The 72,089-nt window shown below is 38.8% G+C and overlaps 1 protein-coding gene across 1 annotated transcript; it reads left to right on the forward strand.

Annotated features, from left to right (window-relative positions):
- The first annotated feature begins 5,358 nt into the window (after nucleotides 1-5,358).
- On the forward strand, nucleotides 5,359-48,154 carry hhip (hedgehog interacting protein). The gene is made up of 13 exons (XM_065295734.2): nucleotides 5,359-6,042; nucleotides 8,660-8,852; nucleotides 18,780-18,921; nucleotides 20,383-20,584; nucleotides 25,685-25,836; nucleotides 26,515-26,688; nucleotides 31,779-31,922; nucleotides 32,022-32,143; nucleotides 33,487-33,610; nucleotides 34,036-34,166; nucleotides 35,175-35,259; nucleotides 45,264-45,412; nucleotides 45,547-48,154. Exons 1-13 carry the CDS (start codon nucleotides 5,773-5,775, stop codon nucleotides 45,741-45,743), a joined length of 2,085 nt encoding a protein of 694 aa, XP_065151806.1. The 5' UTR covers nucleotides 5,359-5,772; the 3' UTR covers nucleotides 45,744-48,154.
- The last annotated feature ends 23,935 nt before the right edge of the window (nucleotides 48,155-72,089 follow it).

Raw genomic sequence — 72,089 nt, forward strand, 5'->3', positions numbered from 1 at the left:
ATTATTGTATATAGGAATTGAGAGGGGATTTCCATCTAGAAGGTGAGGTGAGTTTGACCAATTTTTACTTAGACAGAAGGCCTTTTAGGTATATTAAATGTGAACATTGGCACACATGGTTTAAAAGTAGATTTTGATTTGGGTTGTTTTTATAGGTATTATGATATTAAAAATGAATGGGACTTACATCATTTGGTATCTCATTTAAATGTAGGCCTATGTGTGTATTTGCTGCTTGTATTTTTTAATCTACTTATATTGATGGTTTGAAATTTATGGAACTTATATTTTGTTTACTAATGAATCATTGGATATTGTATGTAATTACCTTCATGTGTGTATAATTAGCACTCCCATTTATATTGTTCTCCACTTGGTAAAAATAATACCTTGATAAAGGCGATTTACTTTGCTGAAACATTGGTGGTAATTAATAAACTCTGCTTCAGTGAGTGTCGGGCGCCACCTGGTGGGCAGTGCTGAACAGTGCTCGCCAAAGCCTACAGGTATACAAATCACTTTCGCACCATTTATCTCGAGATATTTGGTGCAGAAGAGAGAGCACATGAAAATGAGTATTTGAAACTCGTAGCAGCAGATTCAAGCAGTTGTATTTATGTACTTGTGTTTGGGCTAGAAAATATTAAAAAATTAAAAAAATATTTGTGAAAAATAAATTGTACACACATGCAAGTCTCATCGCACAGATGCACAAACTGATTTTGCAAATGTACAAAATTTGTGTGTGACTTCACATTATTTGATGCAGGCGTTCAAGTAGGTTATGCACCATATTTACTGCATCAATTGTAGCAAAAAATGTGAACTTGTGAGTTTCTTAATCTGTGATTTGTAAAATGGGATTTGTGCAGCTGCACTGAAGGATTTGTGAATGTGTAACTGTTGTGTTGTATTTGAGGGAAAGAAAAAAAATCTACAAGTTTGCATCACGTCCTCTGCGACTTCAAGTTTACTGATACACATGTGTGGATAATCTCTACAAATACAAATTCCACTGTCACAGGTGTGCAGTTGTTTTGCACCAAATAAAAGTAACGCAGGATGAAAGCAATTTTCTTAGAGCCCTGACTACATTTGCATTCCAAACTATGACAGCATTTTTAGCACGCAACCCTTGACAGAGCTGACAAATATTGCGTTATTTTGTCACCATTTCGCGCTTCAAGGTCCAGAAAGCTGTTATCAACCATGATAAGTAAATTCCTAATGTGATCATTTTTTTCTTATAACGCGTTGTGTTTCTCATTTCATGTATTACAATACTGATCAATCTACAGGTTATTTAGTGCTGTAACACATCCTGAAGTTTGCCTTCTCAGAGTTTTTCCAAATAAAAGTAAATCGGGTTTAAATGTCAGGGGTTCCTGTCTTGTTACTTTTGTCTCACTGCTAATACTGTTGCATTATGTTAAGAATTTATATGATTCTAATTTGATTTAATTTAATTTTATAGTGTTCAAACTGTTGAAAAATGTTTTATTCTCAATAATTAAATTTTGTAGTGTTGAGTTGCTTTTAAAACATTTGATTAAACTGAAATGTAAAATGAAAATGTAATTTTTAATATTTTTTTGCAAAATAAACAACAAAATATGTTTATAGTTACATATTAACAAGGTCATAGTAATGTATATTTACTAAAAACATGTGTAACACAAAAATCTATCTTGTTTTGTTGTGTTACTTTTGACCCCACTTATGTGTTACTGTCGTCCCAGCTCAAAGGATCAAAAGTAACAATTCGCTACTAATGTTCAAAGTGAAATTATACTGAAGTCGTCTTACATTTGTCAAAATTCCACCTGGTATTGATAGACCACACTCAGGGTTGCCAGGTCCAAGAAAAATTTCCAGCCCAATGACAACTTAAAACCCGCCCAAAAGGAATGAAAACTAGCCCAATTTTTACATTTGTCCAATCACAGTTGAAAACTCACACAAAGGCTCTAAAATGAACTCTTACTATTGCTTTTAATGTACTTTCCATGCAGATGAAATTTTTCTTAATGCACTTAAGGTGCTCTATTTTCACACACTATTCTGTTCTAAACAAAAAAATCTACTTTAGTACTTCTTAAGATTATCTTAAGTACATCTAAGTGTACCCTACCGTGCCATTTTGAGACAGTATGAACTCTGCCCTTTTAACATACTATCTACGTATTTACAATGTTCTATACAACTTGAAAAGATCATACAAAGATGGGTTCACATGGTCTGTAAATATCCTCTCAGAATAGACGTAACTTCTTACATAAGGTTATTTCTTGTTTCTGACGTGATATTAAGAGCAAAACGCGCCTCTCCACTCACTTTTTCAATGACTTCCTGACGCTGCAGCTGTCCTTGGGTTGACATGTATAGTTTATGGGATTAATGCACATTAGGAAAATAAAGAACGTTCATTTTATAAGTCTACAAATAAAAAATTTTGTGGCCGCGGCACATTATAAAACTAGCCCAAATAACCGCAACCCGCGGCTCCGAAATTTTACCCGCAACTGTATTTTTAAAATAGCCCAATTGTGCGGGAAAACCGCAAACCTGGCAACACTGACCACACTTGTGAGTTATTAACCACAGCAGAAATATATCTCTACCTAAAACATTATCTTTTAAAATTATGTTTTTAAAACTATCATTATTTTTTATTTAGATAATATGATTTATAAGGTAACCACCAAACTTTTCTGTTTTTTCCCATGTACCAGAATACATCTTAAATTGATTATTATTTTTATTCAATATTCCAGTTTTGACCTAAAAAAACTTTGAAAATGTTCAGTTGTTTCATTAGTTTCGCTAATGATAATAACACCAAGCTGCACTGATCTGAGCCAAACTAAATTGCACTGAGGGGTAAAGAGATGCTTCGACACACCTCATTGACTGCTCTGTGGATTTTCCCCACACTGTAAAAAATATTTTGCTGCCTTAAAATGTTTTGTTAAGTCAACTTAGATTTACAAATCATGTCAACAGAGATGAGTTGTCACAACTTATAAAATATAGTTGAGAAAAGTCAACTTAATTTTATAAGTTATAACAACTCACCTGTAGTTAAAACAACTCATCTCTAGTCAAGATAAATAATGGTAAGTTGAAATGACTTGTAAATCCAAGTTGATTCAACAAAAAATGTTAAGGCAGCAAAGTATTTTTTACAGTGCAGGCTGAAACACATATACAGTACATCCATAGGAGTGACTCCACAGTTTTAAATATGATCGGTTTTAAGAGGGTCAGAATAAAGTAATTTTAGTCCAAATGTCTTTTATCATAATTAGTAAAATACACTAATTTTGTAGTGCAGTAGCTCACAAACCGCCCTGTAGGGTACATTCCTTTCATGACTACCTGAAAGAAAAATACATGACACAAAAAAATTTCAAACTTTTTATTAAACAAAAATATTATATTTTACAATGGAATTTATATCAGTTCAGTTTGTTAACTTAATTTCTATGAAGTTCGATTACACAGAATTGAAACAAGTATTTAAAAGTGCTTTTTTAGGCTTTAAAAATAATTTTTTTTTTTTTTTTTTTTTTTTTTTTTTGTTTCTTTACTCAATATTACTTATTTTCCTCTTTGTTCAAAAGAATGAAGATACAGGTTTTGAACAACATAAAGGTGAGTAAAGGGTGATGTCATTTTATTTTTTAAGTAAACTAATCATTTAAGCACACTGACAAATGAGTGTAGACAGGTCCGTTGTCACCTCTTCTTATGCCTCTTAAGACACTTGCTTAAGTTTGGTTTGTCACTTCTGATCCTTGAATTCAAGGGTGTTACTGGATTCTGTGTGGTCAGGGACTATCCACTCTTTGGTGGAGGGTATTTTTCTTTGGGGGCTATTGAAACATAGTTGAGCCTTGTTATTGCTGAGTGAGACAACAGATCTTACCCATGCAGGGACTTTCCCAAATGAAAAAGCAAAAAAATATTTTATAATTTCCAACCTCAATTGATGACTGTACTGTATATTAGGTTATGGTTAGAGAATTTAAACCAAAGGAATAATGCATATTGTTCTTATGTCTTCAGCACTAAATCATATATGTGAAATTGCGGTTTTCCTAGAAATCAACATTTTAAGAGTTTTTCAAACCGTCATCTGTTGCTTGTTTGAAACTAAATCTGGAAAGGGTTACAAATCACTCATAATATCTTAATAGAATGGTTAAAAATCAATAAATAGTCAGAGTGTGTTTATTAAAACAGCAGTGTTAATGAAGGATGAATGCATAATTATGGAGATCGTAAACTCTCACTGAATTACCAGTCAAAGAAATAGGCTGAACATTTGCAACAGGTTGTTATTCTATGTTTAAAATCTCTACAAAATATGTCAATATTTGTTGCCTTCTGACATGAAATGGATAAGTAGCTATAATATCGAAGCTTTATAAGAATGCCAGTTACATAAATCCAGGTACATTGACTCAAACCACAGCTGTATTCCACGTTTTCGTGTCACTTGCCAATGTGGCATCACTTGACTGATCACAAACCAGTCCAGTCCTTCTCTCACACTAATCCTCAACTTTGCCTCTGCTGTATTGTAAGTCATTGTCATTTTTATCATGTGAGAAGATAAAATATGTTGGGATTCTTTTCAATACAGGCCTTACTGGATATGGCTGTTTAGAGCTTTTGGCCATTTCCATAATTACCCAACAGTTCAATCACTGTGGATTCCTACAACTGCTGATCTGTGCTGATAATCAGGCAGTGCTCTGGTCAGTGCTAGACCCCCAGGGATGAACAGGTGCGGTAATGCAGCTGATTGCAACTAATGCATTCGAGGTCTGTTCAGAGAGGACATTCCCTCATGCACTTTCAATCTAAAGATCTCTCTGTAGATGAGAAGAAAAGAGGACTTGTCCTGCGTTTGGCTTGGTCTTATCAGAATGCCTCTGAAGGGTAAGAATACCAGACATTCTCACAACCCTGTTAACATAACACTGTTGGACATTCTAATCAACAGACTGTCCTTTTGGTCCCAGCCAACTCATGGCAACTAATACAAACAAACAAAAAATAAACAGTAAAATAGAGATAATATTAAAAAGATTTGATAGAGAATTACATTTATTGCATTTAGGTAATTTATTAACTCCTCCAAATCCAAGGTGAGCACAGCTATGACTTTATAGCAGGAAAGAACATTTTCCCAAAGATGCTTTTTAACATTCTGGGTTTTACTATTGATTCTTCTCACTCACTAAAAGTAATCAATTTCAACTCACAAAAGACAACGCGCGTTCACAACTGCATAGACGTCATCGTGCGCGTTCCCCTTCTCGCGCGCTGGTTAAAAAGAAGGTGGAAAGAGCTTAGAGAAACATGTGAGTGCACTGAAGAGCATACAACAGACAACTTAGTGCAACTTTTGATCACACGCATCAACGGGATTTAACTTTTGAGCAAGGAAACTAATTACGATTTCTGTATATAACCTGATCACTTATTGTTGTTTTTTACTTTTCCTAATTTCGCATAAATATACTAAATGTTTTTCCCCACTGTAATAACAATATAACCAGCACTTGTCTTAATTTATTAGTGTTTTTTTATATATTTATCTTTACTAGCGGTAAATTCAGAGTACTTTATTAGCGAATAATTGTTTAATCAATCTGAAGTTATTATTTTAAGGAAACTTTTATTGACGTGTGGGGACTGTATTACAGCAGCCCCGTTATTTCAGAGCAGTCGCGTTTCGCCTTTCGTTTAATCCCTTGTAAAATGAAGCATTTTAAATTTGTGCTCTTGTTGGCCATCGCGGCCAATTTTTGGGAATGTGGTGATGCAAAATTCGGCGAGAAAGGAGAATTAAGTCCAAGGAGGAGGAGATGTTACGATGGAAGTCTACCGAAACGCCTGAAGAAGAAGGAGCGAAAACTGTCACTGGAGGGAAGCGGCGGAGGGGAGGTTTGTCACAGGCTCTATCCGCGTGTATCTTGCTGTCCGTCCAGGAGGGCTCCGTATCAGATACTTCACCGGAGAGATGCTCGGGTATGTTCGTGTAGTTTCTATAACCAAATCAATGTCCTCATTCTGATGCATACCTTGTACTTTCTTGAAGCTTTGCACTGTTATAACAAGTGAGTTTAAAATGTGCGTCGCATAGTAATACTTGTAAAGAGAGAGAATTTCATGAACATATGGATATTTAAAGAGAAAAGGTACATAGTATCAGGCTTAGTGAACGGGTTGCGGTGTTGCTATCGGGATGATTTGCCTACCAGGATCACGCACGCACAACCTGTGTCGCCAGTAGGCTACAACACGAGGCGCATGCAAGATTTCTGCTGTAATATTAATGTTTACAATATCAATCTGGCTCTTTAAATGTATTCCTGCCGAACATTTTGTTAGTATATGTAGAAGTGCATTGAGATATTCAAACAATATTTTAATTAAGCTGATGTTTCAGTGACAGCATGCGATTTTAGTTGTGATGGATAGAATTTACATAGAACAAATGGGAAGCGAAAAACCGTCATTAAATCTTGATCGGCAATTAATCGCACCTTTCTGGGGATTTAAGTTATATGGGCGCAAGGGGGGATTCATTTCAGTAGTTGGCTTCGTAGTTTTATGAATGAGTTCATTCTTTGCTGATGAATATCTTTCTTTTCTCATGTAAACAACCTCCGCAGATCGGCATATGCGGCTGGGTGGCATCGCACTTCGGTTTGTGACAAAAAGCCATATTGCATCATTTAATTTGCTCAAGTCATGCAAATAAGAGCAAGGCTGAATGGAACAAAAAAAGGAGTCGACATCTCCTCCTCCCCACTACACTGCCCACACACGGAGTCTTTTTGCTTATGGCAAAAGAATAACAACAACACCATTGTGTTTGTTAGTTTCACTAATGGGTGAAGCTGGAGAACATCGTTCTCCCCCAATCCTCGGCTCTGTCCAAGTTTTAATGCCTTTGAGAGATTGTTTGTCCTGCTCCCCACCCCCTCACAAACTTACACCAATTCCCAGAGGGTCAAAATTGTTTCACTTAAGCTGTTTAATAGAACCTTGCAGGTTTTGTGGGCAAGTTGCTTTAGTTGTGGTTTTATTTTGGGGGGTTAAACTGGGGATTGTGTGAACGATTTGTAAGGTGATCCTTTCATGAGATCATTTTTAATCCCCTAAAAGTTTTAAAATGTTAGATAATTAATTTGTGAGCCTTTACACATTCTATTGGATATCACGCAACATGACTTATATTGTTTCTGACACCTCAGTAAGATTATAACTGAAGATATATAAGTGATATATACAGTAAGTAACTGATATGTGTTGATGTATGTTCAGTATGTACATAATCCTAAAAGCTGCTCAAATTGCACTATAAACATCAGTGGCTTTTTTAAGAGTAGATTAAAATTTTCTAAATTGACACTAAGGACATTCGGACTAGCTTCCTACTGTAATAATTTCTGTTAAGTAATGGAGAGTTGGACCTAGACTTGTGTTTCTCTTATTTGCACTGGCACATCTCAACAGTAGTTGCGTATGGTCTTAGAAGGCTATGATGTAGACCACGGTCTGATTTTCAGCTTTAAACAACTTTTGGCATTTTTGAAAAACACAAAAAACAAAGGTCTCCTTGTTACTGGTTTGGGTGATGGCAACATTGGAGCCCATCCCAGCAACATATGGGAAGAGTGCATGGTTGAGAGCACACAAATGCTTCTCTCCATGGACCATGTGCCAGTGCATGGCTCACCAAATCAATGAGCAATTTAAAGCAGGAGAGTTGCCACTCACAGACCAGAGTAACACACCAACCACTGCAAGACTAAAGATTGAAGACAGCTTAAAGATTCACTTAAAACAACATACCGACATGAGTAGGGGACCATGGGAGGGGGTGCTTTTTTCATCTTTGCATTTTATCTTACATGCACAAAGATGTTTTAGATTCACTTCAAACATCTTTATGTCTAAGACTCTGAATCAAAGATATCTGTCCGGATGGTTTATGCAGAGCAGTACGTGAGGTTAAAGGTGGATGGCCTACAATGTGTGCTGGTTGTGCTGTTTTAATTGACTTGGACAGACTACTAATTTGTTGATACCAGCACGGGAATGATGTGCCCGTCTATCTGTAAATTGGTGTTTACACACGGACCTCACACAGAGAGAGGGAGTCTTACCAGACTGCTGCGGCACAGGCGCATGTCTGGAGAGGGGAGCAGATTACATTGTTGTTTTATTACAGCTAATTTGTTACATAAATAAGCCTGTTCATTTTCTCGGCCCTAATCTGTTGTTTACTTTTGTTTAGTGACTTAGGAAATATTTTGAATATCCTCATTTCGTTTCAGTATGAGTTCAGCTGCCATGCGAGGTGCAATTTTGGCTTAGCTGTTTGTGAGTCCAAATAAACAAATCAAGAAAAATCAAGTCCACATGGATGTGTGGTGTTTGTTATGTGAGATGTGTAGACAGCGAATGGCCTCCTATTAACAAAAAGCAATTCAAAAAATGTATGTCAAATCACATAGTTTCATTTGGAGATGTATACAGTCTCTTAAATAAGAACAACTTTGTGGCATAACTTGCATATTTGTATTAGTAATTATTTCCACAGTTTTAACCTTTGCTGGTTGCTTTTGCTCCTCAGATCTTCTCGACCAATAACACAGAGTGTTCTATACTGCTGGAGGAGATTAAGTGTGCCCATTGTTCACCAAATGCCCAGATGCTCTTCCACTCACCCAAACTTGACAAAGCGTCACACAGAGAACAGGACCTACCCCGTTTATGCCATGACTACTGCCAAGAATTCTACTACACCTGTCGGGGACATGTACCAGGTAACAAATTAGATACATGCAAGTGTCTTGCATATAAAAGTATTATAACTCACAACTTGCACTTTTTTGCACTTAGACTAATGAGCAAGTGACCATTACACTACAAATCAGACTGGAAAGTGTCATTGATAAATTGAAATATCTGTTGTTGTGAATCTAGGAAAAATCAGAGAGGGTGGAGTTTAGTTGTGCTGCACAGAAGAACTAACAAATAAAAAAAATATGCATCACTAGATCAATAAATTAAACTACAGAGTAAACATTACATGACCATCAATGGATGGAAAGATGCATAAATGCAAAGAAGAGTTGTATTCTGATGTTTACATTTCAGAGCTTGTCCAGGCACTTTAACATTAGTTGAAAGTGTCACAGTTTGTGCATACTGTGCTGTTTTGCACTCAAAAGTAGGTACTTTCCCAAGACAAATGAAGTACATACTATAAGGGCATAGTATTAACAGGCAAATTAGGATGCAGCTACACTCTAAAAATGGCTGTGTTTTTTACCCATAATGGGTCAATATTGGACAGAACACACCTCTGGGTTAAAACTGACCCAATGCTGGATTGTTTTAATCCAACTACTGGGTTATTATACCCCATGGTTGGGTCATTTTTAACCCAGCATGTGTTCTGTACAAAAATAACCAAGTGTAGCCCATTCATTTATTGACCCATTAACAGCTTTTTAGGAGCAACTTGTTGCTGTTTCTTTATTTTTGCTCAGATCTGCCAAAGGCATTAAATAATAATAGTTGATATGTATGCCTTTAAAAAAACAACAAATTTTTAATTGCTGCAAACATTTGCCTTTAGTTCAATCATTGTAGTTGCACAGGCTTGTTAAAACAAATTGACCCAAAAGCAAATGATTGTAACTCATCAGACCACTAAAAACATATCTTATAATATCAAGCACAAATCTGAAAATGTCATAAGACAATCATGACTAGAGCTATATACATTTTAATCATTCATTTTTTTTAAATCCTGTAATAAGCCCTCTAGCTTTTCAAACTCTATTATAGTTGTTAACTTCACATGTAAACACACATACAGTAAGTGGACACACACCCCAAACAAAGCCTCAAATGTAAATTAATAATTTTTTGACCCATTTCTTCCACTTGTTCTTTGGCAAGCATCTTTGGCCTGCCAAGATGTGTTTTTGCAATTGTGTGTGTCTGTCTTTAAGAGTGTGTGTGTGCGCATCCTGACCCGACAGAACACACAAACACTTCACAGGATACAGCGTAAAACAAGGCCCATTTGAGGTAATGCACACATAATCAGTTTGTTTTTCTTGGTGGTAGCTTTCGTTCATCGAAAAGACAAACATTAAGGCCTCTGTAACATAAGGGTGAAAACAGATGGTAGCGGGGAGGAGTCCAAAGACCTGAAAAGCTCTAAAGCCATCATGAGGATTGCATTTTCTTCATAACATGAATGACATCAGGAGCTAACATCCAATAGTTGTGCTTGGGTGTGTGGCTGTATAGTGTTGCAGCGTTTCACTGCGTGATGCATTCCACCAGATGGAATGGTATGCAGATGCTGGCCGCCAGACCAAACTTTCTTCCTATCAACACAGCCATAACAGATTAGATGGGGCTGATATGCAAACAGGAAACGGACTCCAGTAAACGCAAGCCACACGCACACACACACACACACACACACACACACACACACACACACACACACACACACACACACACACACACACACACACACACACACACACACACACACACACACACACACATTCTGGTTTCCATGTTTTGTGGGGACATTCCATAGACGTAATGCATTTTATACTGTACAAACTGTATATTCTATTCCCCTTACCCTGCCCCATTCCCTAACCCCAACCATCACAGAAACCTTTCTTGTACCTTAGATTTTCAATAAACATCATCTTGTTTGATTTATAAGCTTGTTTCCTCATGGGGACATCAAAATGTCCCCACAAGGTCACAAAAACACTGGTATTCCTATCTTTGTGGGGACAATTGGTCCCCACAACGTGATAATTACCAGGTACACACACACACACACACACACACACACACACACACACACACACACACACACACACACACACACACACCCATGGAGATACAAACAGACCAACAAATTAGACACTGTATACATAAAATTTACATCTCGGTCTTCATCTGTGAAACAGATAAATAAGGGTGTGCAGTCTGCTTCAGCTATTGATAGAGGGAAGAAGCTTAAAGGAGAAAGATAGAAAAAATGTGTTAAAGGCTCTGCAAAGCAAGAGGATGGGAGCTGGGGCCAACAGACTTTTCCCTCTCCCCTCTCCTTCTCCCGAATCAGCATATGTGGTGACGAATGACACATTTATTTTTCTACAAAGGTTGTGTATATGTAAAACTGCTGAAGTGCATCAAGATGTCAAGTGCTTTGGGTGGCCACCCAGGTTGCTTTGGAAGATAACCAGATGGAAGCATAACTATAGTGCTGAGGATGTGGACTCCCTCTCTCTCTCTCTCTCTCTCTCTCTCTCTCTCTCTCTCTCTCTCTCTCTCTCTCTCTCTCTCTCTCTCTCTCTCTCTCTCTCTCTCTCTCTCTCTCTCTCTCTCTTTCTCGTTCTCCCTCTGTCATTGTTTTTCATAAGCCAGTACAATAAAACCAAAACGTATTGTGGAGGGCCTACACAGTGATTTTGCATGTTTAGAGAAGTTATAAATTGTTCAAATTAGACACTTACAGAAGTACACAGAAATGATTCTCATAGACATATGAGAATGATTAAGATGAAATAAATATGCCTCTAAGAAATTTAGATGTAAACTGAGTTTATATGTACAGTGCTCAGCATAAATGAGTACACCCCTTTGAAAATTAAGATTTCTCTAAATTTGTTAGTCAATATGAGACCAATTTGCTGTATTTTTACACACCAGTTTTATTAAACATTTATGTTTCTTAACATACAGTAAGAGTGAAAGTCACTTACCATCTTAAGGATACGAAAAATAACAAATTTAAATCAAATGAGGTAATGCAAAAATGAGTACACCCTACAAACATTCTTAAAAAAAACTATCTAATATTTTGTATGGCCTCCATTATTTGACAACATACAGTTAAATCTTTTATTCTCCATTCTTGAACAATAATCTCTTTTAGATTCTGTATGCTGGATGGAAAATGACATTCTGCTTATCTTTCAGAACTCCCCATATCTCAACCTGTGAATCACTTTTACCCTGTGCTTCTTCTAAAATGAATTAGTGAATTTAGATGTGTTTTTTGGGTCACAATCATGTTAAAAGATTGCTCGTTGAACAAGGGCCCAGAGTGATGGTAGCATCTTCTCTTTAAGTATTTTACAGTACATCTGTGTATTCATAATCCCATCTATACAACTCTCCGGCACCTGCAGCATTCATGCAAGCCCTCAGAAGAAAACTGCCACCACCATGCTTTACTCTTGGTACCATGATTTTTTCATTGTACTCCTCACCCTTGCCACACCATACAGCTTGGAACACCTCAGAGCCACAAAGTTTCATCTTTGTCTCATTACTTCAAAGTATAGAGAGCTAGAGACCCAATAGTCTTTACCTTTCTCAATTTGAGCTCTAGCAAAAGGCTTTTTTGTGCATTGGCGTTACCAGTGGCTTTCTCTGTGTATGACAGCCATGCATGCCTCTCCTTTGCACTGTACGTCCGTTGTGTGGTGTCACGGGAAACAACCCAGCTTAACTTTCTGATTTAGCTAACTGTGCTGACCTGGCATGATGATTTTTTTCAACATCTCTCATCACAAAACACTCTTGACGAGGTGTTAACTTCAGTGGACATCCTGGACATTGCAGAGAGCTTCCCACAAGTCCATACATTTTTAATTTTTGGATCCCTTTCGTGACAGTATTCAAACTTATTAGCAATGTTTTACTAATTATCTTGAAACCTTGGCCATTTTGTGCAAAGTAATTATTTTATTTCTCATGTCTTGGGACATTACCATGTGGTGCTATTCTGTCACCATTACATGGGAGTGGATTTTCTCTTTTAATTTTCTCATTTAGTACTTTGTACCTTTGTGGTCTGTGTCCTCATTTCCATATTCAGACTTGAGAGGGTTACTTTTAAAATGTTTTCTGTTACGTTTACAAATTGCTTCATTAAAAAGTAACAATTCAGTTACAATCAGTGGTTAAATTGGCTTTTGTAGGGAGGGGGAGCCCTTATTTATGGTAAATAGTCATCATTCAAAATCGCGCTGTAAAATTACTTAATGTATTTTACACTAAAGGGGCTCTTTTTCCAGTATTAATGTGTAAGGTAAGGTTGAGTAGTTATTCAAACAAAGATAAATACTTTACAATTTACTTACAAGTTTCAGCTTTAAAGCTGTGCCAGAGGTTGATCCAAACTTTAAAACCTGAACTTTAAATTATGCTAATCTATGAGTCTGACACCCTATATGCATTTGTTGCACATGTCGTTATGCACAATTGATCAAACTTTGAAAGAAGGCATAAGACTCAACCTCCTTGACTAATTCTAAGCATAAGATAACCCAAAAGATTAAATTAACAAGAAAAACGACATACTGAATCAGCATCAATATGTCTTATAAATCAGTTAGTAAAACAATCACTATAGTAAGGTTTTAATTGATTTGTATAATCAAAAATTTTTTTTTTTATTAAACTATACAATGAGTTCAGTGTTATCTTTTAACATATTGTAATGAGATGAGTGATATGGCTATACATACTTTAATCATTTGTTTCTAGACTTCTATTAAGTTTTTTCTTGACGTGTGCACAACTCTTACCTCTCTATCTCTCATCTATACAATGTCTAATGTCATCCTGTGAGAATGCGCATTCTTGAGGATCTGAGTGAGACGCGGGGCTGCGTACCCATTAATGCGCGGGTCAATGTATAAACAACCGGCACCCGCCCACAACTTGGACCACAAAAAAGACGTCTGTGATTTTGGCCGATTCGGACGGGATAAAAATTCTCTCATGCTATTCCTGAGATAGGAGCGTCTGTTTCATGCGTTTTGGCATTGCAGAAGATCTGGATATTTTGCTTTAAATGTAAAATTATTAGCCTACAGAATGTAATTTATTAATTTAATTTTAACAAATCAAAATAACTTATACAAATCATATAAGGTAGCCGACGTGTTTTATATAACTGGCTGCTTATAAAAAACCCAAAGAAATTAAGAAATGATGATTAATAACAATTTATTATCTTTATTAATTAACATTAACATTCCAGAGTGAAACAAAATAAGGTTGAGTTTATACCTTATAAAGTTACTGATATTACAGTGTTTAGTCTTAACAGTGGATGATATTCAGCTCGTCTTGATTTAATTATTTTATTCCCCAAATGGAAAAAAACATCCATATCTGAATGAATGGTACTCAAGATCGCGTTGGCCAAAACACCAAAAGAACCGTGTTTTCAAAAGATATTGCGAGCAGACACAGACATTTGCATCCGGGTGGGATTACATTTATCAAAAGACCTCTGAGTTTGGCGAAAAACAGTAGGTAAATTTCTCTGGAATTTTTACAGAGGTTGCAGAGAAAACACAGACATGGCCAATTCGGACAAAATTACAAATGTTTAAATGGCATCTTTATTTCAAACGACACGACTGGCCGCGACCCGAATGTCATTACAAATATTTGTCCCAGCCCAATTTAAACCCTGTTGCTGAAGGAGACGGAGCTGAGCTCCAGCAGGGTTGTTGTAGACCTGAGGATGGGGAGCTGTGCTCCGGTGAGCTCCGGCCCAATTTAACCACTGGTTACAATCCAAGCATCAAATATAAAAGTAATGTAATCTGATTACTTTTGGATTCCTTCAAGGTCACACACACACACACACACAAACATTGGCAGTGGTAGTTCTCCTACCTATACAGATAACTTATTTTTTTTAACATCTCTGCAAGAAGAGATTGAAAAGTGACATGTGAGTAGACTTCTCTTGTTAATTTGCACAGTTTCTGTAACCACTAGAAAACTTACAACTGCAATCATACCAACCACAGAATTTTAAAACACTAACACACACAACATTTTAGCTAACATAATTTGGTTCAATTAGCTGCGATTCAGTCTGTCTGAGGAGATTGTAGACGTGTTTTGTTTGCGCATGCACCAGCTGGTGGCTCACGCGAGTCATCACTGACAACAAAAACAGGAATTACTGTACAGTCAAGCAGTGCTTAAAAAATGATAGCTAATATGCCAAAATAATGATTTATTTAAGTGAAAGCACTGTAATCCTGAAAGTATTTCTTTTTTTTAACAAAATGAAACTGTAATGTAATTACTATGTAATGTATTACAGTTACTATCTTTTGTATCCTGATTACATAATCCTGTTACATGCAATCCATTTCTCCCCAACCCTGTCTATATTTTAGGCTGCTAGAAATTTCACAGAGTAGAATTTCATTGTTTAGTGCAACAGGGTGTTCCTCTTTACAATATGACAATAAACTCTTAAATCCTAAAATATGTTTTTCTCATGTTTTTAAGGCATGACTGCTGGGGTGCGTTCTCCGACAACGTTATCTCTTTGCGCGATACGAAGACTCAAAAGGTACACCTTAACTACAGGTATACCTTTCCTACGTGTGTTCTCCGACCTATACCTTAGGATGTTGCTTAAGGTAAACCTTCTTAAGTTCGACCTTAGCGGGTGCTGTCCATGGTGGAGGTGCTGAATAGGTTGATATCGATTGCTCGACAATCAATTATTCACTGTATGTAATAGGTTTCGCTGCGTTATGAGATAGCGGTGTTCTTTATTAAAGAAACATTTAAGAAATAGTTCAAGTTAAATTTATTTGGAATATCTGGTTAAAAATATTTCAAATTGCAAACAACTAAATTCAACCTTCTATATTTTATATCAAACCCGTGCAAAACCCGCAACTTTATTTCCAAACGTATCATGTTTAAACTGCTCCAATTCATCCGCTATGCCTTCACTTGAAAGGATAATTTATATTAGGGGTTCCCAATATTTGCGTTGCACAGGGGAATAAAGTGGGTCGTGCTAGTAATTGGTTGCATTACACTTAAAATATATAAAAAACAAACTGCTGTTGTTCATTAGTTTACTCGTTTACTGTGCTTGGACAGTGGATGCGCAAGCAGCGTCGTTACAATGCAGATAAAGCTTAATGGACGCATTTCTAGAGCCTGTCTGTCTACCTCAAATATAACATATAAATATATATATATATATATATATATATATATATATATATATATATTATATAATAAATAAATATATATTATGATTACTTTAGATTTTAGCTTTGATTAGTTTTAATGTGGAAATTGTGTTGACCTTAGGAGACTATAAGCAAGTCCGCAGTTTGTTTTGAATGTTTATAAAGAATATGGCATGCAGTTGCTTCAAAGTTATAAAACATTAAAAAACTTCGATGCAAAGTCAAATTAACATTAACAATCCTAATTAGTTTTTTATTTTTTATTTTACCCGATTTATTTATGCAGCTAAAATACTTGTTGGTAGACTAAGATTTAACGGATATGAAATGCACAAATGAAATCGTAGGACTCGCTGTATAGCTGCCAGTTTCACCAACTCCATCACCCAAAATATATTTTTTAAATAGTTTCTTAATCCTGTAGCATTTAATAGTTCGCAGTTGATGTCCCTTTGGAAAACATAATTAAAAATCTAACAACCATCAATGTAATGATGTCTAATTATGTAAATGTTTTATTCTTTAAATATAAAAATATTTGCCTAATTAAACACGGAGTGTTTTTTTTTCAAATATTTAGTTATATAGACTGCAATGTAAGCTTTTATAAAAGTGATGGCCCCTAGTGGAGTCATGTGGGATAAGGTATACCTAAGAGCGCTCCAGACCAACCTTACGAACGTATGACTTACAGCAGTGATACGAAACTAAGAACGTTTCGGAAAACACGTATTAGCGATAAGGTACAGCTTAAGGTACAACTTAAGAATGACGTAGCGTTAAGGTAGTTTCGGAGAACGCAGCCCTGATTTTTAGGCAAGATTTTTTTCTCTCTTTTGCAAGACTGAAGCAAAATATACCCTCATGGTATTTATGTTTAATCCCTAGGATAAAAAGTTTTAGTTGCATTATTCATTGATTTTTAAAAGCTAAAAATAAAATATATAAATTGAATTTAAATATGCTTAGCTAATTACCAATATTTCACATTTTTGCCACAATAAAGTTCTAATTTAATCAGGACCTCTGCCTGTTGCTGACAGACATTGCGCAAAGATGCATAAGCCCCAAAACGTAGTTTTAACTGTGTTGCCGGTGTATAAGAACAACCCAAAACATAAAAGATGATACAGTACTTCTTGTGACCCCACAGACCTATTGTGAGAATACTGACCTCTCATGGTATATTCAGCTACCATTGAGAACAACTCCCAGATCATTGCATCTCACCTCAGCAGATAGCCCAGGAGATAACCATTATGGCTGGCGTCTGGGTGGCATGGCAGTTGTTATTGGAGGTGGGTGGGTGTGCGTTTGATCTCACTGTTGTGTTTAGATGTTTAGGGATATCCTATCACCTCTGTTGTTGGTCCGGCCACCTCCCTTCCACACGCAGCCCCCTTCCTCAGGCAGCATAGGGGCTCGTTGAAGATGAAAGCAAGGAGAGTGTGTTTGTATTTTTATCACTGCTGTGTTTGCTCTTCTCTTCCCCATAAGAGGGTTAAGCTGAGGGGGTTACCATATCAGTGTAGTTGTTTTTAGGTCACAGTGGGGCTGCCAACCGAGTACTGTTGAGAGTACATCTCTGTATTTCAGGCAGAGAAAATTCTGTTCCTAGAAACCAAATGCACTGCCACACACTAAATGTTTTTAGGTTTGTGGTTGCATTTCTACTTTGGATAGCTGAATAGTGTTGGAGGTTTTTTTGGAGATATAAATAAGGGTGTTTGGCTGTGATCAGTCTGGTTGTGTACTTATTATTTATTTGGACTTGACCTACATCTCCTGTAAGAAAGTTAAACTTTGGCATTTTGGTTTTAAATAAAGTAGCTGTTAAAAATGTCCACATACGGGCCTCAAATGTACAAAACAGTTTATAATACCTTAGTGTTGTTTAACCATCAAATATTTTCTGATTCCAGAAGTAATTTTTAATCAGTTTATCACAAATGGGTCTGGATAGGTTTAAATTATATATATATATATATATATATATATATATATATATATATATATATATATATATATATATATATATATATATATATATATATATATTAAGACCATGTAATTCAATTGGATCCTAAAAAGCATTTTTCTTTACTTAACAAACAGTATGCATAAATGCAGTGTATACAGTATATTGGCCAAAGGTGTGCCAACATAGCTACAATAAACTTTAGAACATGTAAGCTAACTAAAACATAATACAGTGAACTTACTGCAAATGTGGCCTTTCTGATCATAGACAAAACAGATATTTCTGGCAAAACCTTGAAAATCCATTTCAGTTTGATTTTGGTTAAATGTTAATAATAGTACAGTATAATGACATATGCAAGTATCTGACCATATTTAAAGCCACAGCATCCACTTTGACAACGTAGGGTTGAATTATTTAAAGAATACAGTGTTTTCTCATTTCCTGAAAGTAGCAGTTTTGGGCATACAAGGTTTCCACCCAACAGTGATGATATACAGTACAAGATGAAAATTAAGCTTGCTACTAGAATCACCACTAAATACCAACACCCACACAATAAGGCGTCGGATGGTTGAGGACATGCTTGAATTTAGTTGGTTTGGAGGTCACTACATCATCCTGTCAACCCTGTGTGGTATCTACCCCAGGCTGAGACCAGTTGTATGTCTGTCTGTGTTTTTCAGAACTGTTCCAAGCTGACGTGGATGAGTTCTGCCAATACTATGGAAGGAGGGATGGAGGCCTGTGCTTTCCAGATTTTCATCGAAAGCAATTGCGCCGAGATTCCAACTACCTGTCAGATGAAAAAATTGAAGTGTTAAACAGGTATACTTGATTCGGTTTCACACACATGAACAGGAGAATTGTTAAATTTTTCTGTGTTTTCTTGCTTTTATTAATGTAAAGCTGCTAGGGAACAATTAAACAATTGGGAAAAGCACTATCTAAATAAAGAATGTGCATTTAACCAATGTCCTGAGTGTTTATTTATATATAATATAAAGTCAATGGCTACCATAAAAGTATGGTCCAAAGTAAAGCAAGTGAAAGTCACAAATTTTAAATTATATCAAATAGATAAACACGTAAATATTGGTCAGTTCATGTTTTACGAAGACTTGGAATATAATTGATAATTAGACATATGGAACACTTACAGTCTTAATTTTTAAATCACAATTTTTGTTAAGGACATTTTTTTTTCATTTTCAGTTGAACTATTGAAAAGTCCTGAAACTTTGGATAATTCTGCATGTACTGTAATTACATTCATCATCAGACATACATGTAAGAGAAACTTGACTGGCCTGCTTATACTGGGTCATCAGGGCAGTCTCAACAAGGTCACTACAGACATGATACGCCTGACTAATCTTTCGTGTCACAACATTCTTGCATGTACTCACTGACTGGTCCACTGCCTCCCCCCCCCCCTTTCTAAGCCAAAGCTTTGTGTCCAAAACGAGTTTATCCAGCTTTCAGAACACAAAAGAAGTGCTTATACTGAATGAGCTCTGCCGGTGACAGCCAGAAGGATTTGACCATTTTTGATGGGACAGAGTGAAAGATGTTATTTGGCGATGGCTCTGATGGAATTTGACTCATAGCTGATTATCTTCATCATCCAAACTTCATTGTTAGCACAGCATCAGTATTCATTCAGCACAACCTATAATGAGGGATTCTTTTGTGCAGAGAGTAATACATAATGAATGTTACAATACCACCAGTAGGATTCAATAGATGTAACATCTTTACTTTTGATTTTATGACCTCTCAGTGAAGTGTGCCATTAGTCTCCTCACTGACCTCACTTTAGTGTTAATGATAAATGCTTCACTTTTGTTTGACCTTCTGAGCTAAATAATTATGAACAGTGAATCCACTGTGTGTTTTCAAATGGCCCTGTGCCCACAGTTGTTGTAAATTAATGTCATAATTCTTAACAGACCTCCCAGCATGAAGGTCTAGTAAAGCAGCACATCTGATTAAGGAAAGTAACCATATCAGACTGATGTTATTCAGTATATGAATATCAGACACACATTTAGTATCAGTCCAGCCCTAGTACAACTATGGAAAATCCCTCTAAGACTGCTTGTTAAGGAGAGCACCCACACCCATGTGTTTTATTTATAGCATATTGTGCGTTAGCGTTTCCCCACATCACATGTGAATTTTGGTTAATGGAACACTTGGGACTATTGTCTATACAGTAATGCATACTAAATGTAATTCATGAACTAATCTAACTAAATTAGTGATCTTTCCATTCCCTACATACAGGAAACATAAGCACAACTGCTACTGTACTCAGGAGATCCTCAGTGGTCTTCGACAGCCTGTCGGTGTGATGAATTGTGGAGATGGATCCCAGCGTCTTTTTATTTTTGAGAAGGAGGGCTTTGTCCGGATCTTAACACATGACTTGGAGCTCCTAAAGGAGCCATTTTTGGACATACATAAGCTAGTCCAAAGCGGTATAAAGGTAAGAATCACTCCATTTTTATTTATTTATTATTTTGCTAAAATTGCTGTTTTGTCAGTAGGTGTCTTTTTATATATTTAATGTAAGAGATTTTATTATTAAATGTGCTGCATTTTTATTATACAATTCAGCTAATTCATCGGGAGTTAATACAGTGCAATTTTAAAACCATTAAATGTACATTCCAGTGTGAACACATATTTCAGTGATTGAAGAATTGGGTCTAATTCTTTCCTGGTGGTGAATACAATGCTGATCTGGTTGAGTAAAATACAAGTATTTAGTGTTAGGCATGCTCATAATGATTAGTTTTGGGTTAAGCCTAGACCAGTTTCCAGACCTGGCACTGATACTCTAGAAAAAAGCAGCGGGCATATCTGTACAACCAAGGAGGAAATAGCACCTATTTGAAATTCATGCAGCCTGATCTCCCACCATCAGAAAAGTCTGTTTTACATAATTCAAGAAGCCTTGCTGAAACCTAGAATATCTGTTGTTCATCAGTTTGGTTTGGCACCTTCTTGAATAGTGTGGGATGAAGTTCCCTTACAGAACTGATTCTTAAGGAAGCACAATAACAAATTCTATGGATTTACTTGCATTTTTCCTTGCCTCCCACCACAAATCAAAACCTGAATGGAGGTTGATGCCGAAGCCAGAAAAAGTGTTGGCACAACAATTATTTTATTATACAAATGTATTCTATGTGGGCTTCTATGTGTGTGGTTTGCTTGATCTCAGCTCAACTGCCAGCAAAGGAAACCTTATGTTTGGTTGCTGAGGCTCAGTACAAAAGGGGCGAAATGTTGTCAGCTGTAGCATTTGCTTAAATGCATGTCTGTCAGTAGTAGTTATGGCGTGTGTCACAACAGATGTTTATCTGCCCCCACAAGAACGGAGGCATTCTGTTATCAAGAGCATTTAGTTTAGGAAGCGTCCGGAGATGGAAGAAGAGACTTGCTTTTCGAGAGGAAGTTTATATATGTCGCATACCTCTTGTTGCTTCACTCTAAAAAGAGAGAAAGACCCATTATGGAACCAGCATGCAACAACCCCACAGGAAAGCCCCCAGTGTGCCTTATCATCATTAAACATAATTGGCTGTGGATAAAACAATCATTATGACAATTTGAGTAAGCTCAAGCTCTGCCCCAAGAGTGCCATTCTGTCAAGTTTGGCCGTTATCATTCCAACCCGGCAGTGTTTACTTAGAGTATCAACAGGACATGTAACCTTTGTGCCCATGGAAGGATTCAAAGCTCCCTGGGACCCAACTTGGGCATGAAGGAGGAAGATAGTGTTTTATCATGACTTTGATTTTAATGTGCTGTATTTCCTTTAAGCCCAATTCCCTCACTGTCAATTAACCAAAACTGCTTGGAAACAATGCTGCGTCTGCTTGAGGGAGTCTCCCAGAGCACTGTGGGTGTTCTCTGATGAAACTTTATCTCTTCACTCACCACCCCCAGCACATACACATAAACCCACCAACGCACACACACCCGTGTTACATTATCAAATATTCTTTGTGACTTACTCTTCTCTGGTTCCTGCCAGAAGTCTTGTTTTTTGAAATGCAAATACAGGCTCTACATCCTCAACTCATCATCTTGGTTCATCTGCACTCTGCAGTCCTGGAAGGAACCTTTTCTGTTCCTCTCCACTTTGAACCTTCCCACCTTTATGACATTTATCTTATCACAGGTGTAATAATTCTGCTGAAAGAACCAACATATATGATCAAGCACCTGAATCTCATTCTTCATTGTTTTTGGCCTGGTGGAGAAGGCTTAACCTTTTGAGCATACATCATAGAGGCTTAGATCTCTCAAAGTGGATTGCTTTAGCTGCTGTGGAATCGTGATGTTGAATTGTGGTTTTGGTTGATTTATTGCAAACTACTTTATTACAGTCTCACATCTGCGAGCCCAGTCTTCAGGCCCAGCTTGTGACCACGTATTGGTTTTGACAAAGTGTTATAAGAAAGCTATCAGCGGAGATACTTAAATAGTTAACTGTCAGTTAACTATTCTGGGATGTTTTGCGAACTGGCGAACACGTTCCAGATGACAGAATGAAGTCTGGAGCGTGCAGCGACAAACAAAATCCTGAAGCGTAGTATTTCAGCGCCCTTACGTGTTTATCTTATAAACTATTTGTGTAAAAGAGACAGAGATTAAAAATCAAGCTCTGATTCGATCCATGTTGATCTAATGGGTACACAAGTATGGTGTTGCTCTGTTGTTGTCCATGCTAGACATAGCAATGAAGACATCTGCACGCAATGTGAGCACAGTTCCATTGTGGTGTATCAGCTAACTCAAGGGGGTCCAGCTGCAAAAAACTATTTCTTGCTGAAAAAATTGATCACAGCGTGTTTTGCATTCTGTCACTTGACACGCACAGCTGTTGAGCTGTTTCTGCTAGACAAGCAGGAAGGCTCTCAACTCTGTCAAAAATTAAGTGGTCTAGCCTTGACAAATGGACCTTTTCCTCTCTTCTCCTGTGACTCTTTTAACAGTTATCTTTGAGAAACGACCACTCCTTTGCTGTCATCTTACATAGCTTCCCCTGCACTGTATTGAGTTCCAGGCCAAGGTTTAGACTTTGGGAGCACCTGTGATTTAGCCATTCGGATGATTTGTGGATTGCTCCAGAGAGCTGCCTCTGAATTGAGTGAATGTAATCTTACGATTGGATCTGCTCTTTTCACTGCTTGAAAATAAGCGATCCTCCCCAAGATCCCTGGAACTGTCAAACGATTAATGTGGATCAACAGGTGGAGGAGGGGAATTTGACTGGGACCTTGGGATTCATTGTGTTGAAGTAAATGGGGCTCTGAATTACTGTGAACATTTCAGATTGGCTTTGAGGAAGTTTTTCACCAGTCATCACGAGTGGAAGGCCTCTTTATTTAGGATTGCCTGAGCCAATAAGAATCAAAAGGTGCTCAGAAAAAATGTTCAAGCTAGGCCATGCATCAAGGCCTGAAAGGCAAGCAGTTGCTGATGGGGTGGGGAGCAAGGTGGGGGCAAAAGTGCTCCCTGTTCCTGTTCCTGTCTGCGGATGCATATGCAACCTAATCTTTCTCAAAGAGGATGGGGGCTGTCCTAGCAACAGGTAATGCAGAGAGGAATATGAAGAATGTCGTAGCAGAAATATGTGGTTTCAAACATCAGCAGGCTCCAAGAATGTTTCAATGAAAGTCTAACCTGATTAGTTTGGCTGAGTTGGGTAGGGCTCACTGCTATAAAGAAATGTGTAATTACATTGCAGTTAAGCTGAGGAAGCCTGCGTAGGTCTACAGCATAGCACTATATATAATATGATGGATTTGGGGGGGATATCATGGAGTTTGTCTTTTCTCAATTTTCTTGACGTTTTTGGTAGCACCCAGAGGAATGGGCTTGGAAAAATAAAGTCCTACACGCCGTGCATTAATGAAGTGGTGTGTCTACTTGCTGAAGGGACGATCATTAGCAAAAGCTAATATTTCAGTTAATTTACAGTTGTTCCTTGGTGGTCCCTGACCTGTGATCATTCGATTCTCTGGAATTCTTAACTTGACCTGCTTCTTCTGTGTTTGTTTTGGGATTCAGGTCAGTGCATCAGCAGTCCAACATAAGTGTTTGACGGGAGAAAGAAAGTACTTTATACGAAACATTATTGTAAACCCAAAGCAAGGAAAAATAATATCAACCTGTTGTTAACTCAGCTGAACTGTTTTGTGTTCGACCAATGCAAAACAGACATTTAATGGGCACCACAAAGTTTTGCTCATGTGAACAAGGCAAATCTAGCTGTGTAACTTTCCCAACTTTTGCTCTTTGTGGTCTTCTCAAAAGGACTCTTGGGTGTTATTATTTGTGTTCCTGCAGATCCAGTTGAACTTCTAAAGAACATTGCAGAGATGGAGCACTAGCACTTGCAGACTATCCGAAATGGGTTACTACTGCACAACCCAAAAGAGCCGCTCTGACCAATTTATGATCTGTGTGTTTTGGCCTGTTGTCTGAGTCGTATCACACGGTTAACTTGAGCAATCCACAGAAGACCTGAATTTCTGTGAGATATTAAAAAAGAATGTTGCAGAGATAGTACATCCAGCTAAAACCATGCACACATTACTTAATCTCTTTTTTGAGCAGTAAATAAATTGCCTTTATTGTTTTATCTCTTAACAGTAAATCGTAATAATTTTTAGAGACTTGCCTCAAACCTGTTTGTTTGTTTGCTTGTTTAGACAAACCATACACTTGGCAATCTTTTAATTTCATTACTTTTACCAAAATGAAAACCAGGTTGGAAAAATGAAACTGATTAAAGCCCACCATTACAACTTTCCCCAGGAACTAAAGTGATATAGCTGCTTATTACCACGAACTATGATGAGAGGACCACCAGAGTAGCGACAACTCATGTAGTAGCCTCCGGGATGAGAGGTTGTACCTATTACACATACAATTTCAATGTTTTCTAACATGTTGCCAAGACAGTGGGAGCTGGCAGTTCAATCCTTGTTTTATTTTTTTTTTGTGCCCATTCTTTTTTTGCTTCTCCAAAATTTAGCACGGATTTAAAATTAAAAGAGAAAGGGAGGGAAAGAGGCTTGTGGTGGGGGGGTGCTGAAGGATTCCTGGACTTTTGTGCTCTCTATGAACTGCGAGCGAGCTAATGAATTGTTTCAGCCACTCAGCACTGCATTCACGGATATCCCCCAAAGATTACACACACAAATCACTTGCACAATAGAGGCCGTAAGGAGGCCCTGGGCATCCCAGAGGAGCCGGGCCCCAAATACAAGCGCCTATAACCAAGACAGTGTGGGTGAAAAGGTGGGTGTGGAGGGGGGTTTGCTTGAAGTCAAATGTTTTATAATCATTTGTAATGCAGTAGTCAAGGAGAGGGGAGGTAAAAAAAAGCAAGGGGGCAGAGGGCATGTGGTAACTGGCCCCTATATGAAGAGAGACTGAGATAGAAAAAGAAAGCGAGGAATGGAGACTTGGGGAGGCCCATCTTTTAACTTTTTGCAGCCCATCCCAATCAAAAAAGGGACATAATAAACTTCTAGATTCTTTGTTCTTCCCATCTGACTTGCAGGGCGGAGATGAAAGGGGCTTGCTAAGCCTTGCATTCCACCCCAATTATAAGAAAAATGGAAAGCTCTACGTCTCCTACACAACCAGCCAGGAGCGTTGGGCTATCGGACCACACGACCACATTCTCCGCGTGGTCGAGTACACAGTGTCCAGGTAATTGGCATATCAACACTTCTAAATCAGTTTGACTAAACACAGTTAGGGAAAACAACAGTTATAGGCCATACTAACATTAAATGTTATTAAATTACAATGAATTTGTGAATAAAAAAGTAATTAAGACTTAAAAGTATAGTTCTTAGATCTCAGTAGAATTTTCAAAAAAAAAAAAAAAAAAAAAAACATTGAATGGAAATGAGGAATTAAATTCTCTGGTGGGGACAAAACCCAACTCTACCCACACATTTGGTCCCCCCAATGTCAGTATGTGGTTAAGGCCCTGGATCAAACATTCTACACAAGGACATGCACGCACAATGTTTGTTTTCCATGCGGTTTTGGATCTGTCTAAAGAATCTGAACTCCTCATGCAATGCTTTTACTGACAATGATGGATGTTTTATAGAGATATGTAATCAAAACATATAATTACCACAAAGGCTGACATTCATTTTGATTTTGTTTCAGTTCCCAGCAGCAATTCAAAACAGGCAGCATTGACAAAACAAGCTGAAATAGCCTATATATTTTGCCCTAATCACACAATGTATTACCCTTGTTAGATGTTATCTGGGAGTTAATTTTTACAGCAAATGTAAATTAAACTAATAACACAATTTTTTGTTAGCTATTTTATGATTTAAAGTTACACATTCTAATGTTTTCTTTTAGGAAAAATCCCAACCTGGTGGACACAAAGACTGCCCGTGTTTTAATGGAAGTAGCAGAGCTCCACCGGAAGCATCTGGGTGGGCATCTCCTGTTTGGACCTGATGGGCTTCTGCACATCTTTCTAGGCGATGGTATGATCACTTTGGACGATATGGAGGAGATGGATGGTCTGAGGTAAAGTACCAAGTAATACATGTTTGATTGAAGGCTGAAAATGCTATAGATCAACTGATTAGTGAGAGCAGCGATAGTTTTACCAATAACTTTAAACAAATGTTTTGTTTTCTAGCAGTGCCTTTGTTTGTCTCTTTTATGGGATTAATTTTGTGCCAATAAAAGTAAATGCTAACTTTTAAGACATGAACAAAGATATAAAATAAGAAAAATGAAAATAAAAAACTCAAAGGCAAAAATGTAACATGGATTTTAAATAAACCGCATTCTTTACTTTTTAGCTAATCAAGAATTTTCATTCAATTGCCATGATTTTTCATTTACACTTTACAAATGTTAACGCCATTCTGGCACAACCCTCTCATGTGGGTGAGATCTAACAACGCTTTACTCTCATTGGATAGTGAAATTGGATTGACAGCACCCTGATCATGGGTCTCATTTATAAAACTGTGCGTAGGATCCAAATATAGCCCAAATATATTATACCAAAAATATTAAATATAATATTATAAAACAAAGCAATGTTCCCTTTATAGATCACAGATCACCTGCAAGTGTGCGTACATGAATCCTCCTCAGATCCCACCCTGCAAGCCCATTTTCCCATCAAGTTTTTTTTATACCTTTGCATGGGAACTGGCGTACGCACGCTTTATAAATGAGACCCCAGGAAGTTTACATATCAGTGGAACGGATTTTGGAGAGCGGTCTGGATGTGGCTGTCTGTATAGTTTTAGTGTTTGTGTAACTTATGTAGTTAGGATACTAGTTAGTAATTAATATTACAACATTGGTACAAGACAAGATTACAAGGTAATCTTGTACCAATGTTGTTTCATATGAGTTCTAAAGTGTGGCAACGAGTGTCCTCATTGTCCTCCTCACCCTTAATAAAATAATTCAGATAATCAAGAAAATCAAAAATTAGCAGTTTTATCTTAACTCATTCTATGTTTTATATGAACAATCATACAGATGGAATCATTTTGGAAACATTGCAATGTGATATCTAATACATAAGATGATGAATTACTATTATAGATTATTTAAAGAAATACCAGGTCAGCAAGGAATAAACTGACTAAACATAAACATTGCTGTATACTGTACAGAAATAACACTTTTAGCATATATTATCTCAATTACATTACCTTACCTGAGGGTGACAAAAATGTCCAGCTGAGGAAGATGATAATGACGTTCCGTGGAACCCCTGCATTATGTGAAGGTTTTGCTGTCCTTGCCCACATATTTAAAAATGCATTTTCCCAGTGAAGTGCTTTTATTTAAAGTGGGCATGCAGCCTAAATGTCATTTTAAAATTTAGTGCAAGATAAACTTAACATTAAAGCAGATCTTTCTTTTTAAACCCATGCTGAGCATACAGTATTTTCCCAGTTATCTACAGAAGTTACACCTTATTAAATAGTATTGATGCTTTCAAATGACATTTATATTTAATATTAAGATATTGCTACAGCAAACAAATTCAAAAAGGTGACAAAGCTGGAGGTCTTAAAACAAGTTTCTCTGCTTTTCCGGATATAACCTAAATATAAAACAAAGACAACTGTCTCTTATATACTTACTAACTCAATAAGTAATTTACAAGTAATTTTACAAGTACAAACACTATACCAGGGCTAGTCAACTGGCGGCCCGCAGGCCAAGTGCGGCCCGCAGGCCAAAAGGCTGCAGCTTCCGGAGGTCGCATATGCAAACTGCATACGTCATCAAGTTTAATTTAACTGAGCATTGCATTCACAAATCATAAGCATATTACAACAATTTACGATTAACTAAATAATAATAATAGTCAACTTTATAAATGTTAAAATTCTGAAATAAGACTTAATGACGTATGCAGCCTGGAAATGCGACCTCCGGAGGCTGCAGCCTTATTGAGAAACGACTATAGTCTGATTTAAATTCAGCGTGATTACTTTTACCTTTCCACTGTACAAGACAACACAGAAAGGGGCTGTGTGGGGTGCCAATCATCTGCGGGTGCGGAATTATCTGATCCAATTCGAGCTTTGGATGCATTCAAGAAAATAAACTTATGCGACTACACCGCATGTGACGCGGCGACCGGAAGTGATGTATTTCAGTGTGTTCCAATCAAAACTGTGCAAAGTTAAAATTATTAATTATTTTTTGTTTTACTTTATCAGTAACACTTGAATACTTTAATTGCTGGTAAGTAAATTATTAACTATACTCGTAGATTAAAGGTTCTCTCCCATGACAGATTTACGATTAAACTACATTTTCATTTCGACTGCCACTAGGGGGCGTACTCCCGACAGTTATATCTGTATGTAATGTACAATGGAAAGGCTGTTTAGCATATCTATAAAATATTAAAAAAGTAAACATGTAGTGCAATTTTAGTCATTAGGAGAAGACTATATGTTGTGAGTAGTTGACATGTAACAATTAATGAAAGTTAAACAGTTATAAAGAAAATATGTTTAGGAGTGTTGATCTTTTACTTTTACTTTTACTATTAACATTTGGCTCGTACATGTTAAACTGCAATTGTTTTAAATATTAATAAAGAAAATATGAGTTTTCAGTAATTAAAAGGCTTTTAAATTTCAATTTTTTTTGAAAATGCATGTTTTCAATATGGTTTATTTTCAAATATACTACAACAAAAGTAACAAAAACGACAACAATACACACATATATATGGTGAAAGTAAAAAATATATCAAAAGTAAAAATAGGGGTAAAAGTTTGGCCCGCGTCATATTTACAATTTTAAAATCTGGCCCCCGAAGAAAAGTAGTTGAAGACCCCTGCACTATACAGACAGCTGCATCCAGATCACTCTTCAAAATCCACTCCACTGATCTTCCTGATCAGGGAATTGTCAATCCAAATCTCACTAGCCAATGTGTAAGTCACATCACACTAAGGGGCTGGACACACCAAAACTTTTAAACGCGGCTGAAAACGCCTTGAGGACGCCGAATGCCAGCTGTTTTTCAGCTGAGTGCCAGCTTTCACCAGCTGAGCGCTTTGATAGCTGTGATACTTCAGCTGCGAGCCGGTTGGTTGCTGTGGTAATGTCCCGCCCCTCCTCCACTGTGATTGGGCGGCCGTGTGAGAACTGATATTGACGAGCGGAGCTTTTCTCCCAAAGTTGAATCTCTTTCAACTTTCGACGCTCAGCGCCGACCGCGGAAAAACCGCCGAGCGCCGGTTTTCAGGGCGGAAAAAACCCGCTAGCTGCTGGCTTATTTGAAAACCGCCGAGCTTCCATTGGAAACAATTGAAAACATGCGCCGGCCGCGGGCGTAAAAGTTTTGGTGTACACAACCCCTTAGAGGTTGGTGCCTGAATGGCGAACGTTAAGTTGTGAATTGTAAATAAAAACTTTGGCAATGAAAAAATAAATCTTGATTTGCTAAAAAGATGCTTAAAAACAGCTAAAAACAAATGAAAAGATGCCTTTGAGTTTTTATATTTATATGTTTTTATTTTACATCTTTGTTCATTTCTTTAGAGTTTGCATTCATTTTTATTGGCACAAAATAATTCCATACCATTTGCCCATTTACCTCAAATTTCGGGTATTCTGTCCTCCAAAAAAAATATTTGTTCCAGTATCAGCACATTTTGCACTAACTAACTGTTGGATATACAATAAAACTGGAAACAGTACAACTAGGGGTGGGTGATATCTCGATATTCGAACTATTGATATATTTTTAAAACTCGAAATGGATTTTGACATATCGTATGTATCGATATAATGTTTATATTAAATTCTGATTTCGCCACTTTGCCTTCTCTGGGTGCTGTGCTCACCCCCGCCTCCTTGCTTTTGTTCCCCCTCCCCTAGCGTGTTGTCTCATTTAACATGGCGGGGCCCGTCACGGAATCAACACTGGCCACCACAAATAGATCTTCCATGATTCCCATTTACATGTATATTTTTCTGTTTAAAACGGCTTAAATTCATTGTTGCGAGCGCTCAGAGTGCCCCTCTCTCTCTCTCTCTCGTTCCGTGAGACGCTAATGTCTGTTTCTCCGTATACTTTCTTTTTCGCATAAATGTCATCAGTCACGGATGTTACTGACAGAGAAGACAACTGATCTAGTTTATAATGACTAAACAAAGGTTAGCAGTACTGTCACACACACAGACACACACACACACACACACACACGTTTTCTTGATGTGAGAGCTTTCTCCCTCCCTATGATGCGGTGTGCAATTGCACGTGTTCTGTAGTTTTCTGTGTAACAACAACAGTGTTTTCTATCATATTTAACACATTTAATTCTAAAACGCCTAAAACCTATGTTATTTCAGGATAAATACCCTTATCTCCTGAGGGTTTTCAGAAAAAATATTAAGAATTGTCAAAGTCTACCAAAAACTTAATATCTGAAGTTGAGTTGTTTTATTTTTGAATAAAAGACGACAATATGTATTTTCTTATTTTATAGTTAAAGTATAATTTTTGCATATATTTTTTAAAATGTTGCAGAAGCACTTTGTTCCTACGTGAACTACCTCCTTGCACATCAATTAAAAAAGACCTTGTGGATTTTGACATATTTGTTTTGCAGTAGTTTTTTTTTTGGGGGGGGGGGGTATTTTTCACGCAAAGCAATCAAAATATATATATATATGTATATCCCCCACCGAGATATAGCAAAATATATTGAGATATCATTTTCACTCCATATCGCCCAGCCCTAAGTACAACCACACTAGCTTACATTCAATCAAAGGTCAACCCAGTATTTAAGGAAGATTTTAACTGAATGGTTGAACTGTATTCAGAGAACAGATCATTTTTCATAGAAATTGCAGGTCAATTCCAGTCATCACATCTATTAAATGTTGTAAATATATGCATTGCATTTATGGTATGCAGGTTTCATTGTGACTGCTTACCTTATATAATGTAAAAACAACATTCATGGGGCATGCTATCACAAAAGGTCATATGCCTTGTGCACAGTAAAGCTTTTCACAGCAATTTAAGATATGGGTCAATACAGAAATTGATTTAAATTAACATGTAGGCGTCAGAGGTATTTAAGAAATGTTTTTCTGTGTTTCAGTGATTTCACAGGTTCTGCCCTTAGAGTGGACGTGGATACAGATTTTTGTAACACTCCCTACTCCATACCCAAAAACAATCCCTATTTTAACAGCACCAACCAGCCCCCAGAAATATTTGCCCATGGACTGCATGATCCAGGGAGGTAGGGGCCCATTTTTTTAAAGTATTTTCATCGTCATGAAATTTTCAAGTTGCATTTCCAAACTTCCTTGTAAAACCACCCAATCCCTTCCTGTTGTAGGTGTACAGTGGATAAGCTCCGCATGGACATCAATGGAAGTCTACTGATCCTGTGCACGGATACCGTGGGCAAAAATACAACCACAGGCAGGATCCTGCAGATTATCAAAGGGAAAGACTATGGTATGTCTGTGAGGAGGTTGCTTAAACATGATGGATTACTGAACAAGAAGAAAGGTTATTGAACTGGCCAAGCAGTTGTTTCAGCCAGACAACCACTCAAGAGTCCTTGTATTGCATTTCAGAAAGCATAAATTATTATGTCAGTCTATGCATCATGAAGTAATGTTAAGCTTTCATGCTAAGAACAGAATGTCTGAAGTTAACAAAAAAATATTTCAAACTTTAATGCTGTATTTAGGCATACTATTACAAATTGATACAAAACTATTTTTTATATGGGAACAACATTAAAATGTTATTTGTGGAAGTTAAATTTATCACTGTCCAAGAGTATTATTAAGGTCATTTAGTGCATTGTTGAAACTCACAACGACCATCATGGTTTTCCGTCGCTAAGCTGTGACAACTGAGCCCTTAAATCACTACCAGAAGTCAATAAATATAATTTCCTATGGTCTTAGTGATGAATTAGCTTTCTTATACACCCTCATACACATTGGCAGCAAACAAAGATGGCTCTCTCTCCCAGCCAATGCATTTAAACCTCAAAACAATCGCCAATTACCCCAAACACCAGGCCATTTAAGACGTTAAACCAACACCACGTGAGTTAGTTGATTAAATTACATTTTATTGTTTTACAGGCCTCAGACTGTAACATTATAATACTCGCCATTCCCTAAACCATTGTAATCTTTGTAGACATACAAACTTACACAAATTTACACACGCACTCATTTGTAATTGTGGGATTACCTCACCCTTTCTCCATTTCACTCTTGTCCATTTCTTAATTTGTGAAGATATAATGTGAATTTAACAGCACTCAAATGGAATGTTAATGAGGACATTTAGTGAAACGAACACGGTCCCCCATATTAAGTTTACATAGTGTTTTTATAACCGTCTAGGGAGTAGCTAATTAAACCCTGTATGAAAAGCTAATGGTCTCTTGACAGACTGTGGTAAGCATGGATATCTCTTACACAAACAAAGAGAATTGTTATTATGGGCATAAATCAACCTTGCGTCATTGTACAACACATGTACTATAGGATGGTGATTGAAGTCATAAAAGAGGCATTCAGTTTGACAAACGCATAACATTGGATTATTAATTTAAGTATTCATACTGTAAAATTTAACATGTACTGTAAAATTAACAACTACAGGCGTATGTGGACTTTTTTATATTTTTAAGTTAAAACCAAATGGATTATTTTTAATATGAAATAATAATGCTAAATATTAAAAAAGGATTTGTTCATCTTTGCTTACCTAAGTTACATTGTTTTTTGATTTTAAGTTATTGGTAAGTTGATGGTGTGTCTGTTTCCTTATAGAAAATGAGCCCTCTATGTTTGACCTGGGGTCAAATGGAGGTGCCATACCAGTTGGTGGTTTCATCTACAGGGGATGTCAGTCAAGACGACTTTATGGAAGTTATGTGTTTGGAGACAGAAATGGGTATGTGTTCTATAATTTTACTGTCATATATTTAATTTTAAAAACGCTACTTAAAAATGCCTTAGACTCTTTTTATTTGCCATTTATTACTGTCTTCAGTTAAACACAGTCAGAGAAAAAAGATTTTGTTTCAAAGAAACCAAAAATTAGCTTACATTTGATTGAAACTACAGGCTTTCTTATGTTTTGATTGTGCTAACACACACACATCCACCATACACAACAATGAGGTAAAATAGTTTTTCAATGTAAATTAAGAGTAGATACTTGCCAGGCCAGTATGTGTTTTCACATGTTGCATAGGTTAGAAATTCATCCTCTCTTTCTTTCATTATTCATTGCCCAAGTCATTAAGAAGGACACAAATAAATTGTCACCAATATGAAACGTGGTGTATTTATCCCCTGATTGTATGATTGTTTCAGGAACTTCAGAATTCTCCAGAGACCTTCAGAAGACAGGTTGTGGCAGGAGAAACCTCTTTGTCTTGGTAGCAGCAGTTCCTGTGGTTCCTCACTGGTAGGCCACATCCTGGGGTTTGGCGAAGATGAATTAGGTTAGTGAACTCTCCAAAAACTTTAGTGAGACACCGATGGTGTCCATTTCACAGCAAATTCAGAGAGGCTTTATTTGTGGCATTGTCATAGTTTGTTTAAATCTGATATGACACAAAAAGAATTGATGTACACAGATTTCTCAACAAGACCTAATACTTTGGCAAAAAACAAGCGATCTGTTTGGTTCAGACATAATCTGATGTTGAAACGATCGTTTTACTAATATATACCATACCATGATGTCACAGGGAGAACTAAATTGCCTCTCAAATTCAATATTCATCAGAATGATAGAGAACAGAAAAGATCACCAAGGTCAAAATGGAAAATCAATTTCTTTACCAACTCCCACTCCCAAAATATCTTTCCTCCATGGAATATTTCAGCATGAAACCATATTTCTGACAAATTATTTTCCCATTTTACCACTGACTGGATATCAAAGGTTAGCTCAATTTGTCATCACATAGGGTTTATATCTAGACACTTCTCTGTTTCCCTACTTGCATACTTAACATTGGTAACAACTGATTGTTGGCTCACTGGAATGGTTATGGGTTTGTTTCTTAAAACTGCATGCCAACCCCTCTGACAAAGTAATGCCCACTCACTGCTAAGATACAATCTCTGCAACCACGTAATATCCCCACAGCTCAGTGCATCACAGGGAACATAAACTCTCGAACCCAAACACCAGGTCAAGTGAGACAGGGAATAAATCTTGCAACGTGCCAAGATTGGGCCTCTGTGAGGGAGAGATAGCATTTGTTGCTGATTTGTAAAAGGGATTCATTGGAAGGCTGCATTGGAGACCCACATGGCAGTCTTCTGACACATGTTTACAATCTGCGCACAGTACTGCAGGCTTGCTCCTCATTAAATTACTTGCATGAGGTTTTAATGACCCCCTTATGAAACCCTCTCATGCACCAGTGTCAAGTGCAACAAGAAGTAAGTTTAGAGAGGAGGAAATCCCTCAAAGACCTATGTGTATTTTTTCTCTCCAGGTGAGGTCTACATTCTTGCTTCAAGCAAAAGCCTGGCAACACAATTACACAGTGGAAAGCTCTACAAGTTGGTGGACCCCAAGAGGTACATTGAGCTCCATATATACAGAACAAATTATTGTATACAATAGGATTTATGCAACAATCATCTTGACTCTCAGTTGTTCGGTCTCTATTGCTCTTTTCATGTGAAATTTATGACGTTACCGCTAAGCAATGCTAATATTGAAACTCACATAATTAATTCCATTTTTATTCTGCTTTACAAACCCCCCGGTGATCGCCTTACGTGCTATGACTTGAACATCTGTGGTCAGTTCATACCAAGAGAGACAAGATGGTTCTCAGAGAGTCTGAGCTGGAACACGGTTCTATCTTTCTCTCGCACGTACATGCACGATGACTTTCACTGGCTTAAACAAGTCGTCACACAACTGCCTGTCTTAGCCAACACAAACCTCAACCATAATTGGAGAGTAAGCATACCATTTCCAAATGTTAGTGTAACGTGTTTCTAACACCAACACAGTCAAGGTGGCTCGGACAGCACCGGTTTACTAGGGTGCCTGTGTGGTCGGTTGCGTGTTTTTCTTGCTTTGACAGGACTTACACACCTGTCTTTAACAGAGGAAATGTTTTCCTTGAGAACCTTGAGTGCATTCACATGTTGGCAAATCTATTGCAGAACAAAATTTATTCCGTTGACATACAAGTCCACGTGTTCATTGTGAGAAATTTAACACACGAATGAGGTTGCTTAAAAGATTTCATCATTTATAAGATTTCATTATGAAGTAATTTATACAGCATGTTTTGTACCGCTAAAAGCCATTTTACGGTACATCTTAAAAATATGTCATCCTCACCAAGTGCATGTCAGAAATATCATCTATTAGAAATGAGCATAGGAATTCTTAAATAACATGTGCAAAAATGTTTGCATTTTTAATAGATCAGATAAAAAACACTACATTAGGCACAGACAGGCAGATCTGTCAAGATTTTAATTCAAACCAATCGTTCATGAAACTTGTTTTCGTCCTTTCTTCCCCCTACAAAATCTTTTTATAGGACCTACTCAGACAAAGGGACTATATAAATTACCTTTTATTTTACAGTACGTGTACTTACCATGTACATATATGGTAAATATATTGTACTTACAGACAAATGTGTGGTACTTACTTTTGAGTATCTACATGGTAATTAAATTGTATCATTATTGTACAATTGTATGTAACTCTAGATAATTGATGGGTAATATCAGATTCATACTTATAGTGCATGTATACTTTAACTAATGAGAAACACTACTGTACTTACAAATGAATGTACAATATAAGTATTTAGTACTTATAGGCAAGTGTGGGTTAATGACAGGTACTTATAGTGTATGTATACTGTAAGTAATGTAGTACATTCGTGTTTCTCTTTAGTTACAGTATACATTCACTATAAGTAGCTGTCATTAACCCAGTACTAAATACTTATAATGTACATTAATTTGTAAGTACAGTAGTGTTTCTTGTTAGTTACAGTATACTTACAATATAAGTATGTATCTGGTATTACCCAGTACTTATCTAGAGTTACATAATAACTACCAAGCAAGTATGTTCCACTGGTAGGTACAGTAATGATACCATTTAATTACCATGTAGATACTCAAAAGTAAGTAGGCTACCACACATGTCTGTAAGTACAACATTTTTACCATATATGTACAAGGTAAGTATATGTACTGTAAAATAAAGTGCTACAGGACCAAAGCATAGTAGTGGCCCGGTTACAATGTTGGAACAAATTGAGTTTATGTAAAACCAAGATTCAAAGCAGCATGTGGGGCAAATCTAACACTGCCCACATCTCGATGTACAATATGCCTATGGTGAAGTATGCTGGTTATTTGCTGGGATGTTGCATTCTATCAGTAGAGACTGGACATCTTGTTACATTGAAAACAAATGAACAGTGGTGGGCTGTGCATTTCACATTCAGGGCCTTCAGTTCTGTCCTACCTTCTAGGGACAGGTGTTGTGAATTAGCCATGGCTATAAACACTGTGATACAGGCATGGGATTGTTCTTGATGTAATAATATATGTTTTTTGTATCTGTCCCTATTAAAAAATAATAATAATAATAAATTAATTATTCCATCTCATAATACTATCATTATGACGTCAGGGCAATAGAAACATGTCAACCGTTAAATTGCAAAGTAAAATAGAAATTACTGCATTTTACGCCTCATTGAATAACAGTAAAATTATACTTTATTTAAAAAAACACTACAAAACAAGACACATCGAAAAATATACAGAAACCCATTTGGATGGTATTTGAAATGAAGGCAAACTCCTTTTTTCAAGCTTACCAACTGTTTTATAAGAACCAAAAGTATAACAAATTACTTTGTTGACAGTCTATTGTTCAAGGATAATGCAAAGAGTTTTACTCTACTTTAAGGTTTACTCTAAAAAATTACTTAAATTAATTAAAATGTACATTTTACAAATAGTATTTGCCCATTAAATAAAATGCATTAAACTCACCAAATTAGACTACAGATTATTCGTACACAAAATCCATCTTTCTTTCTTTCCTCAAGAAGAGTTAGATCACTCTGTTGTACAACATGAAGTCCTTTTCTGTCGCCATGGATGCTAATGCTGAAAGTCGAGACTGTCCAGTAGTATGTCTGGCATAAGTTTTAATTCGTTTTATGGCTGAGTATGTCTGTTCTACCGAAGCAGATGACACAGGAATAGTCACAGGCAAACATGTCAATCCGTACAGCTGCCAGATTTTTATGATGAAGGAAATAAAGGATTTCAATGGGATTTTTTTCCTTCAACTGCTAAGGGTCAACTCAATCAAAGGACGCGCAAAAATGCTGATGTTACTCTAAGCCCTCTAAAAGGCAATGGCAACTCAAAATCATATAGGTTAATGCAATGATTTCATTGCCATTTATCTTAAGCTGAAGGCGCCCGTACTGTTCGTTCTGAAGGCCTAGCAGTGGCGACTGGTGACTGCTCTTCCGAGGGGTGTGAATTCAAAATATGTGTTTGTTGCGTGATGTGAACCATGTGCATCATGTGTCTTGTCAAAATGAGTTCCTGCTGCACACGCGTAAAAACTGTTTATGATAAAAGATACGCTCACGTTCACATAATACTCGCAAGAAACTCACTTAATAAACTCTGATTATGCATTAGATAATGCAAGTATATTGCAAATGCAAGCGTCTCTTTTATCATAAACCCTTTGGACTCAGCAGGCACTTATTTAGGCATGACATATGATTCACATTGTGCGCCCTCGAAAAATAAGTCATTGGCCGCAACTGAGGCCTAGGCAGATTTCTATGACCCTGGTAACCCATGATGTCAGGCACTGGCTAAAAAGTGATTGGATAAATGCTTCATCATAAATACACACTACTGGAAACAGCGCAACCAAGAGAAAAGCTATAAAATGAAGACAATAGACTATTATGGGATTCATATAATACACATTCATGGAATAATATATTAAAATGTAAATCAGTGATTCAGATTGTGTTTAGGCCTGCAGGGAAGGCTTTGCTGGCCCTTTCGTCCCACCACTGCAAATGAACATAGATCAGTCTGCAAAAACATGTGGTGAAAGGACATACTGTAGTGTAATAAGACTGGAGTGGCCTAAAAACCCAAAAGTTCAGTGTCGGCAATGGCAAAGTATAAGTGCTTTTCTCAAACCAAATAGGAAGATGAATCAGTATTTTAAAAAGTCTGCTGATAGTGCCCTGCGACCTGCAGAACCTGGATCAAGTCTGCCTGGAAGAATAGGCCCAATATATTAAGTGGCTTACAAAAGGTGGCTTTTGAAAATATAAAAATAAGGATTACATAATTATCAAAACCGTATTTTTACTGTAATGACATTAAGTTTGCATTTGATTGCTTTGTAAATATCCCAGGCTAAAACAGTAAGAATTGTGAGAGAATTGGTTGAGAGTTTAAATACTTTTGCAAGGCATTGTATACCCAGGTGACGACAGTGCCACCCAAGTCTAATGCTATTAATTACCACAGATGTTTCCACAAGTCTCCTAAACGAGGCCCCTCAAACTTACTTTAATTATGTTTTTTGGCTTTGCTGCATTTTTCCAAAGAACAATTCTTTCCAACATTGATTGGAGTTGTTTAGTCTGTCAGACCTGCGGTGTTGGGTTCACTGTTTTACACACCCTGTCAGTTTTTGTGATCTAATTACCAAATAAAGGAGGTGATATGACAATTCTGAGATGATTAGCACTCTCAAGTAGGGTGGTCCAGCATTTACATTTCATGGACTTACATTTACAACTTTCCTGCACTTCTAAGCCTTGTTGCATTTGCAATGTCTCTTGTGTTCTAGCTGGTGTTAAGGACTTCAAAATGCCCACACTATGTTTTGATTTTGATTGACCACATTGCGTTTTCTGCTCGAGAACTTTAAGGTGGAGCACATCGCATTTGCTAACACAGAATAATAAATAATCCAATCTACATTGGACAAGGGAGCAACTATAGCTTTGTTTATTGACTATTGACAAACAATCAGAGGATGGAACAGTTTAAAAGAAAAAGACTTTTGACTACTTTGGCTACTTTGCCAGAAATATTAGTCCATAAGTAAGGTGGGGGGATACTATATTTATATATAATATATATGTTTATATACATTCTGGGTTACTAAAGACCTGAATATGTAATAATGATTGCCGAAACATTCATGCATTTAATGGTTAACCCTTTAAGGTTCTTCGCAAAGTGTTTCATATACAATATATCTGTATCTGTATATTGACAACATAAAAGTTTTTATAAAACGGTTAGTTCCAATCCTTGATTCTGATTGGTTAATTAACTGGTTATTATTAACGATAAAACACGGCTATGACTGCTTAACCCAACGGTTCTATTTATCACTGTGCCTTATAGGGATGTAACGGTATCAAAAATTCACGGTACGGTAGTATTTCGGTAGGATGCCCACGGTACGGTAATTATTGAAACATTTACAGGAAGGAAAAAACATATGAAGACTTGGAAAAACTGCCATAAGTGTTCATTAAACAAGACTGAACATTACAATGTACAAAGTGTAGCGTAGCGTAGTGTTTACAATTTTCATAAAAAGGACAAAAATAATTAGACCATGTAATAAAATAAAAAAATCAAGTTTCAGTTTAGTTTGTCAACTTTAAACAACTCCCAATCAGTCAGGTTTTAAGAATTGAGTCACTCCCTCAATTGACCTATTATTATTATTATCTATGCTAATGCTTGATACTCCTATGAAAGCAACAGTTGTGATTGTAGAATCAAGAAAAGATGATGGGTTTTAAGCGGGTCAATTCATGAAAACAAAAACAACCCAGTAAAAATGAAAACAGCAGCTTACTTATTGTAGCTGGACCTAGAGCTAAGGTCAGCTCACTTAGTACAGGGGTGCATTTCCCAATCGGAAGTCTGCAGCCTCCATAGGTCGCATTTGTAGGCTGCATACGTCAAGAAGACCGTCTTATTTCAGAATATTAACATTTTTCAAGTTGACAATTATTCTTATTTAATCGTATATTGTTGTAACACGCTTATGACTTGCGAATGTAATACTCAGTTAACTTAAATACACCAGGCGTGTAATGACGGATGCAGCCTGCAGCAACCTAAGGAGGCTGCTTTCTAATTGAGAAACGGCATACACGCTCTCCTCATTCACGGATTTACTCACATTCGTTTTTTGTATGTCCATTACATTTTGTCCTTTCTCGTTTCTTGTCACAGCGAACGCGAACTTTTTCCACACATCAGATTTAAAATCCGCGTTTCTTTTGCTTCCGCCATTGTCGCGCCACTTGTAGAGAGGCATCAGAGTGGCACGCATGGGATTTTGGGAATTGTAGTTCCCACGTCCCTCCACTCGCTGCACTTGGCCGGAAAAAAACTACACGTGTTGCTCGGAAGACCTAATGTTTTACCGAATCATGTGACCACGGTTGTACCGGCAAAATTTTATACCGCAATACCACGAAATTTATAATACCGTTACATCCCTAGTGCCTTAGCAACACCCTTAGCAACCACACGAATCAGTTTGAGAATGGTTTGTTGTTTTTATTTGAGCTTTCATACATATTACATATTGGAACGTTGTTGTTCACGGTCAGGGACTATTTTTTTCTAGCGTAAGGAATGCTTTTATTGATTTAACTTCATGAAAGTTGTACTAATACATTTTTTTTACACGTTTTATAAAAGCAATAAGGTACTTGAGGCAAGTGCTGTATCGTGAATAAGTAACGGCTGAAGGGCTGTTTATTAAATATTAAAGTAAAAAAAAATTATTAGTGCAACTTTATTCTTATTCACGATACTTATTCACGATACAACACAGCCTCCCGTAGCTTATTGCTTAAGGTTTTTGGGGGGCTTTAAGTGCCTTTATTACAAATTAACCCAGGTCTGTCTATATATCAAAAATAGGAAATATCAGATCCAGATTGTCTAATATCTAAGTTGTTTCCCTTAGCAATGAGATTTAATATAGAGCTAACATAGATCAAAGTCCCTTTAGAGAAGTCGTGCCACTAAAATGCAATGCCTCTGGGCAGTTATTTCAGCCTTGCAAAACAAAAGTCATATTTACGTAAATAAGGAATTACTCTGTAAAATCAAGTGCTAAAATCACAATTAAACAACATATTTCCAACCAACCATTCAACCTGGGATTAACTGTATCAATCTTGGTTTCTAAATCTCAAATTGCGCTAAAAACAGGTCACTTCAGTGACTGCACTTTAAATTCTACAGAGTTTTTTTAACCCAATGCATTGGACAGAACACATGTTGGGTTAATAAATAAACCTACGCTGAATTGTTTCAATGCAATTCTGGGTTGTTTCAACTCATGGTTAGGTCTGTCCAGTATTTACCCAACACTCGGTTATAAATAACCCAGCAGAATTTAAAGTGTGCAAATGCACACAGATTTGCAAGCGCCTCACAAGACTCTGTACAGAGCCCCTCCTTTAGAAAATTGTGACTCTTTATCGAATGATGATTGATTCTTTTAACTGGAAGGCGGGACTTCCGTTGCCAGAGTGGCCATATTCAGCATTGCATTGTTCCCTATTCATAGTTTTTATTGTTATATCTTTGCACAGACTTCTGCTAGTAGTCTCCCACTATTTAGTAAACTCACAGCATATCAAGATTGTCAAATGAGATCTCAACAATGTCACAAACTGCTCAGATATCTTTGCAAAGTTAATAAATTATGAAACCATTGAGATTCTAAGGCCAAATTATTTGAGATATATCATCCAAATTCATATAGCTTTATACTATTAGTTTATATTATAGACATATTCTTACTGTATGGCAACAAGTGTCTCATTTTGTCAGTTTTCCATGTGATAATACGTAAACAAAACATATCTGAGAACTCTCGAAAGGTAAGAAGGCAACCTTTGAGCAATGAAATGTTCTTTTATGTACAAAACTTTATAAAGTGCTCACAATCCCTGGTTGCACAGTCCATATCTCTCACCCAAAGGCTCCTTTATTTCATGGTCTGTCCTAAATCTCCCACTCACAACTGTGTTCTTTTCCTTAACAAAGCCCCTTAGGAGTTGTTCTGAATAGCCTATTGCTACAATACACAGTAAATTTTTTGATACAATGTCACCACAAAGAGGTGCAAACAAAAGTGAGAGATGACAAAAACACAGAGGAGTCACACAGAGATCCTTGATGAAGCTTTTTTGCCATGCTAGTTAAACACCCCCTTAGCTCCTCCCACTCGTCCCTGTGCTCTCTCTGGCATCAAATAACTCAGATGTTTCTTACTATCAATGAATTAATCCAAGAGATATTAAACTGTCTCTTTAAGAAAATCTCTCATCTACTAGACACATTACCAATGAGCAACAGAAGATCAGTACTTCATAGGACATCTGTAGAAATTGACCATGTCTGAATCTATTCCTTAGAATTCAACAGATTTTCCCCTAAAATGAACATCAATGGTAGCCCGTGACTATGTGATGTATACCTGAAGCTCTTTTTGCCTCAGTTACCCAGTGTATGTGATCAAATCTGTTTCTGGCTAGAAAGATAATGCAGAACAATGTGGGAAAATTTTATCAGAACTATGATTCTATTTCAAGCACTGTTTCGGTTAACAAATAGAGTGGTTGAACAAGGTTCGACCTCCCATGCAGAAACAGGCAAGCTACAGGACAGTCAGTGTTAAACTAATAAGCTAGGGAATCCTTTATCAGTCTGTGTTTTATGCAAGTAGCCACACAGAGTTGATACATTCCCACAGTGCCTGTTGACCCAGCTGTCTTTGTCAAGTGCCACGGCAGCAGGTGTTGTTTTCACGGCCACCCTGCAAGTAATGCAAACTGTTTAGTAGCGCCGCTGACCCGGCGTCATTAACAGTGTTAAACCAATCCTCTGGGGAGCGTATATTTCCCTCCCTCCCTTTCTTTCTTTTCCACTATCCATCTCTGTTTCTTTCTCTCCCTCATCTTTTCTGTCTCTTTTTTAACAACGTAACAGCCTGTCACAACAACACAAAAAAACAAAGTGTGGATAAGAGAAAGGGGAGACCTGATATGGGTGCTGAAAGCAGAAAAGGGGAGCATGGGAACCGCTCCCCCACTAGACCCCCCAGAGCATCCTGCCAGAATTCCCTTGTTACCACCCTACCCCTGCCATCAGTCACTGAAGCTGTCAGGGCAACTCAAAGGTCCAGCATCCCACTTTCTCTCATAGACACTTTTGCTACCCCAGGTCTTCATGAACTTCAAACATGAATTGCCTGTATAACACCAGTCAATGATGGAATGCCCGGTTATCTCTTAATTGTGACTATTTGACATATGGTATCGGTAGCCTGGTATATTAGCATGAGATAGCAACTGAATATATGTCAGTGATGTAATTGCATGGGGACAAGTGGAGTAATACTTTGTACCATGCCTAAGGCTATAATTAAATGGTTAAATGGTTAACTTCCACTGTATCAACAGATTTCTTATCAGAAATGAAAATAAACACCAATTAGTCGATTGTTGACATATGGTAACTTTACAAAGAGCTATAAAATGAATATCAGTATCTCAGCATAGCATCGATATTTTGATGAAGAACTGTTTGGGCTCAGACTTATGATTTTCTTGTGGATTTTTGTGGCAATTTCAGCACAGTTTTGCACAATTTGCAAGCTTTCACCCCCATGCTTTCCACAACCCTCAAGCTCTTAAAACAAAATCATTGGCCACCTAGCTTTCCCATACACCAGGTCTAGTGAGAAACACAGGATGTGAACTCACCAAGAGCTCTCCAGCCTGTTTCCCATACAGTTACTGCTTCACTGGAGTCCAATTACAGTTTGTTTGTGTGTGTGAGTGCCTGTATGTGTGTGTGCCGGCCTGTTGGGTATGTCAACAGCCCTGCCGCTCACTAATAGACAGCATTGAAGAGATTTGCTTGGCTCATTAGGCAGTATGTTTAGCTGAGTGAGGTATAAGGATGTTTGGAGAGCTGAACCTCAGACAGGTTCATCACAAGCCACTTTGTGTGACACTAAGGTTTGGCATTCAAAATCCATTGCGTAGAAAAGCGTTATTGTTTCCATATATCGCCATGCTAAAACTGCATGACATCACCCAGTCACAGGATGCTTAATTTCTTTCTAAACACAAGTTTTCCACATGTATGCATGTTTGTGTATCTTGACAAAAACTAAATTTTTCTCTGATTAATACATGTTTGTATGTTTGGCAAGTGTTTTATTTGTGAGCTGAAGGGCAAACTAGTACACAAGTGGAAATTTTGCATGGAGGAAAAACAGGAAAGTATGACCCTTAGGGTTTCCATTTTTGATTGCTTTGGTTTCATAAGGATTTGGGTGCTTATAAATTCTATAAGTAGCATTACATTTGTAGCCCAAACAACCAGGTGCATCTAAACTTGGCCAAGTTCTGATCGATTAACATTAAGTTTAAATAACCTCTTAACTGACCATCAATGTTATGTGTGTCACGCAGGCCACAGGTCCCCAAGGAGTGTAGAAGGCCAGTAGAGGATCCAGAGATGCTTAGCACCGCTTGTTCTCGTGAATGCAAGAATGGTCACTGTACACCCACCGGAAAGTGTTGCTGCAGCCCGGGCTGGGAGGGCACCTTCTGCTTAAGAGGTACAGAACCGTACTCCCCACACTTTCCTGTTGTATTAGATCTGGAACATGTGTAAAGCTGGAGAAACTGTACTGGGTGCACAAAATCTCTTTCTGTTTTCCAAATGATTTTAGATTTTGCTTTTACTTTTCAGCCAAGTGTGAACCAGCCTGTCGCAACGGTGGGGTCTGTGTGGAGCCCAACAAGTGTCTCTGCAAAGAAGGTTTCTCTGGGGAACAGTGCGAGAAAGGTGAGCGTGGGACACGAGGGGATGGTGAGAAAGACAGCATACTGGAGCACATCATTGACATGACCTCTTACCTGCTGGACCTTACCAGTTATATTGTATAATGAGCAGTTCAGGGTGATACAGCGCTCTTCTGCAGTTGGCAGCCCGAACGTTAAGGGGGGCCTTACAGAGTTTGCCTTCACCATCCCGAATCTTCAACTGCCCCTCACCTGATCCTCCTCTCCCACCACTGTTCTGTTTCATGAGCCACAGGCTTTTAATTTTCAAGTTCCCCTACACCATCTGCACTACCCATCCCTTTGCACAAATACACACAGAAAACAATAACAGAGTGGCCAACAGAACCTCACCTCGCATAGCTGAAAGGGGTCGCATGCTGGAGGTACCACGCAGGAGTCAAGAGTATCGTAGAGGTTGTCCTGCAAGCTGCAACCCACAGTTTTACTGCTGGTATGGTGTCTAAAGTCTGGTCTACTTAAAAGTCAATTGTCCTTGCAACAACAACTGTCAGAGGACTCACAAAGCACTGGACGCCCCATATGAGACCAAACCTGAACGCTTGGTCCAACCCCATGTGGGCACCCGTTCGTACTACAGTACTCTAAAAAACGGAAGACTAATTGGGATTTTAGGGACTTGTTGCACGTCAAGATCAACAAACAGCTCATTTAGGGAAGTCAAATGGACAGTTTCCAAACCGAACTGTACCATAAAGAAAGTTATTGTCTTGGGATTCACAGGTTGCTCGAAGAATAAGGGAGGTAACACCAGAGTAAATGCAATCAAAACTACACAACAGACTACTATCTAGCAGGTCTGTGTATAACTGGAGAGTCATTGGATGGGACTTGATGCAAGTTTACAGTGCATGCAGTTCATAAAACGGATCTGCTAAAATGTCATTGATCTTCTTGATATAAAAGCTGAACTACAGTAATCAATGGAGATCTGCCAAAGTCTAAACTGAATATTGGTTGTATCCCATTGATGTTTCATTAAGATCACATAAAGTGAAATGTAAATCTTTAAGAATGTTCTCACAGTCACTTTGATCGCATTAATTTAATACACATGACATGTTGGAGATGAAAATTTTGAACTAGTTTGCAGAGAAATCATAAAGAGGATACTGCGCTGGTTAAAGCTGCAGTAACAGCTATATTATTTTCTTGTAGTTGTCCATGACCATGCACGCTGCTTTCATTTGCGAATTGTATATCTTACTATATTTTAAAATGTTCGCATATCTAGTTCGTAATCTGTGTGATGTCAAGCACAGAAATCTGTTTTTTTTTTCACGTGAAAGACCCTTGTAAGATGATTTGAAACAAATAACATTGCAACAATCTTTTATCACTTTAAATGTTGATTTGTCTGTAACAAAGAAAAAGCTTGATCTATTGTTCCATTCAACAGTTCTGCTTTGTTTTTTATAAAATCCAAACTCAATTCAGTTTTGTCATTTACAAAAGGGAACAAGGCTGGTGACTGGTGTACATTTCATATAGTTCTGTACTGAGATACGTATTAGACTTGCCATTAATTGATAGAGGAAGGTTTATTTTTTTAAGGAATAATATATGGGAGAGGAGAGTAATAGCAATTTTGCATTAAGTACTTTTATGTATTTTCACGCAAAGACTTACACATGCTTAACACAGTTCCATTGAAAATATGACATCTATAAATATCAATTTGTTGTACACTTTCTATCAAACATACACACACACACAAACTTAAACATAGATTTTTCTTTCCAACTTTTGCTTTTCTCTAAAATGCTAAAGCTATAATTTTTGGGGTGATTTGTTCAAAAACGCATGAATGAATACAGTAACACTAAAGATACTTTTTGATGCTGTCATCGATTTTTGTTTACTTACATAACTCACCATATTGCCTCATAGAATCATAAGCTGTTTATATTTACTGAATAAAAATGTCTGAAATTAAAATGAAACAGTACATTATGTCAATCAGCATTAGGTTCATTTTTAACCATTTAAGTCATCGATATTTCCATTTAATTCAACCTTTTTTGAGTGCTTCTTGTAAGAGTAAATTGATGTTGAAGTGTTACTGTCACCTCTAGAATAGTTAGGTGTATTCATTGTTATTAGTATAATTGTTTCTCCCAAAGATAAGTATACCAACAGCAAACCCCATGTGTTTATTACGTTCTCTACGGTGCATTTTTAACTTTCTTTGTTACAGTAAGTGTAAGGAATTCATGCTGTAAATCTACTCAATAATTAGCACTTAATGTGAAATCTGCATTGGAGCTGCTGGGAAGGTGTCGTGTGAATAGAGTAACCCTTTTCTTTCATTATTTAAGTAGTTACACCGTAAAGCTATTTAAGTTGCCTACAATGTTCTTACTGTTATATGTGAAGAAATATGATCATTTATTGTAAATAAAAGTAGGGTTATCTTGGGTTCTTCTCAGAAATATCAATATGTTTATTAAAGTCTATAGCATGATTGAAACTAAATAAAAGACTCCTTTACTTTATTTCTGTAAAATCTGATCTAAATTATTTGTGTGTATGTGACGTGCTGCTTTTCAGCTGAGATCGATGCTCATGCTTTATTAGTTAAAATTCTTGTTCATTTATTAATACCATTCCAGCATCAATATTCATCGTGAGAACCAAATAAGCTACACAAAAGTTGATCTAAACACAAACTTTCATGTTTTTGAGTTGTGAGAGGAAACAGTAAGTCCATGCTGACACAAGGAGACATGCAAACTTTACATTTGCGTACATTCATGCATATGGAAATAATATATATGCACTGCCGGTTAAAAGTTTTGAAACACTTGACTAAAAGGTTATTTATGATCTTAAAAATCATTTAATCTGAAGGTGTATAGTTAAACGCTTAAAATTACTTTTGTAGACAAAAATATACCTGTGTCGAACAGATTAATTTCTGCTATTAGAAAACTACAATTTTATTTTTAATTGATGAAGGAATATTGAAGGAAAAGCAGCCAACAAGAGCTCAATAAATGTGAACTCTTTCGATATCTTTAAAATTCATCCTATGGTGAAACTTCAAGAAGCTTCTTGATAAAATGACACGAGTACGGTTTTGCAATTTCTAGGCAAAGGGTGACTGCACTTTTGAAGTTAGAAAAAAGTTAACCATTTTTGAATGCTTTTAGTATGCTATAGTTTGGGCAGTTTTTTATTGTTATTATGTAATGTGAAAAAATATAAAAATAAAGAGTGAGTGTTCCAAAACTTTTGACCGGTAGTGTGTATGTATGAATAATTATTGAATGCTTTTTACTATGGTAGACTTGTTTATAGATTAGAGTCCTGCATGAATCTTTATTAACATCATTGGGTCTGTATCTAAAAGTGCAGGGCAAATTCATATTTCACACAGGTGACCATGATGATACATGCATCACCTTTATTCATCAGGATCAGAGAGGGAGAATAAGATGCCAAATAGAAAATAAGATGCCAAAATAAGAAGGTGCCAAGGAGGCCAATATGGCTCCTAGCCCAGCATTTCCCAATGTCCAACCATCATAGAGTAACACTTCTGTTGTACTGCTCTCGGATGGACGTACAAACATGCAAATGAAGGTGTTGCGTGGTACCCCACAACAACACAGAATGTTTAGTGCTGACATCTGTAAAGCTTTACTGGAAGCTTAACGAGCAAAGGTTGATAACGTTATTATATTCCACCTCCAAACATCAATCTGCTTGAATGGTCGTTATTATAATGAATGAGGACCACCCACATCACCATAGTCACCTCAATGTACTTAGAGTAACGCAGTACTAAGTTGCTTGTGCCTTGTTGAGAGCCAATCGGTGAGCAGCGCCGATAGGGGTGTATTTTAGTTTATATACTATCTGTGGCATTAATCATTACTTTTCATTTGGAATGGTTTTCTTTCTCTTCCCCAAAGGGCTTTTGCCTGGCTATATTTCATAAACAGTGTAACCCGGCACTCAGCATAAACATGAGGAGTCTGTATACTAAATATTTGTGAAACTCAGATAGCTGGAAAGCGTACTTATTATATTGCATACACAGAATAGACTTATTCTGACAGATAATGGGTTAAGATAGCAAAATGACAAGAGATAAATAGATAATACAGTGTATATATGGATACATATTGATGAATTTCCAGGAACCATGTTTAATCTATTTAACAGAACACACATCTACTTTTATCACAGCCCTGCTTTAGCAGCATATTCTGTTACCTCATATATTTATGTGAGTCACTGAGAACTACTGCCGAAGTGTGTGTGGTCATGACGGAGGCAGTCTGATTCCCCTCAGAGACTCCCAGATGAAGCTATGGATCATAAGGCACCCTCAAAATCATAGCAAATATGCACCGGCTCTCCGATTTATTTGTTCTCCGTGGCCATGAGTTCTTGAGAATTAAACCAAAATGGAAGTTTGTGTTATTCCCCACATTTCAACAAGTCCATGATTTCTGTCATGCTTTACATTTACTTAGTACTAAACTGATCTCTATTTGTCAAGCATTCTAACACATTGCATATGACATATTACCTTTGAAGAGAAACTCTCTCCAAGGTCTTGGATCTTCACTCCTGACTCGCATCCATAAAATGATGCAATTATGGTTCCTACTGGGGCCCAATCTGTCATGTAAACACACACCCAGTCCTATCCAAGGGCAAGGGGGTGAAGATTGGCAGGAGACAGGTAGATGTCAGAATGAGAATGATAGAAAGTTGTGGTTAGTTGTGAAAGACTTTAAACCATATGACAATTTGTAGGAAATGTTTGTGTGTGGTATTTTAGATAAAGGATTTGACCATAATCATGGGCAAGCGTGTGTGGTACCGTACTCATGCTGATGTGCAGTTATGCAATGAGACACTTTGTCTTTTTTGTCCATCTTCCTGGACTGTGATCCTTAGCAGGGCTTGATAAACAATTGGTATCAACAGAATGGGACCACCTAGGTAAAAGTTTCCATGTTGAGGCATTTTTTCAAACCATGGCCGCAAATTTTCCCAAACATATTAAAACAAGCTATGCAAATGTTTTATGATGGTGCTCGCATAGCGTATTGTTATATTAACCTGTGCAAACGGTCATTCATCTTGGCGAACTTGCAGTATTTGTGCGCTTCGAAAGTGTGAGGCCAACCGAGCTTCTAACTAAAAATCAACAGACTACATACTTTTGCTGTATGATCAAAATAGACAAGCTTTGCCTCTGTTTTTTCCCCTGAAAAGTTAAACAAAAATGCAAAAATAATTTTATAATATAAAACGTTTCAAATTTCTTCAGAATCTGAGTGTGAAAGATGGCAAAATGCAGTCACATCATGTGCCAGCCAAGCAAGAGCCATTCAAATGGAAATGTAAACCGTTTTCTTCAATTATTTAAGACTTTCTCAAGTTTAATCCGATTAAAATCGAGCTGGATGTAAACTTGGATGGATCTAAACAAATGAAATCTAGACGTAAATTTTCCCCACTTATAAAGACAATTTACATTAATAAAATCAGACATTATATTACTTTTATCAGAAATTTGACATTAGTTGACATTCAAATGTTTTTGTGTGATGCACCTGGCTAGCGAACATACAGCAAGCAACATAGTATGTGGTTATGACTAACTGTGTTTACAAAAGAAAATTCCCCGGCTCTTTTGTGTATCGGTCTGGTTAATGGGGCCAAGTGTAGCTGGACCAAGATCTGCAGGATTTTTGTTTTGCTGTTGTGTTTCGCCTTCGTGTTTAAATTGTCTGTTGGCTCTCTGAGATAGAGATGAGTGATTCTAGAGTTTACAAGCTGCATTTCGATTTTAAAAGGATAAGAGTCAAAATTGTCAGCCTACACTCTGCAATTAAACATGTTCTCGGGCATGAGGTATAATACACAAATACAAACATCCCTAATGGAAAACATCATGATCTGACTATGCTGCTGTGATGAGTCTTGTCCACTGAACCAGATGTGCCGATTCAAAATAAATGAATCATCTAAAAAATAGCCTGTGTTAATTAATGTGATAAGAATACAGTGTTCCAATTTGTCTATCAGGCAAGTATGATATAACTGTCCCACAAATGGCCCCCTCTCTGGGTGTATCTGGTGTCACGCAGTGCAACACATCTCCTTTGCATAGAGTTGATCAGGTTATTGATTGTGGCCTGTGGAATGTTAGTCCACTCCTTTTCAATGGCTGTGCGAAGATGCTGGTTATTGGAAGGAACTTGAAAATGCTGTTATATACGCCAATCCAGAGTATCCTAAAAATAATTGCATGATAATCTTTTGTCAGGTATCAGGGACAGAGAGATGCAGGGATGGCGCGTCACATCATCTGCTTTCTCCCTGCAAAATTCTGTATAACATCATAGTTTGTATGTATGTTGTTGTGATTCATATTTATAAAGAATGAAATGTTTTTATTTTCTGAGGAACCGAGATGGTGCCCCCCGGGGGAGTTGGTGCCCTACACAGACTCTGTGTACTCTGCATAAAGGGAGCAGTGCTACTGGTGAAGATGCTGGATGTGGAGTGTCTGGGCTGATGTGGTTACATGTGGTTACATTTTTACATTAACACCTCCTGGATGTGTTAAAACTAAGTGTTGCTTTTCAATATCAATATACAGCTACTGGTTTAGTTGCATAGCTTTCAGCTGTGTGCACACGTACACGATAAAAGTTGTTTATGTTTGAATTTATGTCGCTCTACATACGTCATCTGGTATAATTGAAACGATTGGCTATGAGCTACGTACAGACCATGGGCGAGGCTAGCCCCTTTTTAGGGGTGCTTCAGCACCCCTAAAAAGGAGCTCAGCACCCCTAAAACTTGGAGCATGAAATTTATTTATTCTAAAATGTTCGTTCGTCTTTGACAAGGTTAAATAATGTCCAAAACATACTCCGTAGTTTGTGGTTTAAAATGTATATGTTAAGGTAGAAAATGAAAAACTCCCCGCTTAGCAAATGGTGTCATCCTCTTCATTTACTTCTCTGTAACATCGCTTAGCCCGAGCGCGAAACACACGCAGAGAGAGAATCAGTTAAAAGTGTTGTGATGCAACTTTTTTGTTCAAATCTTACAAAATGTTTACGTTATGTTTATAATGAGCGAGAACATCACGAATCAATCTTTCAAGCCGTGTTTTGTCTTATACTGAATCACCATGGTACACGTATAATAATTGTTTATTTTCGGAATATTTTAGTCCGGCGGGTACCCGCGCGCTGCGGAGTAGTACAGTACCTGGGTGACTCGTCCATAGACTTAAACGGAGAGAAGTAGTGCCGGTTACAATGTTCTTCCGCAAGACGCATGCAGTTTTGTGCGTCTCAGTGGGTAGTTGCATACAGTACGTGTGTCTCCGTTGTTAAAGTTTATTGTATGATTAATCGTTAATTTGAGACTTATTTTAACAATCGGGAGTCATGTAAACATGACATCACGTGCGTCTTTTCTGGTCAGTCGTCATGAAAACATGGCGTTTGGAACAGAGTGAAAACAAACTACATATCACTATACCACCAGTACCGGTAAGTTATGAAATCACTAACTGTCTGACTATCAAACTAGACAATAACTATTTTTTTAGTTTGTCACATGTAGATTAATATGAAGGGGATAACGTTTTTAACCCTTAGTGCAGGAGTCACAAGTGTTTTGTTTTAGACATATAGTAAAGGTAATGGTTCAATTAAAGGACTGTTAAAAGAAAAGCTGCAAATTAAACTATAAATTAACATACCATATGTTGTAGGCATAAAAGTTATAAATTAGTAGATTTTTCATTTTGACAAAGGCTTAAAACGACACACTGTATATCCACATAAAACCATACCCACAATGCTGCTGTAGCCACTGATCTATGTAAATGACTGGATTGCGCATGACGTCACACTTGTGAAGCCACCGCGCCGCCATGTTGGTATACCCAAACGTTCTATTTAATCAATGGACGTTATCAGATTTTAATGATAAAACATCACTTTACTCGTCTTCGTTTTTATATCTGAAGTTACCCTGTACATTATAACAACACAAACGTCCAAAGCATGTAAATAGTTATTTACTGAAAGTTGTACATTTTGCGTTTTAAACAGTTATTATACATTCATCTTTATTACAGTATCAGATCAGCAGACAGACCGCAGCATATTTAGTATTAATGACAATAAACGTGCTCATTCTGAAATCTAAATAAATAATCATGCTTTGTACAGTATGTGCATGCAATAATTTGTTAGTTTTGTAATTATGTTATCTAAACTTACAAGTTACCTAAACTTATTTAGAGATATAACGCTGACCGTCACAGTGTAGCTGAATGTCAAAAAAAACTTTATTTATACCTGTGTCATTAACAAATGCAGCAGACACACTCACATTAACGGTTTTTATAAATCCATTATCCTGCCCGATTAAAACATAAACATTGCAAATAACACCAGAATTAACAAATAATTAACGTACACATATCCTAAAAATTAACCTTGTGTAACTGATACGCTGTAAAGGGGGTAAATTTTGATCATGATTTTGAATGGAAGTCAATGACGCTCTCTGCCTGTTGGGTATGCCAAGATGGCGGCTCGAACTCTGCGCTGGCTTCACCTCACGCAGTTACGTCAAGCGTTCTATTCGCAATCCAGTCATTTATATAGATCAGTGGCTGTAGCCCACCTTTTGTCCTGATATTTTAATATGGCATTAATGGCAAAAAAGTGCTAGCTCCCCACTAATTAGTAATAAAAAGGTTGGCAAAAAAATGCATCTCAAAACTCATCAGATTGATGCTTTAAAATATGTAATTTAAAAAAATTCTAAGGGAGAGCATGCTCCCAGACCCTAGAGGGGTAATTTTCTTCTCATCTTTTTCACCCCTGACCCGTTTTCATGCCTGAAAGGTCTCCAAAAAAATCTGGATTTTGGAGTTAGTTGAACCAATGTTAAAAATGATAGTTATTTTACAATAGACATATTATTGGTTTCTGTAGGAAAAAAGAGTGGGTGGTGGCAGCGGAGCTCATTGGGTGCTCAGCACCCCTAAAGCTCTAACCCTAGAATCGCCTCTGGTACAGACACATTTGATAAACATTTGTAGCGCCCAATAAATGGCTCTGGGCATTCATAAACCACGCCTCAAATACGATAAAATGAGCATAGGGTTCCCAGACCATGTCTCATTCTTTATGAGACTGGTCTGGTGTTAGCCAGGCTAGTTATGTTGTGTATTTGGTGAAATAGAATGTGCTCACATGGTTTATGGTTAAAAGACACATTATTTTCCACATACCGTACGTTATTATTACTGCTGTATGCCCAGCCTTTCTTAAATGTGACGATTTCTGCATTTGCCCACATTGCAAAAAATTACTTTCTTACTTAGATATTTGTGCATTGTGATTGGCCGAATACCTCAAGCATGTGCCGAAAATATGATGCCCGAATACCTCAAGCATGTGTCGAAAATATGATGCTCCTTACCATACAGTATGTGGATCAGCTCCCAACACAACCCAGTCTCACCCCATGGCGTCAATATTTGACGACACTTGACCATGCGTCAATATGTTGACGCGGAGGGTATACCTTTCGCGTCACTTTTTGACGAACTGGGGACTTCAATACTATCAGGTACGCAAAATTCTCTTTCCTATTTTCTTACCATTTTCTACCATTTTCGCGTCGGTTTAGGGTTAGATTTACATAATGACATCCCTACCCAAACCTATCCCTAACCCCAATGTCAGTTGAGAACTGTTTAATTTCGCGTACCTAATAGTATTGAAGTCCCCAGTTCGTCAAAAAGTGACGCGAAAGGTATACCCTCCGCGTCAACATATTGACGCATGGTCAAGTGTCGTCAAATATTGACGCCATGGGTGTGAGACTGTGTTGCCCAACAGGAGTCAATATAGTCTTTACTACCTTATCAATACGAGCCCAAATTTGATCCAGAAAATGCAGATGACCAAGCTGATTGATCAACTTTGACAGCGCAACTTCACCAGGAAGTAACAGATTGGTAAGGTAAAAATACTAAAACATTAAACTGGCCTGCATTTGTGACCGTAGAAACGACAAACAACAAGTGCTACTCTACACTGCTTAAAACTTGTATTTGAATCATGGTTTGAATGGTCAGTAGCAAATTGTTTAATAATGAAATCATAGGCTACTTACAATCTGTGAGTCAGAAGCTTGCAGAATTATGATAAAGTGGATCAAGTCCTCATCAACAGGACCAGGAAGCAAACTGTTGCCTACAATCTTTGTGTTCATTGTTGTCCAAGAAGAGATTTCAGTTGGAGACATAAACTTGCATCAAGCTTGGAACTTGGGGTCCATGAACGTAATGATGCACACGGAGAGAGAACGCGGAATGAGGTTGCAGCTTCTCCATCAGTGCATTAAATTTGATTGTTTTTTGTTTATATGTGTGTTTGAATTGGCTGTCACTTGAGAGGTGACTTTTGCTGCTTTGACACTTTGAATATGGCATTTTCTGCTGCTAATATGTGGCCTTCCTAGATTTTTACTTGTGGTCTTGCAGTCATTTATCAATCGGATATTGCTTTTACTGAAGTTACTTTGCCTTGTTTTTCATCTTTTGGATGCTTGGCATTTAAACTGAATGTTCTTTCTCAAATTTTGGGTTTTAAAAATGCATTGTCCTCCCAAACATAACCCTGTGTTTTTCTCAGAATTTACTGAGTTTCTGACACTTCCAGTGTTATCTGTCCAGTTGTTCTTTTAACTGGTGATTTAAACATTCATGTTGACAACGTGGATTGCGCTAATATGGTGAGTGTTATAGACATTCTAGAATGTTATAATCTCACTCAGCATGTTAACTTTCCAAAGCATAAACACGGTCACACATTAGATCTGGTTTAAACTTCAGGAGTAATTCTTGAAAAACTTGAATCTACTGATGTTTGTGACCACAAGCTCCTTATGTCACAGGTCGGGGTGGACCACAGACTGTAACAAGCCACGCCCCTTCCTAGTTTCCACCTCGAGGAGGTCCCAAAGCCACCCCAATGACCAGACACACAAGGAATGGATTATAATTAAAATAAATCTTTATTAAATTACTTAAAACAAAGCGGGAAAAGGGGAAAGGGACAATTTAAAACAATGGTTCCTTCACGCCTCCAGGCGGGGCTTCCAAGGGGACAGGGGGAGGGCAGACTCCTTGGGGTTTGCTCCCTTGAACCCGTGGCGCGCTCCTCTTCTCCTGGAGGCAAGATCACAAGAGAAAGTAATTATTGTACTGTTTACCAATACTAATACTGGCTTTTCCTTCCTCCTTCAGGTCCGTGCTGCGAGCAGAGGTGCGTGTTGCACTAGACTGAGACTTTTCCTTCCTTCTTCAGGTCCAAGCTGTAAGCAAAGGTAAGTGAGTACACAGGACTGAAACTGGACTTCCTTTTTCAGGTTCGTGCTGTAAGCAGAGGTAAGTGACTACACAAGACTGGGACTTTTCCTTTCACAGGTTCGTGCTGTAAGCAAAGGTAAGTGTTACACAAGACTGAAACTTTCTTCCTTTTCTCAGGTTCGTGCTGTAAGCAGAGGTAAGTGACTACACAAGACTGGAACTTTTCCTTTCACAGGTTCGGGCTGTAAGCAAAGGTAAGTGTTACACAAGACTGGGACTTTTCCTTTCACAGGTTCGTGCTGTAAGCAAAGGTAAGTGTTACACAAGACTGAAACTTTCCTTCCTTTTCTCAGGTTCGTGCTGTAAGCAGAGGTAAGTGACTACACAAGACTGGGACTTTTCCTTTCACAGGTTCGTGCTGTAAGCAGAGGTAAGTGACTACACAAGACTGGGACTTTTCCTTTCACAGGTTCGGGCTGTAAGCAAAGGTAAGTGTTACACAAGACTGGGACTTTTCCTTTCACAGGTTCGTGCTGTAAGCAAAGGTAAGTGACTACACAAGACTGGGACTTTTCTTCCCAATTGCTCTCTACTCTAGGGCAGTGGGCTTAACAAGATGAGGGTTTAACAATGTGCTTCGACTGATGGCCTCCAAAAGGGCAGGGGAGGGGACGTCGAGTATGGAGGTGTAGAGCCGAACGCTTCCCTTGTTCTTCCTCCGCTCACAGTATCGGGGACGCGGAACAGGGGCGAACCTTTGAAGAGGCTCCACACAAGGACAGTTATTTCGTACAGACGTCAACCCGACCACACTTCGTCGCAAGCATTGATCATAAATTGGTCTACTCACTTCAATACCCAGATGCTTCACCACTGCCCATTCACTCATCAAGGAAAGATTTTGTCGCTTCAACCTCAAGGGAATCCTAGTTGCAATTTCCTCCAAACCACACTCCACCGACCTCAACAGCTGGGGTCTTCCTCACGGCTCCTCTGGCCTCGAAGTGGCTCCTGTCAAAACGAGCACAGCACAACACTGCAAGCTGAGGTGTACACACACAATGAAGACACAGACTCACCCACGGCACTACACACACACTTAGTGAACTACGGACTAAGCCAGAAATTGACCCGGGCCTGCCGTGCAGTTGGTTGGGTGGTTTTGTTTCTCGGTGGAGGGGAAGAAGTGCATAGGAAATGGACGCGGGACCCCCCTGTGGTATTTACTGGTGCTCCTCGGCTCACCCACGCTTCGCTCCTCGGTGGGGCCGCTATTCTATGTGGTAGACTCACAACACAAGAACAGGTAATGTACTTCAGATTCACAATGCGTAACACAGACTTTAATGTCACTCACATGTATCTTGTACTTCCAGTATGGTTCTCCGGCTCGCCCACACTTCCTTTTCCAGTGGGGCCGCAACGCTACGTGATAAACTCACAGCACACGAACAGGTAATACACTTTAGATTAACAATACGTAACACTGACTGTGATACCACTCACATGCGTCTTGTTCTTCCAGTACGTTTCCCCGGCTCGCCCACGCTTCCCTTTCCAGTGGGGCCGCAATGCTAAGTGATAAACTCACAGCACACGAACAGGTAATACACTTTAGATTCACAATACGTAACACAGACTTTGATATCACTCACATGCGTCTTGTACTTTCCGTATGTTTCCCCGGCTCGGCCACGCTTCCCTTTCCAGTGGGGCCGCAACGCTACGTGATAAACTCACAGCACACGAGCAGGTAATACACTTTGCTTGATTCTTCCCAAATATTTAGTTCATTTACTCACACTCCTGGAGGCTCCTCTACTCTTCCTGATCCTGTTCACAGCTGGAGTTATGCTGTTTGATGGTCCTCGCCGTCCGCCACAGTAAGTGCTTTCCAAGTTCTCTAGCTCCACGAAGACGTATCGTGTCGTTACATCCACATCATAACAGCAACTATTTTCCACTTACTCAACCCAGTGACTCGCTTTAGCGATGCTTCCTTCACCCAGTTTAGTTAAACTCCAATTCCTCTGTTTCCCAGCTCCGCCAGACCTCCGTGGCAACAGCAACACAGCACTACGTTTCTTGTATTTTCGGAGTGCCTTTTATACTCCTTCCTTTCTCCGCTGTAACCAGTCGTTAACCCCTGCGTAGATTTTTCGCACCTGTGTCTCATCTGGCTTGATTTGTTGTCGAAAAGACTACAGGAAGTTCCGGGGTTTCTGGTAAGTCATCCGGGCGGAACTATCTCCGGGCGGAACCAACCTTCTCCAATTTAGGTTCCGCCCACGGAAAAATGTCACCCCGTGACACTTACATTCAACGTGATTCCTCCTTCCTCATTCAGGCTACAAAAGAGCATATTATTTGTGTGGCCAGTAGCTCAGATACTTGAGGAAACTTTATAAAATTATATAATGGTCGACTACGCCACCCGGTATATACACCGGGAACTCAGCCCCAAAACAAGGGACACACAGGTTCGTAACCAAAAGAAATGGGTGAGCAAAGAGACATAGGCCAGGGAGTACCAAAGATAAGCAGCTTTATTCAAATATAAAAGTTAAAAACCCAACACATTAACATCAAAGGCTCAATAGCCACATATCAAAAACAAAATACAACACTTTACCAAACTTCAAAAAGAAATGATGAACACAGAAAAAAAGATACACGAGAAGGCTTAAGGGGTAGGGTGATGGCCTGCTATGACCCTCAATACACACGACACACTTAATATCCATACATGACACACTTTAATATCCCCAAACCCAAGCTGGTGAAATCAAGTCACTCAATGCACTGCACTCAGTGTGAACCCGTTAAATAGGGGCTAAACCCCTTTCTCTATTAACCCTCTTCGTCACGCGATGTATAAAGAGCAAAAGACACACAATAAACATTAACTGGCAAAAGCCAGCCCCCAAAGGAAAGAAAATCGGTTCACAACAACAACAAAAAAAGAAATAATAAACAAAAACAATATTAATGTCAGTCTCGTTTTGGGAACTCAACTAAACTTAAATCTAACAAAGAAAATAAATTAAATTGCAAAATACACAAGTGAACACAAAACAAGAGAAAACAAATCTCATTTATAATTCGAAACAAAATGAGAAACAAATCAAAACAAACTGCAATCGACGACACATTCAAAGAGCAGGGCATCAAACGCGCATCAAAACGCGCATCTCGTCCCATAATATAAAGATGAAACCCTTGAGCCTTTCACTCCATCTGTCAAACATGAAACAGCAAAATTAATAATAATAATAATAAAAGAAAAACCGCGCAAAAAGCTCTCATACAGACCAGATGATGTTCATAATGCGGTACTATGCACGGTCTCGGACCATAACATGCAGTGGATTGTTTGTTGACGAGCTACACAGAAACTTAAGATAATAAACAAACATTCAATTACCAAAAAATCTTCCTTAAAGCAAATGAACCAACCTCAAAGCCAAGGGCAGCCTCCGCACAGCAGCAGAACAGAAAGACGGCACTTCCGAAACGCTCCCATTCATAAATGGCAACTTCGGTAGTAATATAATACTATGCCCAATCACTGGACCATTACATGCAGTGGATTGTTTGTTGACAAACTACACAGAAACGTAAGATTATAAACAAACACTCCATTGTCAAATCTTTCTTAAGACCAACGTACTAACCTCAAAGCCAGGGGCAGCCTACACACAGCAGCAGAACAGCGAGACGCACTTCAGAAACTCTCCCATTCATAAATGGCAACTTCCGTAAAGGGGCGGTACGAATGACGACGCATCCCAGGTAACAAACACGTGCTCATTTTATACCCTGCCAGCCGACTGCTGATAGGTTCAAAGTTTTCACATGACATTGGCCAATAATCAACCCGAATACTCTTCATTCTGCTACATTCCACCCCCACATTATAAATCGTCGCCCCGACGATAAGTCACTAGACCTCAAGAATCAAACCCATGGCCTAAAAACGGCTAAAACTACACTAGATGTTGCACCAGAGGGTGCCCTACTACATTCTGCAGCTCCTCCCACTGCCCTGGGCAGATGATGAACATTGAATGTTGGCCAGCTGTTGGCCTCCTTGATTTACGAGGCAGAATCTCAGCCTCTCGCGGCTGCTCTAAAACTGACAAGCCTAAGGCTGAACCTGGACTTATTCCCACCTCGTAACAAGGACCTGGCCCATCCATAGCCACGGCTTTCTCTGACACAACTGTCTCCTCCAAAGGCACAGAAACACCAGTTGCCTGGGATGACTCTGGCATGGCTACCCACAAGTCCACCTCATCTAAACTATCCTGTGAACTCAGTTCTGGTTCCAACTCTCGAGCAACACAAGGAATGTGAACTGGGCTCACATGCACCTGAGCTTTTAACAATGACCGGTGAACCCGCTTGATCTTACTCAGATCTTCCACCGGTGCGATCGTATAAACCGAGCCACCTGACCTAGGCGCCTCAATCACCCTATACACCACAGAGCTCCATAGGTCCTGAATCTTGTGTCGGCCCTGCCTACCACATTCCCTGAGATAAACCAGCTGCCCTTGCTCCAGTGGTGCATCGCGGACTCGCAAATCAAAAGTTGCTTTCCGATGATCGGTGGCTACCTTTAAGCAATCTCTTGCCCCATCAAGGCTACTTGTAACCGTGTTTGGTGCTCCATAATCCACTCATGCACCTCACCTGCCACTGGCTCAGGCACTCTGCCCAACAGGAAATCAATGGGGAGACGCGGTTCCTGACCAAACATAAGGAAGTGCGGGGACTCACCCGTGGCCTGGTGGGGAGTTGTGTTATATGAAAAGAGCACCTGAGGAAGGCATGACACCCAATCTCTTTTTCTTGAAACTGGCAAGGCCTCAGCACCGAAGGTAACACTACTTGCAAAATCTCCTCTCCACCGTCAGGATGAAAAATCCGACGGTAAATCACTCCTTGCCTCTCCACCAGGCGATCCCACTGCCGAAGAAGAATTAAAGCAGCCTGTGAGAGCTGCCGCCGCTCAAGAGGCCCAGGAAACTCCTGCTTTCTCCAAAACCCTAAAATCTCCCCAATTACTGGGTCAGCCTCTTGTAGGCCCCCAATCTGATCAGTTGAATGACCCAGTAAGGCAGTCACAACAGCCTGAATTGCAAGCGGAGCCAATGGTGTAGTTACCACCTGATGTACCGCAGCAGGAACAGCTGTACCTGGAAACAGGCTGCCTGTCCCTTCCAGCTCAGGTGGATTCTGGCACGACAAGGCATCAGCATTCGTATTACACCTCCCCGGCCGATACCTTATTTCAAAATTGAAGCAAGCAAGCTGTGACGCCCAGCGCTGCTCCGTAGCCCCCAACTTAGCGGAGCTCAGATGGCTGAGGGGATTGTTATCAGTGTACACTACACATTTATGGCCTAATAAGTATTCTCTAAACTTCTCAGCCATAGCCCATTTTAAAGCCAAGAACTCCAGCTTCATCGAGCTATAGTTGGACATGTTACGTTCTGTAGGTCTTAGACAACGACTTGCATACGCCACAGGTCTTACTTTACCACCCTGCTCCTGGGAAAGGACAGCACCTAGCCCACCCAGGCTAGCATCCACCTCCAAGATAAAAGGAAGGGAAAAGTCTGCATAACCGAGTACCGGGGCCGAAATAAGCTTACCCTTCAAACTCTCAAAACGTCTCTGACAGTGGGTAGTCCAGCCGTTGGCAAAACCCGGCTCTGCTCTCTTCCGAGACTTTGTGCCCCCAAACTCTGCAACCGGCCTATGTAGAGGGGCTGCCAATTTGGCAAACCCCTCCACAAAACGGCGGTAATAACTGGCAAAGCCTAAAAAGGAACGAAGCTCTGACACTAGTAGGTTGTGGCCACTGGGCCACCGCCTCAATCTTTTTAGGGTCTGTGGAAACACTATTGGCTGAAATCACATGACCCAAATATGTAACTTTTGAACGAAAGAAAATGCATTTCTCCAATTTTGCCTTAAGGCCTTCACACTGCAACCTACTCAAAACAAGCTCCAGTCTTTCCAGATGTTGTACGACTGAGGATGAAAAAATTACAATATCATCCAAATACAGTAACAATGACTGACACTGTTGATCACCAAATAAACGCTGCATTAGACGCTGAAATGTACTAGGTGCATTGCAAAGGTCAAAAGGCATGCGATTCCATTCAAATAAACCAAATGAAGTACAAAATGCAGTCTTAGGCCGGTCTTGTTCACTGACAGGGACCTGATTGTATCCGCTAGCTAGATCCATTGTGGAGAACCAACAGGCCCCTGTCAGTGAATCCAATGACTCCTCAATACGAGGGAGAGGAAACGCATCCTTTCGAGTCCTGGCATTTAACTGACGGTAGTCTACGCACATCCGCAGACTACCGTCCTTTTTCTTGACGAGAACTATTGGGGATGCGTAAGGGCTACAGCTTTCACATATCACCTTAGCCTCCAACAACATATTGATATGGGCCTTCACCACCTCATACTCTGATGGGGGTATTGGACGGTACCGCTGCCGAACTGGGGTATCATCAACCAGTGGGATCACATGTGACAACAGGGTAGTACACCCCAAGTCCCCCTCATGCACTGAAAACACCCACTGGTACTGCAAAAGTAAAGCCTGAACACGTTCTTGATCATCCAGTGATAACACAGACAAATCAGTAGCCTTTATCTGTTCTTCAACCATTGGCAACTCATGAGAGATCTGCGAGTTAACAGTAGCAGGGATGGTTTTAACCTCCGTAACCCCTGATGGTAAACTGACAACATAAACCCTAGTTAAAGTGCCTAAATAAGTGCGTGGGTAAAGCACAATGTCAGTGGTTCCCACATTCACCACTGGCACCGATACAGTACCTCGATTTACCTGCACCAACGATGGTGAGGCCAACAATCCAGCTGGCAAACCAGAGTCAGGGGGCTCGAAAAGCACAGTGTCATGCAAAAACTGCTCTGAACAAGTTGCCGTAACTAGTTGTAACGTGCCACCTGGGATGCGTTGTACCCTACGACCACGTACCCTAACTGACCCTGCACGAGTAGAATGAGACTGGGAGCATACCTTATGACAATGTTGAAATGCCTTTGTTACAATACTGGGCACCTGAACTAATGAGGGAGATTCAAAAAGAGAAGGGCCATGTTGTCCAAAGAGCTACTGGTAGCATCGGCTGAGAACATTCATTCCCAAAACGCCCGGTGCCTGGAAACACATGCCCGCAGGAGGATCTCGGACAACAAGCACCCCACATTTCGGCACTAACCTGCCACAAAGTTTGACATCCAACTCCATATATTCAATGTAAGGGATGTCCAACCCGTTGGCAGCACGCAGTTGCAACCATTGGCATGATCGCAGACGATCCTGACCCCATGGTTCAAATTTCTGTAAAAAACAACTCTCGGTTATTGTCGAAACCATGGAGCCTGTGTCTATAAGGCAGGGCACCTGAACCTTACCCATGCAAATCACCAAATGGGGGCATGAAGACATTAAAGACGATACTTAACGAGAATTCTGACAAAAATTTGAGCCGCCATCTACCCCAACCGAGCTGTGACTCTGCAGCCCGGCGGGTGCTAGTTTTCCGACAACTGCTCTGCAAAAGGCTGTTCACCTCCAGCCAAAGGAGGAACCATACGAGAAGATGGAGTTCCCCCTCACACTCCCTGGCAAAGTGGCCAGGTCGCTTACACCTTCGACAAATTATAGTATTGCCACAAGAAGAATAATTCCGCGAATGAGGAGATTGACTGCGTGCCCGAGGGGCTTGGCTACACTCAACAACCGTCTGAAGCTGAGTCACACTTTTAGAGAGCTGATTTAGTTGGGCTTGCTGCGATTTCAACAGATCCTTTAACTCACTTAACTCCAACATTGAGGCACTACGGGCGTCTAAGGATGATCCCCCCTGTACCCCATATTGTATGACGGGAACCAAAGGAACCGACTGGCTTCGACGACGGTCGCCCCCCGGCAACCCCTCCCTCTCCCATCTAAGAGCTTCACCACGGACCTCCAACAAACTGGAGGAGGGCAAGCGACGTACTAGTTGTTTTAACTCACAACGTAATGAGCTATCTATCACATGTTCGACAAATTGATCACGCACAAGGGTTTCTGAATTTGGCATATCATAAGGAGACTTTTCTTCAACAGATTTCCAAAGGCTCATCAGGGCTAGTGAAAACTCTAATAGAGTCTTCCCTTCACGTTGTTTATGAGAGAAAAATGCCTCCTGCAGAGACACATATGACTGAGAACAGCCATATAGTTCCCTCAATGCTGCAATAATTTTAGTGCAATCCTCCCATTCCGCACAAGGTCGATGCCTTATCTCCTCCCGTGCTTCCTCCTCCAAATGGTCAAAAACAAAAAACGCTGTATCAGCAATAGAAAGATAGCGCCTGTATACACGCCTGTACTTCCTCAACCCATTCATCAATGCTGATGCCAGTCTGGCCGTTAAATTTTGGACATCGCCGATCACGAGGTACAAACACAAACCTCTCAGCCGAAGTGGCACCAGCACTCATGGGTTGGGACACGGTAGCAGGGGCCTCTGCAACACTAGGAAGAGCATTATTTGGCAACATTAAAGCAGATACACGTTCATGGCGCAATTTTTCATTATCAGCCTTTAAATGTGCTACCAACTCCCTTAATTCTCCCTCCATCGCTATGCACTACTTACCACTTACGGAGGGGTCAACAACGAGGAGATTTACTCACCAATAACCTCCACTGCTGCCTTGCCTTTTAGAAGAGAAAAAAATTATGAAGAAATAATTTTTTGAAAAATTCCCAACCATACAATACCAATAAACAAAAAACAAAAAAACAATGCTGCCTCAAAAGCACTCCCAAACCTGCTTCTCAAAATACACGCTAACCCAAAATATGGAAGCCCTGCCGACTACGCCAAATGTGGCCAGTGGCGTCAGATACTGTATAAAAACTGTATAAAATTATATAATGGTCGACTACGCCACCCGGTATATACACGGGGAACTCAGCCCCAAAACAAGGGACACACAGGTTAGTAACCAAAAGAAATGGGTGAGCAAAGAGACATAGGCCAGGGAGTACCAAAGATAAGCAGCTTTATTCAAATATAAAGTTAAAAATCCAACACATTAACATCAAAGGCTCAATAGCCACATATCAAAAACAAAATACAACACTTAACCAAACTTCAAAAAGAAATTATGAACACAGAAAGAAAGAGATACACGAGAAGGCTTAAGAGGTAGGGTGATGGCCTGCTATGACCCTCAATACACACGACACACTTAATATCCGTACGTGACACACTTAATATCCCCACACACCCACGCTGGTGAAATCAAGTCACTCAATGCACTGCACTCAGTGTGCACCCGTTAAATAGCGGCTAAACCCCTCTTCTATTAACCCTCTTCGTCACGCAATGTATAAAGAGCAAAAGACACACAATAAACATTAACTGGCAAAAGCCAGCCCCCAAAAGGAAAGAAAATCGGTTCACAAAAACAACAAAAAAAGAAATAATAAACAAAAACAATATTAATGTCAGTCTCGTTTTGGGAACTCAACTAAACTTAAATCTAACAAAGAAAATAAATTAAATTGCAAAATACACAAGTCAACACAAAACAAGAGAAAACAAATCTCATTTATAATTCGAAACAAAATGAGAATCAAATCAAAACAAACTGCAATCGACGACACATTCAAAGAGCAGGGCAAACCAGCGGGAGCAGCCCCGTCCCCGTTTGCTAGAATGAAGGTTTAAGTTCGCTCGAACTAAGGAAATGACAAAATCAGCACAGGCAAGGCAGCAGTGCGTTCATTAGCAAATGCGCATCTCGTCCCATAATATAAAGATGAAACCCTTGAGCCTTTCTCTCCATCTGTCAAACATGAAACAGCAAAATTAATAATAATAATAAAAAAAGAAAAACCGCGCAAAAAGCTCTCATACATACCAGATGATGTTCATAATGCGGTACTATGCACGGTCTCGGACCATAACATGCAGTGGATTGTTTGTTGACGAGCTACACAGAAACTTAAGATAATAAACAAACATTCAATTACCAAAAAAATCTTCCTTAAAGCAAACGAACCAACCTCAAAGCCAAGGGCAGCCTCCGCACAGCAGCAGAACAGAAAGACGGCACTTCCGAAACGCTCCCATTCATAAATGGCAACTTCTGTAGTAATATAATACTATGCCCTATCTCCGGACCATTACATGCAGTGGATTGTTTGTTGAAAAACTACACAGAAACGTAAGATTATAAACAAACACTCCATTGTCAAATCTTTCTTAAGACCAACGTACTAACCTCAAAGCCAGGGGCAGCCTACACACAGCAGCAGAACAGCGAGACGGCACTTCAGAAACTCTCCCATTCATAAATGGCAACTTTCGTAAAGGGGCGGTACGAATGACGACGCATCCCAGGTAACAAACACATCCTCATTTTATACCCTGCCAGCCGACTGCTGATAGGTTCAAAGTTTTCACATGACATTGGCCAATAATCAACCCGAATACTCTTAATTCTGCTACATTCGTTTTAAGAAAATTAGGGATATTGATATTGACCATCTTAGTCTTACTATTGGTGACTTACCGGTTGTGGCCTCGGTTGACCAATATAACGCTACATTTGCACCAATTCTGGATGAGGTTGCACCTCTAAAAAATGTGTTCTTTCTTTCAAGAGATCATCTCCATGGTATACATCTGTGTTACTTTGTATGAAAACTTAAGGCAGGCAGTTTTGAGCGGAGATAAAAAAAACGGTCTAACAGTTCACAAATCAATGTTTCAGCTTCATCAGATTAAATACCATCCTGCTCTTAAAACTGCAAAAAGTGCATATTATTCTACAATTATTAGCAGTGACATCTCTAATCAAAGAGTTATGTTTACTGTTCCACCACTAAGCATTGTAATGAGTTTCACAATTACGTTTGATTTAAAATTGAAAATATTATTATATTTCCGGTGATCTTGGTTCTAAATTTGTTGAGTTGCATCCTCCAAATCTCTCTGACTGTGCCTTCTCAAGTTTTAGTGTTGTTGTTTCGGATTTTATTCCTAAACTTATTTTGTCAATGAATTCAACCACTTTTATACTGGATCCTTTCCCTACTACTGTACTGAAAACTGTTTGTCTGTAATTGTACCCCACATTACCGCCATGCAGGGGCGTTGCTAGACATAAAGCTCTACTGGGGCACAGGCCCCCCATTTTTTGCTGACTTTTTTTGAAACCCTGCTGTGCAAGAAGTGTGCAACACTTCTATATAATGTCCTTAATGGCTTAACCCATTATTCTACAGTGCAACAGTTACTGCAAAAGATACATACAACTGTAATCTTCCTAACATTATTAACATGTTTGGAGGCATAAATAATGACAGCAGAGAAATATTTTGTACATTATACAATGATAGCAATGATTAATAACTTATTTTTACAAGAATATTTAAAAAAAACAGTCATTTTATGCCTGCTATACTAAATAATCTCAGTCATAGTTACTGCTGTTATGTGTCTAATATTTTAGTGAACTAAATATTAATTTCATATCTGAAAATACAGAACAGTATAACACATACATCTGTTGATTTTCTCAGCAACAATGCAATTCTATAGACTTGACAAGAGGTTTTCCTGAGATTTTATCTCTAATGTTTGAGACCTGACAGGATGAGGATGTAGTTTCTCTTAAATCCCTTAAACTCATCATCTCTCCTTTCTGCTTTTCTTTCCCTGCTTTGCACAAAACATTTCTGATGTCCATCTACAGAAGCCAATAATGATCGAGTCAAAATAAGATTAGCATTATTATTTAGAAACGTACTTTAGTCTCGTCATGTTTTCATAAGCTAACTCACTCGCGTGGCGTCACCTTTTGAATGCGGTTGTGCGCTAATGACGCAAAGACGCGCGCAGACATGGATACGTGCGTGCACGCGTCAATGCGACTGCTTTGTCGCTTTTACAAGCGTAAATTGGGTAAGTGCATTGCATATAGATCCGTTTTTGCCGCGATTGTCTTTGTAAAGGATTGCACTAGTTAACTGATACAATTTAAACTTGAGATTTACACCAGGGCACAAAACATTTACACTGGGGCACGTGCCCCAGTAAAAGGGGTCTAGCGACGCCCCTGCCACCATGGCCATGTCTCACTTAGTGAAGTGATTGTTTCTCCTGCTTTAAAAAAAACGGCAGCAGTTCGGCTCGTTCTAAAAAAAGCCTGGGAGTGATATTGCTGAGATGTCCAATTATCAGCCAATTTCTCAAGCAGGTGGTTGTTAGCCAACTCCAAACTCATCCTTAAATAAATAGCCTATTAGAGACTTTTCAATCTGGGTTTATATATGGACATAGCATGGAGACTGCTCTGGTTAGGTTTTTTGAATGACCCTCTCCTTATGGCTGATTCTAGGGCTTGTGGCATTTTGGTTCTGTTGGATCTTAGTGTTGCATTCGAAATGATATGTCATAGCATATTACTGAACAGACTACATAGATGGATTGATTGTTATGTATGTGACACTGTCATTCTCCATAGTGCCTACAGGTGGCACCACTTTAGTATTATTATGTTGTTGTGTTCTTTTAAATAAAGCTATTCAAGGATTGAAGTGCCTCCGCATGTGTTATTTATTCACAGTGCATTTTCAGAGTGTTTTATATATATATGTTATGATAGTGAAAACATAACATATTTGGCGACGAGGTGGATTAATTTTCCACAGAGCTACCTATACCACCTATATTGAGAGATTTGGATGATGCACTTTGCGATAGATTTGTGTGTGGTTTAAAGAGTGAGGCTACACAAAAGCGCTTGTTGACTGAAACTACACTGACGTTTCAAAGAGCGGTGGAGCTGGCGGTCTCCATGGAAACAGCATCACGCGAAGCACACCAACTTAGCGGATCACTGACGGTAAATGCATTGACTTTATTAAAGAATAAGACCGCAAACAAATGTAAACGATGTGGTAAGGACAACCATAGTGATGATGACTGTTGGTTTAAGGACAAAAATTGTAATACATGTGGAAAAAAAGGCCACATCAGTCGTGTTTGCAGGAAGAGTAACTATGACAGAAAAACAAAGAGTGGGAATGGGGCAAAAGCTGCACTACAAATAAGAAAATCTGGACAGAAAGGCTATGTAAAGAAAGAAAGTGTGCACCACGTTGATGCTGATGCAGCATCCAGTGATGATGAAACAGACTCTGAGTTAGCTCTGTATAAACTGTCACAGCCAGGAGAAAAGTCCAGTATCATTGTGAGACCAGAAGTTGAAGGAATACCACTTGAAATGGAGCTGGACACAGGTGCAGCAGTGTCTTTGATTTCAACAGAGACTTATAACAAAATATTGAAACACCTGCCCTTATGCTCAACTGACATTGTTCTTCGAACATACACAGGACAAGCATTAAACCCTGAAGGTGTAATTGATGTTCATGTAAAAATGGGCAAACAGACAGCTGTACTTCCTTTGTATGTCGTGCATGGCGATTATCCACCACTCTATGGCAGAGAATGGCTGCGTCAGATTAAACTGAACTGGAAAGAAATAAAAACAGTTAAATTGAAGACGCTAGGAGCTGTTCTGGAGAAACATGCAGCTGTTTTCTCTAAACAACTGGGAGAAATGAAGAGCATTAAAGCTAAAATAACATTGAATCCTGAGCACAAACCCAAGTTTTGTCAGCCCAGAGTTGTTCCGTATGCTCTGCGTCCAAAAGTCGAAGAGGAGCTAAACCGTCTCACTGAAATAGGTGTATTGTCACCTGTACAGTACAGCGAATGGGCTACCCCAATAGTCCCTGTGGTGAAGAAAAACGGAGCAGTGCGCATATGTGGTGATTTTAAAGTGACGATAAACCCCGTCCTTCTCATTGAACACTATCCGTTACCACGTATCGAAGACCTGTTCGCTTCTTTGGCGGGAGGACAATGTTTTAGCAAACTGGATTTGTCACATGCTTACCTCCAGATGAGGGTGGAGGAGGAGTCAATGAAGTTCCTTACAATTTCCACACAGAAAGGGCTATTCCAGTATAAACGCCTTCCGTTCGGAATTGCTTTGGCTCCAGCTATATTCCAGAGAGCTATGGACCAAGTATTACTAGGTCTTTCCAATGTCCATTGCTATCTCGATGACATTCTTGTTACTGGGAGGACTGAAGCTGAACACCTGGAAAACCTGGATGCAGTCCTTGGACGCCTGGAAGAGTTTGGTTTGCATGTTGAAAAAGGGAAATGTGACTTCTTCAAGGACTCATTGGAATACTTGGGTCACATAATTGATGCTGAAGGTTTGCACAAGTCACCTGAAAAAGTAAGTGCAATTGTTAATGTTCCAACCCCATCAAACATCACACAGCTGAGATCATTCCTTGGCCTGCTGAACTATTATGGGAGATTCATACCTAATTTGGCAACCATTGCGAGTCCATTGAACGCCCTGCTGTGTAAGGGGAAACGTTGGCAGTGGTCTTCGGAGTGTGAGGGTGCATTTAAAAAGGCAAAAGAACAATTAGTGTCACAAAACGTCTTGACACATTATGACCCACAGAACGCAATTCGGCTCGCGTGTGATGCATCACCTTACGGCATTGGTGCCGTTATCTCCCATATGTTACCCAGCGGTGAAGAAAAGCCAATAGCTTTCGCATCACGCACACTTAGCAAGGCAGAACAGAATTATGCGCAGATCGAGCGTGAGGCTCTGGCAATCGTGTTCGGAGTCAGAAAATTCCATCAGTATCTCTATGGACGGAAATTCACGCTTTTCACAGATCACCGCCCCCTTACTACGATCTTTGGACCACAGAATGGAATCCCATCTATGGCGGCGACAATGGACCACAATTTATCTCTCAGGAATTTGCAAATTTCCTGAAGGCCAACCATGTGAAACATATCCGTTCGGCTCCTTATCACCCGGCAACTAACGGGCAGGCTGAGAGGTTTGTCCAGTCATTGAAACAAGCACTGAAGGCT

The sequence above is a fragment of the Paramisgurnus dabryanus genome, chromosome 4 (assembly GCF_030506205.2).
Source record: "Paramisgurnus dabryanus chromosome 4, PD_genome_1.1, whole genome shotgun sequence".
Classification (NCBI taxonomy): domain Eukaryota; kingdom Metazoa; phylum Chordata; class Actinopteri; order Cypriniformes; family Cobitidae; genus Paramisgurnus; species Paramisgurnus dabryanus.

Bases quoted from the DNA above. Each gene is read 5' to 3' on its own strand.
- hhip (XM_065295734.2), top strand. From the start codon at position 5,773: ATGAAGCATTTTAAATTTGTGCTCTTGTTGGCCATCGCGGCCAATTTT. The intron at 6,043-8,659 runs GTATGTTCGTGT...TTTGCTCCTCAG, and splicing joins TTCACCGGAGAGATGCTCGG to ATCTTCTCGACCAATAACAC. The intron at 35,260-45,263 runs GTACATTGAGCT...TGTGTCACGCAG, and splicing joins AAGTTGGTGGACCCCAAGAG to GCCACAGGTCCCCAAGGAGT.